Here is a 69,222-nt window from a genome sequence, read left to right as displayed (position 1 = left end):
CCCAAGAGATCCGCCCCCTTCGGCCTCCCAAAGTGCTGGGGTTACAGGCGTGAACCACTGCACCTGACCTCTAAGGTGATTCTGAGGTGTGTATTTTGGAACCACTGTCTCCTAGACAGAAAGCTTCTGTCTTAAAGATTTGAAAGAATATGCTGAATTGCCTCAGCACACACTGTGTAAAGAGCAAAACCCGTCAAGTCCGCAATAAAGTCTTACTGTTTATATCCTACCTTAATCCAGAGAAGATTTGAGGAGACTTTGAGGAAATAACTGAAACAGTGAGGTACAAAATGAGGCACAAGATAAATCAGGTTGGAGTAGAATGTCATACCAGGAAAAGGAACTCAAGTTGTAACGCCCTAAGAAATGTTCTGGGGGAGCTGTAATTTGACTTTGAGCTCCAGTAGCCAAAGCAGAGACGGAAGCATCATCTGTTACTGTGTCCTCGGAAGTTGGGGTGACATTTGCTCAAGGGAAGGCCCAGGCCCTTCATAAGCAGCTTACCTGTAGGCCTTAGTGGAAGTGAGACAGGCATTTTCCTGGCTCCATCCCTGCCAATCTCGAACCCTCTGTCTTAGGTTCTCCATCATTTATCCTTATTGTGAAGACAAGGGGAGAGGGCTAAGCTGTCGTGACTGAATGCCTCACGGGGAGTTCGGGTGGATCTGGGTCCTCGTGTGGCCAGCCTCAGTCTAGCTTGGAACTGCAGGCCTACTTATCTCCCACACTTCCCATGGGATGCTCTGCTGGAGTCTGGGAAGATTGAGAGGTGTTCAGGAGGCCAAGATGGTGCAGCCTGCTGGCATCGGGTATAGAGCTTTAAGGTGTTTGGTACAGACCTTTCAGATGGTACCATGCAAGTTCTCTGTTCAGAAATAATTTCCTACTGGAAGTGGGGGAAACTGAATAGTGAAAGCCGTTCTCAGGCCTTGCCATTAGGGGGAAGCATAGCCCTGTCTGTGACTGATGGGCCCTGAACCCTCTACCATAGGCCTGCTGTACTTAGAAGCCAGGAAAGCAAAGTGTCATTCCTTCCTCGTTTTCTGTGTCCTTTTCATTTCATATGGAAGGCATATGGGAGAGGAGTGGGCAGAGGTGGTGGACCCCCAGGTGCCATTGGTAAGTGCCTCCCGCGACGGAGCCTCTGAGCTATCCCTCCCTGCCTTGTCCCCCTGTCCCTCGAGCACAGGCTTCCCAACCTTGGCTCTGCGTTGGAATTCCCTTGGGAGCTTTAAAGCCCATTGTGGGTCTTCCTTTCACCCACTTATTGGCCTGGAGTGCAGCCTGGGCATTGGGAGTTGCCCAAGGCGATTGTAATGCTCAGGGGGTAGGGACCGAGGGCTCTAATACAAGAACATCAACCCAAGGCCAGGCCTTCCCCATGCACTTTCCTCTGACCACATGGGGGGAACCACTTTCAGAAAACAACTGGGGATAGGGGTAGAAGCCTAATTCTCCCATCTGGATCAGGAAGGAGCCCTTGTGGCCAGTGGGTGCCCCTCATTAACTGACCCCTCTCTGCCGAGTGAAGCACCTAGATGTGCCAGGCCAGGCCTTCGCTGCCCCTGCAGCACAGCCCCAGTCCTCCCCTCCGAACCCCATCCAGTGCTCCGTCCTCCCTGGACTGCTTGGTCTTCTCAGAATGTGCCACACTCTTAGTACAGCTGCACCTTTGCACAAGATGCTTCCTCTGAGATGTGCCACAGACACCCCCACAATCCTATGTCACCTCCAAGAGGCCTGCCCCCAACATAGCTCTCATACTGCATGCTCCTGGGGAATGGGAGCTGCTCCTCACTGCAGGGGCTTTTGTGCATCCTGGGCACACAGTAGGTGCAGGTGCCATGGAGCAAACGGCTGCAGGAGAACCGTTTAGCCCAGCCCATGCAGGTAGTAGGCTTAGCACCAAGTGCAGTGGGCCAGCAAAGCTGTTGCAGCAGGCCAGGAGGAAGCCAGAAGGTTCAAGACCACGGATACCACGAGCCATGTGTTCATAGGCCCTCAACAACAATGACTACAGCAAAGCAGGAGAGGCATGGGGCCCTGTGAGGGAAACCATGTCATTCAGGACTGGGCAGAGATAAGCAGCGTGACCAACTTGTCTGGGTTTTAAAGCCGGAAGCCCTGAATCCTGGTGATTCCCATCCCTCTGATGGTCACCCTAGATGAGCTAAAGGCTAGGATGGGTGTGACTAATGCAGGGCACCCAGGAAGAGGAGGCTCTTGGAGGCGGACTCCTGACTAGCCATTCCATTAGTGTGGTCCCCACCAGCCCCTCCTTCCAGGCATCTGTGACATGGTGGCTCCTGAAGAGCTGGCAGAGGCTGAGCCTGGCCCAGGAGGGAAGTCTTCCAGCCTCCTCAGAAGACAGTGGCTGAGAGTACAAGAGGGGACATTCATCTTTATTCCATCTTCTGGAGCCCTGGCATGTGCCCAGTGCCAATGGTAGCTGTTTCAGGGCAGCCCTCCACAGCTGGCACTGGTTACAGCAGCTGGAGGCTGCAGTAAAGAGCCCTGCCTGAGCCCAGGACCCAGAACCTGGCTTCCAGTGCCAGCCCTGTGGCAGCAACCACGGGCCATGCACCTCTCAGCCTCAGCTTTCTACTCTTAGAACGGGGGTAACACCTGTCCACGTACCTTCTGGGGTGGATGTCAGGCCCAAATCATCTAGTGCTTTTGGCATATTCCAGAGGTATGAAGCAGCGACCCTCAGCTGGGCTGCTTCCTGGAGTCTCCCAGAAAATTTAATTTAGAAGCCCCGATTCTGGGCCTTGCTCCTGGAGAGGCTGAGCTACCAAGTCTCAGTAGGGCCTGGCCTTCAGAATTTTTAAATTTTTAACTTACTTTTTTTTTTTTTTGAGATGGAGTCTTGCTCTTTACCCAGGCTGGAGTGCAGTGGCGTGGTCTCGGCTCGCTGCAACCTCCACCTCCCGGGTTCAAGCAGTTCTCCTGCTCAGCCTCCCAAGTAGCTGGGATTACAGGCATGAGCCACTGTGGCCAGCCTTAATTTTTAACTAAGGAGTCTCCTATGAGGTACCGGTTGACAACCATGGCTCTCAGTGTGTCCCAGGTGCAATGGGCTGTTATCCTTGTTCAGCTGGAAAGACAGGGTCTACTCATGTGACAACCAGAGTTGAGGGTGACAGCTTAGTGTGGCTGTTGGGGTGGGGGCATTAACTAGGAAGAGCTTTCTGCGAGAGAGCGAGGTGATGGGTGTGTGAAGGAGAGGAGAAGTTGTGGGAGCAGTTGAGGGGCAGGGGAGGCTTGGGGTAGGGAGAAAGCTCTGACCAGCCCTGGCTGCTGTGGGCACTGAGGCCTGATGAGCTGTCCACTGCACAGCACCCTCTGTGCACCATCCTCTGTGCTCCATCTGGGAAACTTCCTGCTCAGAGGCCTGAGCTCATGCTGCTGAGATGCTACCGAGAGCTGGAGGAGAAGCTGTCAGGTTGGTGTGGGTGTGGGCAAGCCCTACTGTCCTAGGAAGACCAGCGCATGATCTTTTGAGGTGCAACATAGTGTGAAGGGGGATGGTGGGATGGTGTTTGAGATGGGGATGGCAGCCATGGCTTAGAAACGTCACTTTGCCTTTCATTAGCAGTCTAACTTTGGGCTTAATTACCCAAGCCTCAGTTTCCTGTCTGTATTCAGCTCGAAACAGTTGAATCTTTGCTGATGGTAACTCATCAAAGAGGAACAGGCATGGCCTGTGCAGAAGGGAGCAGTTCTCCTCCCTTGTTTGCAGCCTGAGCAACGGGATTCACTTTCTTTCAGGAAGACCACTTGACTCTTCTCACTTCCCAGCAACTTCTGGCCTCCTCTAAGAGTTCCTTGTGCCCCAGGCCTGTGCAGGGACTGAGGCAAGGGCTCAGGGATCAGGGACCTCCGTAGGAGGGGAGAATAATTGCCACTGCCCCCAGGATCTCATTAGGTTGTTGTGAATGTCAAAAGGTAAAACCCTGGAGATAAACCTCTGATCGCCTCTGGGTGCTGTCCAAATTATTGTCACTATATGCATGGAGTGGGTATGAATTCGGTGTCCATAGTGATTTCTTCCTGGAAACCATTTCTTTGATTTGGAGGCAGGTGGATCATCTGAGGCCAGGAGTTCAAGACCTGCCTGACAACATGGCGAACTCCATCTCTACAAATATACAAAAACTAGCCAGCCATGGTGCATGTGCTTGTACTCCCATCTACTCAGGAGGCTGAGGCAGGAGAATCACTTGAACCCAGGAGGTGGAGGTTGCAGTGAGCCAAGATCGCACCATTGCACTCCAGCCTGGTGACAGAGCAAGACTCCATCTCAAAACAAAACAAAAAAGAGACAAGAGAATTGCTTGAACCCAGGAGGCAGAGGTTGCAGTGAGCCGCAATTGTGCCACTGCACTCCAGCCTGGGTGACCAAGTGAGACTGTCTCAATTTTTAAAAAACAAAAATTATGAGAGCTGTCTCGGGGCAGCAGTCAGGTGTCCAGCAAGTGGGGTAGATATCAGAGGGCAGAGAGCCCACCCAGTGTGAGAGGAGGTTGCCTGGAGGATGCAACTGACTGCTGCCCCTGGGGAAGGCAGGACAGGGGCCAGGTTCACAGGGCAGCGGTGTGAGCTTGGTTCTTAGCAGGCTGGGTTTGGAGTGGACTGTGGGAAGAGTACGGAAGTATTAGGGTGAAGCTGGAGGAAGGCAGGGGACCCTGGCATGAATGCAGATGCAGGAACCCTCAGCTTTCTCTGAAACCAGGAAGGCTGGGGAAGGACGCTGTTCATGTCCTGGAGTCTGTGGTCACAGGAGTTACTGCTCAGGAAGCAGGGCAGCTTCCTTTGGTGTGTATGTGCAGGAGAGAGGATGTGCTGGGCTGTGGGTTGTCAGTTTCTCTCCCAGGAGAACCCAGCCACCTGAACTCCCCCTGCTCCCTCCCCACCCTGACCCAGGTCTGGTGAAACCACGAGCCAGGTGGGGCAGGACAGAGGCTGTCACTGCCAACACCTTCAAAGCTCCCCACAACTTATGTTCATGCTGCTGAGATGCTGAGAGCTGGAGGAGCTGTCAGGCTGGTGTGGGTGTGGACAGGCCCCACTGTCCTGGGAAGAACTGGACGTGATCTTTTGAGGTGCAACGTAGCATGATGAGGGTGGTGAGATGGTGCTTCAGATGGGGATGGCAGCCATGGCTTAGAATCCTGACTTCCATTTATTAGCAGCTTGACCTTGGGCTAATCACCCAGACCTCAGCATCCTGTCTGTATAGTGAGAATGACAACAGCTACCTCAAGTGGAGGTAAAAAGTGCCTGTATTTGAGAGGTTGTCGGTCACTAGAAGTGAATTTTTTTTCTTTGAGACAGCGTTTGATTCTTGTTGCCCAGACTGAAGTGCAATGGTGTGATCTCCGCTTACTGCAACCTCCACCTCCTGGGTTCAAGCAAGTCTCCTGCCTCAGCCTCCTGAGTACCTGGGATTACAGGCGTCTACCCCCATGCCCAGCTGATTTTTGTATTTTTAGTAGAGACAGGGTTTCACCATGTTAGCCAGGCTGGTCTCAGTCTCCTGACCTCAGATGATACACCTGCCTCAGCTTCCCAAAGTGCTGATATTACAGGCGTGAGCCAGCTCTCTCAGCCTAGAAGTGATTTTTGTCAGGAGAGAGAAGACCTTTAGTGACTAGGGTCAGGCAGGTAAAGTGTGAAGATCAGCAAATCAGCTCTGCTGCTTAGCTGTGGGACCTTGAGCAAGCCACCTCACCATGCCTCTGTTCTGTCACCTTTTGGAGATGAATAGTGCCCATCTCACAGGGCCGCTGTGGCTGGTGCATGCCGCCATACCTATAAAGTCCTACTGCACAGCCCAGGGCATAGAAAGAGAGTAAGAGGTTTTGTTGTGGTTGTTCATTAGCATTGCATAAGATCCAGGTCTGACCCCTTCTTATTCAGCTGATGAGATTGTGAGTATAGAGCTGATATCCCCAAAGGAAGGACTGCAAGTATTTGCCAGACTTTGTTACAAGCTATGATGTTGCAGATATCATCGTGTTCGGCATCAGAAGACCTGAATTCAAATCTCCATTTCATTACCTATCAAGACTCACTCCCTCCCCCTTTCTCTGCCACCCTCAGTGTCCTTGTAGGGGAAATGGGCATGATAATAATGGCCTACTTCACAGAACCGTGATGAAAACAAAACCAGTCAAGCACATAGATCAGTGAGGATGCACCAGACTGCAAGTGCCAGAAATCCCAGAACCTTACTGCTGGGGTTGGATACTGATCTAAGGAGCTTACGTAGTAAGAACTAGTGGATGTGGAGCAGCCTGCAGGGCTGGTTAATGTAGGGCTCGGTGACATTATCGGGGCTGGGCTCAGGACTGCCTGGATTCCATGAAAGGAGTGGAACCATGAGGGGAGGATGTAGGAAAGATGAGGATGGTGATTGACAGGTCAGTCTGGAGTCGTTAGCTGCTAAAGGTCATTCATCCGTTCTTTTGATAGCTATTAACTGTGTACCCACCAGGTACCAGTCGTGGGGCTGGGCCTTGGAGTACAGACATGACCCACCTGCGTTGCGATCCACTGCTGTGTAACAAATCACCGCAAAACATAGGAGCTGACGGCAATAGCTCTCAGTTGCTATACTTCACAGCCTCTAAGTATAAGAACTGGGGACCAGGCATGGCTGGGACAGCTGTCTCTGCTCAGCAACATCTGGAGCCTCAGATGGAAGAGTCCAAGGCTGGAAGGAGAATCATCTGAAGGTTCACTGATGTGGCTGGCACAGTGTCGCTGGGCTGGGGCCATGCCCTGGAACACCGGCACATGGCCTCTCCATGGGGCCAGGGCTTCCTCAGCCCTGGCTAGGTTCCCAGGGTGAGTATCCCAAGGGAGAGAGCAGGTGGGACCTGTGTGCTTTCTGTGACAAGCCTTGGAAGTCATAGGACATCTGTTCTGCCCTACTACTTTGGCCATGGTGGTCACAAGCTACATAGTCACAAGCCCCCAACTTTCTCTCAGTGGGCAGAATGTCGGTCACAGTCTAAGAAACGCAGGTGGGATGGCATCTTTGAGAAAGTCCAATGTGCCGCACTTCCCTTGAATGATGCCCGCATCTAGCTTGGAAGATGCACACTTGCATGCAGCAAGAAAGTGCACAAACCATCAGGCAGGTACAGGGTGCTTAGGGCCATGGCAGAAGTAGCATCTACTCACCCTGGGACCCTGGGGGAGGCTTTTGAGCTGAATCTCAGATGAGTTGGACTGGAGCAGGTGGAGCCTGGGAGGAAGGTCTCAGGAGAGGGAGTCATCTAGCAAAGGGGTGTGGTTTGGGAAGGGCAGGGGTGTTCTGTGGGGGGAGCTCAGGCTTCAGGTTGGGTGTGGCAGAGGGAAGAAAGGCTGCAGAGGTGAGCTGGGGCCAGGTGCGGGTGTCTGAGAGCAGATTAGTTACTCCCTGCCCTCCTTCATTCCCTGGCCCTCTGCACACAGTAGGCACTTTATAAATATTGATTGAAATTAGAGTGAGCAGTGTGTGTTGAAGAGAGGAAACCAAATCCCAAAGAGAGGCAGTGGGGCCTCCTGGAGGCAGCATGGGATAAAGACAGGGAGAAGCCGCGTTCATATCCTAGGAACTTGAGATCCTCTTTCTCAGTTGTTGCCTTTCCAGTCTTTTTCAATGTCTCTGCAAGAGTTCACAGAGGCTGAGAGCAGCCCCTGAGTCACTTCTTGTTCCTACTCCTCACCCCCAGCTGGATTCTTGGGTCCTCTTCCCTCCATACTGGTCCCCAGAGAGTATGTACTCTCTGCCCCTTGTAGGTAAGGAGGAGGCAGCTGGCTGAGGAGGTGGCAGAGGGAAAGTGAAAGGGCCAGGCGGGTGAGGATGGAGAGGAGGGGAGGGAAAAGGAGATGGAGGGGGAGAAGATGAAATTGCTAAGTGTATGATCAGTGCCAGAGCCAAAAGCCCATACTGCAAATTGCTTTTTCCTTCACACTTGCCCCAGGGAAAGGCCCAATTAAAGTAACACCTATTGGAAATGGAAGAGTAATTGCAACAGGCAGCTTATTAGGCCCATCTCCAAGAGCATTCAGGGCAGTCATGGGCTTCAGGAACCTCCACCGTGTGAACTTGGGGGGAGATGACCCTGAGCAGCAAAGGCCAAGCAGCAAGAGGACAGGGCTGCCCCAGCATCTTGCCTGCCCAGGGCCCTGCTCAGTGGCCTGAGAGGGCAGGGACTGGTCTGTATTGGAGCACTCTGCTGTAGTGGGGTGGTTCAGTGGGTGAGAGACATGGGGCCGATGAGATCAAAACTGTCCAGTTCAAAATCCCAGAATGGAGGAAAAGTGGGGCTGGAAGTGGTCTTGGGGACCACCAAACCAGACTTTCTGGGGGAGAATGACTTGCCAAGGGTGACCCAGTCTGTTGGTGATGAGAGATCTGTAGTCACAGGAGAAATCAGTGACTCCCAGTCCAGTGCTGCTGCCCAGGGACAGTCTCGCCATGCCATGCTGTCCTAGCCTAGTCTGTGGCCCTTGCCCCAGCTACACACCCATGGCCTGTCACTGTTCCACATTCATGCCAGGCTAACTCAGGGCAGCAGGAGCCACGCTGAAGGCTTTTCCGGTCTGAGGACATCTCCCCATATCCCCCAGTTATTGACACAAACTGGCACACACACTGCCAGGCCACGCTGTCCCTAGGAGGAGGCAGACAGAGGTGGACATAGCCCACAGGCTTGGCTGGAATGACAGGTTCCAGAGGTGCCGGCTGGCTGCCCACAGTGAAGCCTGGTGGGGGTGGCGCTCTCCCAGAAGGTTACCCATTGAACTGGAGCTCATCCACCCAGAGTCCGTTTCCATGACAACAGCAAGCTCCTTACCCATGATTTTCATCCTTAAAGACTCCCACCCCAGCTGTCTGAGCCTGGGCTCCTTGCCCAGCTGCCGTGCCAGCCCACGTCTCCACATCACAGGTTTAGCAGTGACTTGTCAAGCTGCCAGAGAGAGCCTCCTGGGAGGTGCCTGGTAACTGGCATAGCCCTTGAAAACGACCAAATAATCACTTCTTAATTGGATTAGAGATTCGTTCCCAGGGACCTTCTTTTGCCCTCATGTTGGGGGCTACCCCCTTCATTCCTCTGGAGCTTAGCACTGGAGATCTTCCCCATTCTCCCTCCACAACCTCCCAGGCCAGGGTCATGCTGACAGGGTTTCCCCAAAGCCCCATACTGACCCAAGGGGAAGAGGAAACCTAGTTTTCTGGGGCCCAGGTACACTCAGAGAGGAAAAATGCCCCAGGGTGGGAGGACACCCAGGGCCCTCTCTGCCCCCACTGGTCTACCAGCCGTGCTCTCAGCCTTGCAAGGAAGTCTGGCTTTTCCCTTGGGGCTTTGGCCTCCCTGCTTCTACCCTCTGGACATCCCCTCCTCACAGCCCAGGTCCACATTCACTCCCACCAGGAAATCTTCCTTTCTAACCCGTTTTTCTCTGCATCCTCTCAGAGTGGCTATATTGGGTTCCTGCAACATAACTTCATATATATTGCATCAGGGAGAGGGGGAGATCTCTGAAGCTTTTTTTTTTTTTTTTTTCCTGAAGCTATTTTTTTGGTGCATCTTCTTTCTATACCAGAAAGTTCTTATAGTGGGTGTATGTCATTTACCCAGTATCGTGCCTTTGGGCTACAAATCCTTACCCTCTTCTGCGGGTGCCACTCTCTCTCCTTCCTGTGGAAAACCTGTGCCATGGGGCTCAATGAGGGCTGCCTCCTCCAGCAGGGGCAGTGCCTGAAGCAGGCTTGGTCCATGCAGGACTGTGCCAGCAGCCCGCGGGAGTCAATCCAGGGTGACCACATGACCATGTGGCGAGCCGATCAGAATCTTCCGTGGAATTCCTGTAGACACTGCTGGTTTTCTGACCAACCTCCATTCTTCCCCTGTTCTCACTAGCTACACTCCAGTTTTGTTGATCTAGCAAGAAGTCCAGTTGGAGATAATTGTGTCTCTAGACTTTCTTGCAGGTGGGGGTTATGTCACCCAGTTCTGGTCAATAAGATATGGGCAGAAGTTGCTGAGAGACTTCAGGGAAAGGGTTTCAAAAGGAACACTGCTCCTTGTAGTCCAATCTTAACTGATGGCTGAGATTGAGGCATCTTACCCTGAAGTCTTTTATTCCAGCCATGTGACAGGCCACCTGAGAATGAAGTGCTCCAAGAAGAAAGGAAACAGAGAGAGAGAGAGAGAGAGCAGTATCAGTTAAGCCCCTGGATTGAGCCATGCCTGAAGCCACAGAGCTTCCCAATTTGGAAAGCCAATCAGTAAATCCCTTTCCTCCTTAAGCAGGTTTGCACTGGGTCTCCATCTCTTTCAGTGAAAGAGTCCTCAATGCAGACCTCCACAAGACCAAACCCACGTTTTTCCCTGTCTCTGTTCTCCTCTCCCAAGCTACCCGACATGAGATGCTAGATGCAAAGCTGCCACACAATATTCATTCAAATGACTGAACCCTCCCAATTCTTAACAAGAGTCTAATAAAGGCTTGAAAAGACTCGACATCAGAACTAGACTCATTAAGGAAAAACTCGTTAACTCCCTATGAAGCTCTCAGGCCAAGCACACCTCTGAAGAAGTGCATGGCTTGGAATCCCACGTCCTCTTCACAGAACCATTCCTTCTGCACTCACCTCCTCCAGGAAGCCCTCCAAACCAGGTCTTCACCATCCCAACTACCTTGTGAACATTCACTTTTGTTAACACTTTGATTCAGCAGTACTTGGTTTCACGAGTGAGTATAGCTGTGTGTGTGTCTTATCTCTCTCACCCCAAACCCATTCCCCCCACCCCACCCCTATCAACTGACTCTCTAGAACTCTTCAGAGCAACAGCTGTGTCTCCACCATCAGACTAGCACTTCGCTGGGGGTAAGGACCCTAATTCCTTATTTGATTGGGATCCAGATACTGTCTCTACTCACATCAGACTGGGAACAGACAATCACTCCATGCCCCATGGAGCCTCCTTGGCAAGACAGAAAGATACAGAGTCTGACCCCTGTAGAGATGAAGAGTTGGAGGAAGAGGGCAGCCAGGAGCAGGAGGGTCCGTCTTAACTTACTTCACAGAAAAACTGATTCACAGCACATAAGGCTAGTTCTAGATCAGAATCTGTTATTCAACAACACTTGCAAGGGTTAACTCAGATCCTGTCCCCTCTGGTGTAGAAATCCTTACCCACCTGAGAATTCTGCCTTGCCAGGTTTGTTGTTGTTTTTAGATGGAGTTTTGCTCTTGTTACCCAGGCTGGAGTGCAATGGCGCGATCTCAGCTCACTGCAACCTCCCCCTCCTGGTTCAAGCAATTCTTCTGCTTCAGTTTCCCTAGTAGCTGGGATTACAGGTGTGCGCTGCCACCCCCAGCTAATTTTTTTTTTTTTTTTGTATTTTTTTAGTAGAGATGGGGTTGCACTATGTTGACCAGGCTAGTCTCAAACTCCTGACCTCAGGTGATCCACCCACCTCGCCAAGTGCTGGAATTACAGGCATGAGCCACCACGCCCAGTCCTTGCCAATGTTTCTTATTTCTCTTGTTCCTTGACTGTTGTGTTATGATGAATCCTTTTGTTGGGAAGCTTGTCAAATGCAAGTAGACACCGAGGGGGTGGCCATGTGTCTACTGTCTCATGGCTCCTGTTGGATAGGAGTAGGCTGTGTGGCTGCCAGTGCTGGCAGGAGAGGATACCTCCATCTGCTGTCTTCAGCATACTGCCCTGCCTTTACGTCCCCTCACCACCCCCAAGACTAAATCCTTGAAACAGCAGCTCCACAGTGAGCATGTGGCGAGGAAGGATGGTAATGGAGGGCCTTGAGGAAAGTGATGAATTCCCAAAAGAGTCAGGGAAAGCCATGCAGAAGGAAAAGTAGCTGCGGCGAGCTGGGAGAGGCTGCCTGCTGACCACTGAATTGGAACTCCAGAGACCTGGGCACGGTGGCTTACCCTGTAGTCCCAGCACTTTGGAAGGTCCAAGTGGGTGGATCGCTTGAACTCAGGAGTTCAAGACCATCCTGGGTGACATGGTGAAACCCCATCTCTACAAAAAATACAAAAATTCGGCACAGTAGCGGGTGTCTAATCTCAACTACTTGGGAGGCTGGGGTGGAAGGACTGCTTGAGTCCGGGAGGTGGAGGTTGCAGTGAGCTGAGTTTACAGCACTGCACTCCAGCCTGGGCAACAGAGTGAGACCTGCCTCAAAAACAAAAATAGAAACCCAGGCTGGGCACGGTGGCTCACATCTGTAATCCAAGCACTTTGGGAGGCCAAGACGGGAGGATCACTTGAGGTCAGGAGTTCAAGACCAGCCTGGCCAACATGGTAAAACTGCATCTCTACTAAAGATACAAAAATTAGCCAGGCATGGTGGTGGGTGCCTGTAGTCCCAGCAACATAGGAGGCTGAGGCAGGATAATTGCTTGAACCCAGGAGGCAGAGGTTGCAATGAGCCAAGATCGTGCCACTGCACTCCAGCTTGGGTGACAGAATGAGACTCCATCTCAAGAAGAAGAAAAAAAAAAGAATCCTGGACAGCAGGAAGCCCAGGTGAGGAGGAGGGGAGAGGCAGAGAGGACACAAAGGCAGGTTTGGTGGAGAGAAGGGAATTGATGGAAGCCCTTGGATGTGTTTCGTAGAAGAAGCAATGGGGAAATGGGCCAGATCTAGGACAGGAGAGAGACATGATCATCAGTCCTAATCATCCTCTCCGTGGAGGAGGATGAGTATTCAGGGGAAACAGAGGCAAGGCACTCACCCAGGACGCTGCAACAGGGATCAGTGTGCCTAGCATGGTGATGGAAGTGGGAGGGGGTCAGAGATCTGACTGAGCGACTCCTAACTTTTAGAAAGGCTCTGTCTCTTGGAGAAAGATAATGGAAACTCTGGCTCATTCTCACCAAGGAGCTTATGGCTGCTGCTTTGGGAGTCTTTGCTGCCAAATATCATTGGCCTGGGGTCACCTCACCCATAATCCATGGAGAGTGGGTCTCCTCTCCCCATTTGTGCTGGATTTCCTCTCCATTGGCAGCAATTGACCAGGGGGCCTCAGAGGAGCTGGGAGTGGGGAGCAGGCCCGCCAGGAAGGTTTGGTCCAGGCAAACCAACTTGGAGGGCAGGGGAAAGAAGTGGAGCCCTCAACCTTCACATTTTACAGGCATCCAAATCGCACACCAGATAAGGAGGAAGATGGGACACATTTACACAATAATTCAAGACAGGATCTCCATGGCAACAATTACCCAAAAATCCACTCCTGACAGTTGCAACAGCAGGAGCTAGCAAAGAAGACTGGGGGTGGGAAACGTGTGTGGGGGTTCAGAGAATGGCTTCCTTTTATTCTCAAACTGAAGGAAGTGCTGACAGCAGGAAGCAAGGTGTCTCACAGCCTGACTAAGCCAAGAGCCATTGGAATCAGGATCTGGAAGCCTTAGAGATGTCTGTGTGAGCTCCCTTTGAGCTACTTAGAGGCCTGGGTGTGGGACATCACAGTGGGATGTGCCAGCTTAGGGGAGAGGGATGGGACATCAGAGCATCGCCTTCCTACCACACCCTCTGATGGACAAGACTCCCTGGCCTCCAGAGGCCTTCACAGGGGCACAGCGAGAGATGGAGCCAACTTCCTGCAAAGTCAAAGGCTCTGGGGCATTTGAGTCAGCCTGAAAAGTGAGTCCAGTCCATAGAAAGCTCACACATGACATAGGTTAGGAGAACCAAGCTCTAGCCTACTCTGCTCCCCTGCCAGACATGCTGTATGGCCCCTCAGTTTCCTCCACAGTGAAATGTACAACCTACCTCCAAGAAATATTACAAGGCTGAGTGAATGGCATGACATGGGAAATGCTTCTACCAAAGTCACGGCCAATGCAAAGACAGGAGGTTTCTCTGCAGCCATGAAGAGTGCCCTGAGAAAGGTAGCTGCATGCAAGGCTCTCCTTAACAAGAAGAGGAGTCTTCCTAGGTCAAGTGAGAGTCAGTACAAAGACTGTAGTGGGAACCTAGAATGTGGCCAGGTAGTGATACTGGTGAGATGGTGGGAAGGTGGGAGGTAGGGCTTAGTAGAATCATCACCTATATCTACCGCCAGACAGATGGACAGACTGACTGTGAGCTCAGAGCAGGCAGTGGAGTGTGTAATCTCTAATTTACAAACATTTTTAAAGACACTTGGCTCAAAAAGGAAAAGCATTCTGCTTTTTGGAGAAACATAAATCCAACCTCCTTCCTCGCCCACATCCTTTAAAGTGTACTTCTTTTTGTCTGGTAGTACTCAAAAGCCATTGGCTACTTTTCAGATCTTAGAGCTCAGATTGCCTTAAAATCACTTGAGAAAGGAGAGCTTTTTCATCTTTCTTTTGGGAACTAAGACTTTATCTCTGGAGCAAAGAAAAAAGTTCTTCCAGGTTTCATTTGCATTTGGAAGCCCAGGTTTTGGGGAAAATTCTCGAGAACTTATGACTATTATAAATGTTGAGCCATGTGATTTTTCCTCAAAAGGGCACCCAAAACTTTTCATACCAACTCCCATGGTGGGAAAGGATTATGGTAGGACATTTCCTGAGCATTTTTTCCTATTCTGAGATCTCTCCTTTGTCATCCCACTCTCCACTCCAAAATTTTCCCTTTCCCTTTGTCTCCCTAACCATGGAACGTCCTCCCATGCCTGGAGGTGCTCAGAAGCCATTCTTTCCACCACTGGAGCTGACTCTTCCCTCTCCTTCTAGACTGAGCAGGAAAACCAATCCAGGAGAGAGCCCATCTAAAGGAATTCAGGCTGGGCCCTGAGACAGGGCATCATGGGGTGGACTTAAGAGTGGCCTGTAGGGTCCAGCCCTACAGGGTTCTGTGAGCCCCAGCCCCATCTCCACCCCCACTGGCTCGGAGACAAGAAATTGTAGAAATAAAAGACACAAAACACAGAGGTAGGGAAAAGAAAGTTTGGGCCCAAAAGTCCACTGCTAACCAAATTACAGAGACCAGCAGTGGCCCTGAGTGTCCGCACACTGACTTTTATTGAGCGTAAAAGCTGGGGACAGGGAAGGTAGGGTGTAGGTAGGGTATGGACATGGTGGTTGGCAACTGGGGGTAGAGTAAAAGAGAGAGTGGCAGGGATGGGGTCAAGTACATCATGTGTCGTGCAGGTAGGGACTCAGGAGTTTTCCATAGCCGAGATGAGGTAAGGGGCAAAATGTGTCAGCACTTTTTCCGTACTTGTTACAAAGACATTAAGATTTACGTTACTTTTACTGATTAATTCTTACAAGAAAAAAGGAACCAGGTGGAGAATTGGATCATGAGATTGAAATGGAATGTGACCACTGAAGCACAGCATCACATAGAGACAAGCCCCTGGTTGTCTGTGGGTTTACCTGACAGCCGTCAGGCCTTACCACAGGAGCTTGGAGAAGCAGAGTTTTCTCCTAAGTCCTCCAAGGAAGGAGACGTCACAGCTATTTTGGATGTCTCCTTCCCTACCTGGCTAAACAGTGGGCGCTTTCCCAGCCCCTCAGTACTGATTCAGGCTAACCAAATTCAGAGATGGGCAACCAGAATGCCATTTCCTGAATAATATATCTACCAAAAGACTGGTATCCAAAATATATAAAGAGCTCTCAAAGCTCAAGAATAAGAAAGCAAGCAGCCCAACTTTAAAAAAGCAAAAGACATTTTACTAAAGAAGATATACAGATGGCACTTAAGAACATGAAAAGATGCTCAACATCATGATTCATTAGGAAAAACAAATTAGACACACAATGAGTGCCACTACACTTGCTAGAAAGGCACACATACAAATAAAATACAATATCAAGTGCTGATGAGGACACGGAGCACCTGGAATGCTCACACATTGCTGGTGGAAATGCAAAATGGAGCAGCCACTATGAAAAACAGTTTGGCAGTGTCTTAGAATTCAGCATGCGCTTTCTATATGACCTAGAAATGTCACTTCTAGGTATTTACCCAAGTGAAATAAAAACTTTTGTTCAGGCATGCAACAAAAAACTCTACATGAAGATTTATTTGCAATCACCAAAACAGGATACAACCCAAATATCCTTCAACTGTGAAGACAGATTAAAAATTTAAACTTAAAGCCTGTAATCCATCTATCCAATGGAATATTAATACTCAGCAAGAAAAAGGAATGAACTACTGCTGTGTGAAACAACATGGGTGCATTAAGATAAGTGTGAGAAGCCAGATGGATTTATAGTGCTTTATGTCAAAAAAGTAAATTTTACCCTAGATTTGAAATAAAAATAAAAGATATTGACTACTTTGGGGAGAGTTAAAAAACAAGGTGGAAATAAAATACTAGACAAAAATAACTTGGTAGATGAAAGAGATAATTAGAATTTAAACATCTAAAGTTCTGGTTTTGTCAAGGATAAAGGTAAACATATTAATTTATTAATTTCAGACTTTTGGGACAAGGATGCTCTTAAAAATGGAAGGGTAACCACTAAAAAGACAAAAAATGCATAACTTTCAAAGTAGTAGAGGATATGAAGTAAGAAAAGAAACAAATATCTGTAATCTTAGTGCTTTGGGAGGCTGAGGCAGGAGGATCTCTTGAGGCCAGGAGTTCAGGACTAGCCTTGGCAACACAGCGAGACCCCATTTCTACAAAAAATAATAAAATGAAATAACTGGAACATGGTGGTGTGTATCTATAGTCCCAGCCAGAAAGTGGATTCTGTAAAGATGATCAGGTAAGTAGGCAGATGATGGCAGGGTATGGTGCTCATGCCTGTAATCCCAGCACTTTGGGAGGGAGAGGCAGGTGGATCACTTGAGGTCAGGAGTTTGAGACCAGCCTGGCCTACATGGTGAAACCCCATCTCTACTAAAAATATAAAAATTATCTGGGTGTGGTTGTGGGTGCCTGTAATTTCAGCTACTTGAGAGGCTGAGGCAAAGAATCACTTGAACTTAGAAGATGGAGGTTGCAGTGAGCCGACATCACACCTCTGCACTCCAGCCTGGTTGACAGAGTGAGACTTGGTCTTAAAAAAAAAAAAAAAAGGTAGGCAGAGAATATAAAGTTGGAGATTTTGTTATAGTTTGGATACACTTCATAACAAGCACTAATCATCCTCAGTGTTCAGTTGTCACTTGAGAAAATGTAAATGCTACATCTGCTCACTGCCTGTCTTTTCTTCCAGACAAAAGAATGCATATTCTTGACAGGGGAGTGTGCTTTGTTTCTCACCCACAGTCACCACTGGAGAAGCTTGAGTTTTGGACAGATGGGGACTGGCTGAATCTCTTTTTTTCTCCCCCCACCCCCCCTTTTTTTAAAGAGAATAGCATCTTGCTCTGTTTCCCAGGCTGGAGCGCATGACACAATAACAGAGCAGTGCAGCCTCAAACTCCTGGGCTCAAGCAATCCTCCCGCCTCAGCCACCCAATTAGTTGAGAATACAGGCATGTGCCATCACACCTAGCTAATTTTCTTATATTTTTGTAGACGATCTCACTTTGTTGCCCAGGCTGATCTTAAACTCCTGGCATCAAGTAATTCTCCCACCTAAGCCTCCCAACGTGCCAGGATTACAAGTGAGGCTGAGTTGGTATGGGCTCTCCTTTCCACATATCCAAGGCAAGCTTCCAGAACTCTTCTGGGACCGTCAGGTGTTAGGGACCATCTGTCCCTACCTCAGTTTCACAGGCAAGAAAATTAAAGTCCACAGAGGAGGTGTGGCTTCATCAAAAACCTACTGAGAATGAGTGTCAGAATCAGGATAGGGCACCTTGGATTCCTCCTTCAGGGCTTTCTGACCTCCAAGGCCCTTTGGATACTCCTCTGCAGCTACAAACAGATTTATAGACTTCTGATGAAGGTGATCTGAGATCAGCAGCCTCTGAGAGTGCTGAGAACAGCCAGGACCTGTGGAGAACAGAACATAGCCTAGGAGCACAACAGCCAAGTGTTCAGCACCACGGACAGTTTCACCGGCCTATTGCTGGGGAGGCCAGAGGTGGAGAGGCTGGTTGTCCAGCAAGACAGTGTCATAAAAAAGAGAAGAAAACATAGGAAAGATCTCAGAGACCATCTAGTCCAGCCTCCTCGATTTGCATGGGAGGAGACCCAGGACAAGAGAGAAATGACTTGTCCAAGGTCACATAGAAAATCAGTAGAGAGCCAGAGATGGGGGCTGACAGCCTACTTCCTCACACCTCTTCAAGGCCCTCAGATATCTGGTGCCCATGACTTATTAGGGGCACAGCCAGACATTGATTAAGGTTTCTAAAATTAAAATCACGTCCTTGGAAATGACAAGAAAAGAAAAAAGGAGAAATCAAAGAAATGGAAAGAGCACCCGGCACTGATGGGAACATCTGTGATTTGGGCTCTGACTGCAGTGCTTTGACAGGAGCTTCCTACTTTCTGAGGTGATGTGGCCTTTCAGAAACAATTTAGTTACCATGGCAACCTCATTCCAGGTTTCATCTCCATGGCAATTCACTGGAGTTTTTCACCCTCTAATAAGTACATGTGTGATGGCCCATATATGTATCCCAGAAACATTAATACAAAATCACATATTTAGAAGTGGAGTGTTTCATTATCCAAGTCTACAGCCATGAGAATAATAAGGCATGTTCTAGGGTGTGCAGGGCCCAGGGCATAGTGAAAGGACCCAGAGTAGTCTCTGGGGGCAGCTCTGCCTTCTCATTGCAATTGCAAAGCTGTCCCAGTCTTTACAGCTCAGTGCATCTCAGCCTCCCATGGGCACAAATGATTTCTCCTTTTCTGCATCCTCTGTAGTGCCTTGCTCATGACAAAGCCTGAATGTTGCCTGTGGTGACAAGAGCTGGGGCAAGGAGAGAAGGCTGGTCCTTTTGACTACAACTCTGTGGCACCCGAGAGTGCCCCTCCTGCTTCCCTGTCCACTGCGCCCCAGATTGGGGTGCCCTGGAGCAGTTTCCAGCTTTTGTGGTGGACCTTGCTTATCTTGTCTGTGGACTGTGGCCATCCCCCTCAACATGACCTAATCTGCCACCCAATTTCCAGGAAATTTTTATGGTGTCTGGTCCACCCAGGGGACCCCTTCTGTTTTCTAGCAATGCTATGCCTTCTTTTTGTTCTTTAATGTTTTGTTGTTTTTGTTTTCTGTTTATTTGTTTGTTTTTCTGAGACACAGTCTCACTTTATCACCCAGGCTGGAGTGCAGTGGTGTGATCACAGCACACTGCAGCCTTGACCTCCTGGGCTCAACTGATCCTCCCACCTTAGCCTCCTGAGTAACTGGACTAATTTTTGTATTTTTTTGTGGAGACAGGGTCCACTATGTTTCCCAGGCTGGTCTTGAACTCCTGGGCTCATGTGATCCTCCTGCCTTGGCCTCCCGAAGTGCTGGGATTACAGATGTGAGCCACCATGCCTGGCTGCCATGAATTTTCTTTAATATGTCCTGCTGTTTATAATGATGCAGAGCTGGAGTATTTAGCCCGCCATCTTGACATAACCCTCTCTTTCTCTTTTATATGGTCTATACATAACCATTTACTAATCAACTTATAGTATGTCTAATGATGGATCATTTCTCTCTTCCTCATCTTCTTCATCACCACCACCAGTAGCAGTAGTACTATGTCATGATGAGGGATCATCACAAAGTAAGAAGTACTCACAAAAATGTTCCACCAGCATCTCAAATAATGAGACAGAAAAATCAAGGCATGGCTTCATTTAAAAAATATAATTGAAAGTGTGAATTGTCCTAGCTATGTACCTTCCAAAAAAAAAAAAAACGCTTTTTGAGACAGGATCTTGCTCTGTTGCCCAGGGTACAGTGCAGTGGCACGATCATGGCCCATTGTGTGACCTCTTCACACCTCTTCAAGGCCATCAGATACATCGTCCTTATGACTTTTTTTTTTCTTTTTTGAGACGGAGTTTCTGTTGCCCAGGCTGGAATGGAGGGGCGCAGTCTGGGCTCATTGCAATCTCCAATTCCCTGGTTCAAGTGAGTCTCCTGCCTTAGCCTCCCGAGTAGCTGGGATTACAGGTACTCACCACCACGCCCAGCTACTGTTTTTTTTTTTTTTTTTTTTTTTCATTTTTAGTAGGGATGGGGTTGTGAGCCACTGTGCCCAGCCTCCTTCTGACTTATTTAGTGGCACAACCTCGACCTGCTGGGCTTCAGCAATCCTCCCACCTCAGCCTCCAGGGTAGCTGGAACTACAGGTACACCCCACCATGCCAGCTAATTTTATATATTTTTTGTAGAGACGAGGGCTCACCATGTTGCCCAGTCTGGACTCAAACTCCTGAGCTCAAGAGATCCTCCTGCATCAGCCTCCGAAAGTGCTGGGATTATAGGTATGAGCCACCACGCCTGACCTGCAAATACCTTTTGAACTCAGACTTGGATTTGAACTCTGGTTCTATCCATTATTAGCTGTGGTTTCAGATCAGTGACCTAAGCAATTTGAGCCTTGTTTCATTAAGTGGAGATGACAGCAGCATCTGCCTTGCAGGAATTATTTGATGTGGGTGATGAGAAAAATCAGAAAGAATTATGAAAAGCGCTTTATACCATTCCTGGCATGTGAACAGCCCTCTCTAAATGGCCATTATGCTTATTAGCACCTCAAAAGGAAATTGTTTTCATGAAATTGTATTTGAATCTGACTAGAGAGAGTGCTCACCCTCCTCCTTTTGCTTATTTGGTTAAATATCTTTGATTTCTGTGATGTGTGAAGTCCCTTGAAAGCAGGGCTGTGTGTTCAACAATGGTTTATGGCCTTCCTGCAATGAATTGTGCTGGGTGCTGTGGGACACACAAACACAGGGAAGACACTTCTGGTTCTCATGGGAAGTGTCGTGGGGAAGATGGACATGAGAACCTAACCATAGCAGGATGCAGAGCGAGACCCACGCCATGCACTGCAGCCATGTTGCCTGCTGGTTTGTAGTGTGCGTTCAGACACCAGTCTGCCTGGCTCTGGATCCCAGCTCTGCCGCTTATTGTCTGCACAACCTCAAACAAGTCTCTTAACCTTGCTGGGCTTCAGTGTCCTCAAATATAAAGAATGGTAACAGAAGCCTCCTCCTAGGAGAGTTAATACATGAACAGAGTCTGACACATAGAAAGGCTCAATCAGCATTAGCTGTCATTACCAAGATGCACAAAGATTGTGTGGAGGGGATACGTGAGAAACTATTATAATTCTGTTTCATGGGTGAGGTTGTACTTGAGCTTGACCCTGGAGGATAAGTAGTTCTCAAAGGGCAGAAGAGAAGAGAGGCATTTGGGGGAAGCAGAGCAGCAGGAACAGAGGCATGGTGTGTGAATTCTGCAGTGTTCTCTGGGTATAGCATGGGGGCTGAATCACAGGAACATGGAGAGAAATACCAGGAAATGGGCTAGTGCAGAGGGTTTAGGACAGCCTCCAGGAGGTCTTGAACACTGGCTTAAGCATTTAGACAGTTCTGTAGACAACAGAGACCCACTACAGGCTTCTGGAGAGAAGCAACATGGTGCCACCTGTGTTCTAGGCAAATCACCTTGATGGCAGTGAAGGAGGGATAAGGAAAGGGAGGTAGAGGGCACAGAGAGTGTTTGGGGGCTATAGCACAGCCCAGGCAAAAACGTCAAGGGCTTAAGCAGGGAGGTGGTCAAGAGGGAGAGCCACAGTGAACATGGAATCTTCCAGGCTTGGTGAAGGAGTGGGCAGAATCGGACATGGTTTCCCACCAGGTGGCTGGAAAGATGACAGTGGCAGTTCTCTTACAGAATTAGAGCCCCAGGAAGAGGACCATCCTGGGATAGAGGGCTTCTTCAGCTTGGGGCATACAGCATGGCCCAATGCAGACCCCTGTATGTCCCTCATTGCTGTTCCTTCTCTTCAGCTCCGACAAGCCCTATAGAGCACCCTGCACCAGTCAGGTGCTCAGTGAATACCTCTGAGTAAGGAACTGGGGGAAGGAGGTGTCCAGAGACCTCCCCCCTCCAACTTCCTCTGTTCCAGACCCAGCCTCTTCCTCTCCCTCCCCTCTGTGGACACCCCTGAACCTCTCCTCTTGTTTCTGAATCATCAGGGAAAAAAAATGCCCCAACTCTGTCTCACAGCACTGCATCCGTCCTCTGCCCCAACCCAACGAACGTGTGACTCATTCCCATGCTTGCATCCTAAAGCCCTGCCTGGGGTGTCCCTCCATGCAGGGACCACTGGAGCAGCAGAGACCATTACCATCATAACACCCACTGCCAGCCACCCAGCCCCTACCATGGGAAGAGTCATCATCAGATCCTCTCAACAAACACAGAGGGTGGGCTTTCTGATTCCCATTTTTACAGATGGGAAGAGTGACTTAGAGAATGTAATCAGCTTGCTCTGGCACACACAGCTGGTTCTGTCGAATCATACAGTTCCAACTGGCCCCATGCCCTCTACCTGTCTCCCCCACCAGCGCCTCCACAATGTCTACACAGATCTTCAGGACGCAAGCAGAAAGCAGGGGCTTCCTGAGACTGGAATATCAGGGCATCTCTTGGGATCAGCACCACCTGTGGTCATTGAATGCAGAAGGATCTTCTAATCCCTGGACCTGTTCAGACCCCCAAGGATTCTGATGTAGTTGGTCTGGGGTGCAGTCCCAACAGCAGGACTTTTAAAAGCTCCTCCAGGTAATTCTCATGAGGTTGAAAAATGTTCTAATGGGCCCTGCCCTGAAAACATCACTGCTGCCACCTGCTCAACACCTGCCCCTCACTGTAGTCACTGTGGACCTGCTCTGCTGCCTCAGTACTGAGCTTCTCATGCTGGATGCAGCCAGGGCATGGCACAGGTCCTCACAGCCACCAGCCTCCCAGAGAAGCAGAAGCTGATCTTGCTTTGGCTCTCCTCTGGCTCCCTTTTCCTACCCAGAGACTTCTCTCCATCCACCTTCCCAGATTTCCAGAGCCTTCTTATGGTCCAAACTGCCCTTCTGGAGAGGACTGATAACCCCAAGTTAACTCCCTGGTCCTTGTGCCCCCTGGGGGGCCACTGAGAGCCAGGCAGGGAGGCTGGCTGGTTTCAGCAGGAGGGAGGGTGGTGGGCCAGGTGACAGAGTGGCCAGAAAGAAGGCAGCCTTCAAATGCTGGTTCTGCCACCTCCTCCCACTGGGTCGTTTCCCCTATTTCACAGTGAGAGAGCTGCACAGGACCCCAAACCCATCCTGCAGAGGGGCCAGAGCTGCTTTCCTGTGCCCAGAGACCCTAAACATCCATGGAATGATCCGGCTTCCCTGCTCTGGGCTGGGACCAGCCTCTGTCCTGATGGCCAGAAGCTCTGATGAGCAGGTGTAGACAGCAGACAGTTTCCTTATTCAGTAGTAAAGACAGTGTGCTTGGTAGATAAATGCCTTAAACACGGGAGAATTCATGGGATAAAAATAATGAAAGAGGCTTGGTAGTGAATCACTGTGAACCAGTGAGGTGGGTCCCCCTCTATGGGGACTCCCAGGCCTGGTCTGAAGATTTGAGTGCATAGGAAGGCATGAGGCCCCCGACTGTTCCATTGCAAGAGAGGTGCTTGTTACCTTTGTGATCCCCTTGTCCATTCTCTCGTGCCCACTTTCTCATTCTGCATCCCTCAACTCCCACCTCTGCCCCAGCCACCCTGGTGATGGGCAGGGTGGGAGAGTAAAAAACACAGGCTGTGCAGCAGATGCCACTCACCTGGACAGGGGCTTGGAGACCTGGAAACAGCATTATGCCCCATAATTGGGAGTCAGTGAAATAAAGTGTGATGCTTCCTTAAAAGAGAACTGGGTGCAGGCCTGAGAAGGATGGCGCATATGGATATTAGTTACTGACACGAACCTTTATCACCATACACAGGTAAGTGAAAAAACAGTGTCACAGTATACGTTCAAAATCATGCATATGCTAGACTAACATGTTCTGCAGAAAAAAAACCTCAAACCTAATTCTATTGATCCCCCAAAATATGAAATGCTGCATGCCAAAGGATTAATAGTGATTTCTTCTCGTTGAAGTAATATGGCTACTTTTTGCCAATATTTTTCTTTCTTCTGTCCCTATGTTAATTACTTGTATCATTGCTTTAAAAAACAGTCTGAGTGTGGTGGCTCATGCCTGTAATCCAAGTGCTTTAGGAGGCTGATGAAGGTCAGGAGTTTGAGGCCAGCTTGACCAACATGGTGAAACCCCCTCTCTACTAAAATACAAAACTTAGTTGGGCATGGTGGTGGGCGCCTATAATCTCAGCTACTTGGGAGGCTGAGGTACTGCACTCAAGCCTGGGAGACAGAGTGAGACTCCATCTTAAAGTAAATAAATATAAGATTAAATAAATTAATTAAAAAGGAAAAATATAATAAGGATGCACTCCATGGCTTCTGCAGTCTCTTCTGAGCTGACAGTCAAGGTCCTGGCATGGCTTGGCTCCTCCAGTGCTGGGTTGGGGGTGCTGCGACTCAGCACCCCGCTCTGGCCTGGCCTCACTACATCCTTTGCTGGCCTTGAACCCCACACAGATCCTGGCAGAGCTGCATGGATCGATGAATACATGTATGCACTTAATTCACTGTGTTACCAGGAGCTTTCCATGCACTTTCTCACTTAAACTTCCCAGTGACCTAGAGAGCTCAGCTAGAGCACCTCGCTTCACAGATGAAGAAACAGGCCTTGGGAAATGAAGCGACTTTTTCTGATGGCTGGAAAGTGTACAGAGAAGTCCCGCGCCCAGACCTGCCTGAATCGAAGACTTGTCTCTCATGCCCCAAGCTCTGCAGCTCTGTGCACACCTCCCAGGCCTGTTTCTTCATCTGTGAAGCAAGGTGCTCTCCTGGTAACACAGTGAATTAAGTGCATACATGTATTCATGGAGCTCTGCTATGCAGCTCTGCCAGGATCTGTGTGGGGTTCAAGGTCACCCATCTAACTTGTTTTTGTTCTGTGTGCCGGGCCACACCTGTTGGGCACCTCTCCCTGCCCGGTGAGGGTGAAGCTTTAGGAAGTAGAGAGAAAGGTGGGGCGCAGGGCCCGGCTCTGGTGAAGGGTCACACTTACAGCTGGGCCTTGAGTTTGTGGGGTGGGCAGAGGGCACAGGGCACATATGGAGGGGGAGGGACCTTCCCAAGACAGGGAACTGCCTCAACCAGAATCACCCTCAGTGTTGCTGCTTCCTTGCTTTATTTTCCTATACAGATACCCAAAGGGGACAGCCTACTGTGTTGGGACCAGGCTGTGTGTTGATAGAACCCTGGGGCTGGGCTGGGGCAGGAGACAAGACCCTGGCTTCCTGCTTTGCTTCTCCTGCCACCCCCTTCTTCCTCCTCTCCTGCCTTCTCCATCCCTCCCATCTTCTCCCTGCTCTCCTTTCATATTCTTCTTTCCCCCTCCTTCTCCTCCTCCTCCTCTCCCTTCCTCCTTCCTTTCCAGTCCAGCTATAATGGGAAGAAGTCCCTGTAAGGAGCTCTGGCTCTTGGCCAAGATGGAAGGAGGATCTGGAACAGGAAAGGATCCCCACAAAAGGGTTAGGGTTGCACACTGGGCCCCCCAAACCCTTGCTGAACCCCAGCTTTGGAGCACAAGGTGGAATCCAGGTCTGGCAGCTTCCCACAGTCTGGCCCGGCTCAGCAGGGAACCAGCAGTCTGTGCAATGTGACCATTGGTGACGGATGTTGGCCTCTGCCCATCTGGCTGCATCACCGTCAACATGCAGGTTCCATGTCCTGGGCTTTCTGCCCAGACACTCCTGCAAAGTGGGCCACAGGAGAAATCCAGGATTACAGCTGGTCTGCAGCCCCAGACCCCGTACCCCACTGACTGGTGTTGGCTACCCAAAAAGAAATAATGGAGGCACAGAGAATGGCAGCACTTAATCTCCTCTGTGGATGGTCGTCTCTGCAGTCATGTTATTAGCATCTCGAGGGCAGAGCCTGAGTTGCCTTCATCTCTGCAATCTCCTTAAAACCCAGCGCTAGGAGAGTGACAGAGGACACACCTAATAAATACTGGCACTGACATGCAAACCCAGGTCTCGTACATCAAGGTTATTAGGTATGTATAACTTCTCATAATGTCCGCTCTAACTTGGCCAGGTGAGAAAGTGTCTAATAAAAAGGACTTAAGCGGGATTTCCAAATCGCATCCTTTGAATCTGCACTCAAGGGGTGCTGCTCAGGAATCCCACTTAAGTCTTTTTTATTTAAATGTGTGTGCATGCGTGCAACACACATGTGTACACGTATGCGTTTCCCCCAAAACTGGAATGCTGGATGCGAGCCATTTCTGCTGTACCCACCACCCTTCACACTCTGTTCTTTCCCTCTGAAGCCACCCACAATGCTTAAGGCTTCTATCTACTACTGAGCTGGGGTCTGGGGAGGATGACCCCCAGCAACCACAGCCGCACACTGTGTGAACTTGGCTTAGACAAGCAAGTGGGAAAGTAAGTGGATGTGGTGACATAAGCCCTCCCTACTGTCCCCGTTCTAGGGGACATGTTGCTAGTGAGGACACAGCTGACCCCAGAAGTACCATCCTCAACTCAGAGGACAGGATGTGAAGGGTTTGACCTAGGCCCAGAGACACATGGAACTAGCTACCTGGGGAGCGAAGCAAGTGCCCTGGTTTCAGGGGCTGCAGATCAGGGCAGACTCCAGGTCTGCCATCCCTTGCTCCCTCAGTACCTGGCACAGTGGCTAGCCCCCAGGAGAGCCACAATAGACACTGGTGGAATGAATGAGTTTGGACAAGATCAGTAAACAGAAACTTAATTTCCTCTCCTGTAAACAGGAAATTAGAGGAACATCTGCTCCTCTTACCAATGTGTTGTGGGGAGCAAAGGAGGTCACCTCGAGTGAAACTGGTTTGAATCCCAGCTCCACCCTTTTCTAGCTGTGTGACCTCAGGCAACCTCTGGAGCCTCAGTTTCCTCATCTGTACAATGGAAGCAGTGACCAAACCTTCTTCATGGGGTGGGGGAAGCTCAGTGCTTGGCATATTAGGCATTAGCTACTATTTTCATCATGTTTATGAAAGTGCTTTGAAAATTGCAAATGTTTGGAAATCTATTTCTGAGAACCAAATGTACTTTAGGGAAAGAGTTCATATGATAAATAAAACTAACAATAATCCTCATTGTCCTTATTGAGTGTCTACTAAACACCAGGCATTGTGCCGGCTTCTTTAAACACATCACGTTGTGAAAGCTGTGGGTGCCCCATTGCTCCTATTTTGTAGGTGAGGAAACTGAGGCACAGAGAACTTAAGCTAATTCCCCACAGTTACAGAGCTAGGAAGCAGTGCAGCCAGGATATTGAAGGATCCCAGGCCTTCTTTCTTGGGAACCCAAGATCCTCTGAGATTTACCGGTGCATCCTGGGAAGAGCTGGGTCAATGGACAGCAGTTACAGGTGAGTGGGGCTGTCTAGAACCAGGCCCCTTCTTTATCCTCCACCCTGATGGCTCAGGATTCTGATCTGACTGGCTCTGTGCTGGAGCACTGTTCCTCATTAACTCTTACCTTATGTAGCTCAGCGTTCCCACCCTGGCCCTAAGGTTTATATAAGGCAGCCCAGTGAATACCCTGCAAGCCTCAGGACTCCCGGGAAGAACTAGGATGGTCTACAAATGCGACCTCTTGCCCTCACCCCTTCTCAAGACCCCACTCCTGCTGGCTGTTTTCCTTCTGTGTCTGTGTGTGTGCCTTATGTGTGAGCATACACTCATGCCATGTGCCCACGTGTGCACACTTGTACACCACAGGGGACCCAAACACACGTGTCTTCACTATCTTTTTTTTTTTTCCGAGACGGAGTCTCACTCTGTTGCCCAGGCTGGAGTGCAATGGCGCAATCTTGGCTCACAGCAACCCTCACCACCCCCGTTCAAGCAATTCTCCTGCTATTCTCCTGTCTTAGCTTCCCAAGTAGCTGCAATTACAGGTGCCTGCCACCACGCCTGGTTAACTTTTTTTTTTTTTTTTTTTTTAGTAGAGATGGGGTTTCACCATGCTGGCCAGGCTGGTCTTGAACTCCTGGCCTCAGGCGATCCTCCTGCCTCAGCCTCCCAAAGTGCTGGGATCACAGGTGTGTGCCACCACACCCAGCCACTGTCTGTTTTTAAAATAGAGGGAAAATCCTGCAAAGCTTGCTCACTAAGGCTTTCCTTTTCAGCAAATTCAAAACAGTTAACTTTCCTTTGACAAGGAGCTACAAAAGAAAGAAAGAAAAATCATATGTTTTTAAAAAAGAAATTTGGCTGGGCACGGTGGCTCACGCCTGTAATCCCAGCAATTTGGGAGGCCGAGACAAGTAGATCACCTGAGCTCAGGAGTTCAAGACCAGCCTGGCCAAGATGGCAAAACCTAGTCTCTACTAAAAATAATTTTTTAAAAATTAGCTGGGTGTAGTGGCAGGAACCTGTAATCCCAGCTACTCAGGAGGCAGAGGCAGGAGAATCACTTGAACCAGGGAGGCAGAGGTTACAGTGAGCCTAGATTACACCACTGCACTCCAGCCTGGGCAACAGAGCAAGACTCCATCTCAAAAAAAAAAAGAAAGAAAAAAGAAAATATAAATTTGACTCTTGACTCTTTCTGTTCTTGTCCCAATCACATTCAGTAGCAGACCCATTTTATTGGCGGAGAGTTCTCGTAGTGTTTGCAATAACTTGGCCAGGTGGAAAAGTGTGTAAGCCTGTGTTCTTTCTGAAACCATTCTCTAGTCATTCTCATTTTATGAGAATGCCTGTAGCTGTCAGCTGCATTCCCCAAGCCACTGGGGGCAGCTCAGCCTCCAGATGACTGTACCACCTACATGATGAAGCCACTTATCCAGGTTGCCTGAGTGACTGAAGGCTGCTGTCCCCAGATCAGGCTGGACTTCCTGCGAGTCACACCAAACCATCAACAGAACAGTTTCCACATGTGGGGTTTTGCCCCTAGAGACACTTTACAAAGAGTCTCAGTTCCTGGCCTCACTGGCCTGGCCTGGCCTGACTTCTCTCAGGTCTGAGACTGGGACAACCAGGGTGGGGAGATGGGGCACATCCTGGTCATGATGATTCTGACTGCACAGGAGCACTTGGGAGCCAGGACGACTCTGGATCCTTCATAGCCAGGGACCATCTGTGCCTTTTGAGATACCACCCCCAGCCCGTGCCAAGCCTCTCCCTAATGAAAATAGTGCCACAGACACGAGATGGCATTTCCTTTGCTTCTCTTAGCTAAAACCAACTAAGACTTCAGCCACCTTCCTCCTTGTTCTTCTTCACTTCCACCCACAGCAAAAGAGAGAAGAGAGAGAGACATCCAGAGCCTATCCCCAACCAAGTCTTCCAAGAACCATTTGAGTGGGGTTGGCACCAGGGCTAAGGTTGGGGTAGTGATATATAGGCCAGAAAGCCCAGTCTTTTCTTTTTCAGTGTCCCGAGGTCCCCCTGGCCCCACTTCCAGAAAGCAGAGCCGCCTTCTGCCTGTCCGTCAGGGAGTATCCAGTTCTTGCTGCCCCACACTGCTGCAGGAAGTTAGCACCTGCAGGAGACGCCGGTTCCTGGGCAGCTGGGGCATCCTGTAATGGGAGGATCCAAGTCCCCTGCAGGCTACTGCGCTTGGAGGCCATTTTCTCCATTTTATAATAAACATCCTGGGACTTCATCACCACAAAGCTGCCACCCCCGCCTCCCACCACCACCACTGGATGCAACGAGGGGGTTTCTTCCCAGCCTACTCATCCTGCCTGCTATAAGGGTAGAGACAAAGCAAGCTCTTAGAAGGGGCTTTTGGCTTTACAATGAGAATTTTAACTAGAGCTGTTTTTCCCCCTCTGCCAAATCGAATTCCTTGTTCCCTGATCTATTAATTTTCCTGTTTTCTCCATTTTGGACTCAGCTCACTGATTTTGTTTCATCTCATAGAAGGTTCAAATATCCAGTGATTTAATTAACCTCACCAGCTGTCTGGCTGTCCCAGAGGACCTGCCTTCTCTGCCATTGGCCTTAGAAAACGATTCCCTTTCCCTTTCCTCTCTCTGGCCTCTGCGTGGAGCCCCAGGATCCCTGACCTGCAGTCGGCTCCCCAGCCAGGCGTCCACGAAGGGGCTGGATGTCTCCCAAGGTGCTCAAAGTGTCCGCCAGAAGGGTACAGGCCCTCCACTCCCCCGACACACACACCCCACAGGCCCGGGTGGGAAGCTGCCCGAAGCCCTACAGCTGCAGTTTTATTACAAGATTTCTTTCCAAACGCAAAATCAGGCCAAGAAGCTCAGCGACTCTGACGCTTAACATCCTCACCCACTCTCCCTACACCCTGCTCCGAACCCACCCGCACCAATGTACACACAAAACTCCCACGCGAGCGACCGCAGCCCCAAATGGCATCCCTGTACCCACCCCCACCCTGGCCCGAATGTCTTAAAAACAACAAAAAAACCCTGGTAAGAACCCTCGCCCTCTACTCTCCCACCCCGCAACGGTGCAGCGTACAGAGGACCAAGCCGGCGTCCAAGTCCCTTCCAGTGCCCCAGCCGAGAGTCTCGCCGCGTCCCTGCCAGCACGCCCCAGGCACGTCGCTGCCCGCCGGGAGGCAGCGGCAGAGAGCGGGGCGAGGGTCCAGGTCTCCCGCGTCCTTCTTGCAGCCGCGCTGGCGAGGGCGGGCCCAGATGGCGCTCAGTACAGTCCCAGGATGGCGGCGCCCACGTCCTTGGAGGGCCGGCGCTCCTGCACCAGAAAGTTGATCATGCTCTCGGACTTGATGAGCAGGTTGCAGCCCAGGAAGAAGACGCCGAAGACCACGGTAAGCGACAGCACGCAGAGCACGGCGATCTGCGCCACGCGCGACACCCACAGACTGCGCTCGTCCGGCGCTAGCCCCGCTGGGACCCCGTCGCTGGTGGCCAGCGGTGCGCCCCCGGGGCAGCAGCCCAGCCACGTGCCCAGCCCGTGGCTGCGGTTCCCCAGGGCGGCCCCGGCGCCGCCGCCCACGCCGCCCACCTCCTCCAAGCCGCTGTGGTTCAGAAAGGTCGCGTTCATCGCCGCGCGGCGCCCGGAGTCTCGGCGCGCAGTCCCGTGCGCACTGGGCTGCTTGCCGGCTTCCGCGCTCTCGGGGAAGCTCCGGGCGCCTCCGACCCGCTCCTGCAGTACAGGGAGGGAACGAAGGCGGGAGGCTGCCCGCGCGATGGCACCTCTCGGGCAGCCTACCCCTGGGCACCGGGCGGGAAGCGGCCGCCAGGAGGAGCGAGCAACAGGCGGCGCGGGAGCTGGAGCCGGAGAACCGAGTGCGCATCGCGGTCGCCCGCCGGGTTCCTAACGCGCTCGGCCGCCCCTCCCCTAGCAACGGCCCGGCCCCGCCCCGCCGGTCCCCGCGGCGTCTCCCGAGGGCGGGAATCCCGCCGCGAGCGCAGCCTCCCCGGAGTCCTGGGCTGGAGGAGGTCGGGAGATCGGGCAGCCTCTGTCCTAGGGCCGGTGGAACTCCACCCGCTTCGGGCACCCGGTGTCCATTACGGGCTAGGAAACCTCCCCAAGGTGCCCATTCCAGGATTTGAAACCCTTAGCAGTGAAGTTATTCCGGAAGTCTGCCCTGACTCTCGTCTCTCGTTATTTAAGCCCTTGTAAACCTTGCTAGACCTCAGAGGAGTCGCCGGGACCCCTGGCGCTGCCCACCCCACCGGCCCCGGGTCTCCCGGCCGGTCCCGCCTCCCACCTTTCCCGTGGTGAAAGCTGTCGCGATGAGGCGGGCTCTCTGCCTCCTTCCCTACTCCCTCCCCTCAACTAGGTCCCATTTACTTTTCTTTAATTAAAAAACAAATTACTGGGTTTTTTTTTTTCCTTTCCTTTTTACACAAACGTAGTCATTGTAGACTGTTTAGAAAACATGAATTACCAAAATGAAAAAGTTCTAAAACCTTATAATCCTGCTTCGTAGAGAGTGTCGATGTCGGTGTTATCACCTGGGTATAAACTCCTCCCAGCCTTTTTCTATTTGTGCCTCTCTCCGGATAACAGAAATGGGGATATACTATTCCTGCTTACTGCCTCGTTAACCTTTCGTCACTTAACAGTGTAACTTTCCATAGCGATGGTCAGCTACAACTACAGCTCTGAAAAATTGGAGGGTTTATTAAACCCAGATTGCTTCCACCTCCCGCCCTCAACAGCTCCCACGTGATGTACAAACTACTGATCTACATCGTTTGTAGTGAAGGAACGGCATTTTAAGGTACGGACCACTGCAATTTATTTCACCAAGTTTTTCCTTGTATATCTAAGTTTTTCTTTCCTTCTTCCTCTTTCTCTTTTTTCTTCTCCCTTTCCTTTCTTCTTTCCCTCCTTCCTTCCTTCTCTTCCTTCCTTCCTTCCTTTTTCATCAGAAACAATATTACCATAAAGAGCCTTGTAACAAAGTATTTGTGCTGAAACTGTGATTTTTATTTAAATTATATTTTGAAAAATGGACCTCTAGAATCAAAAAGTATTTCCTACTAAATTGCTCTCCAGAAATGTACCAGTGAACAATCATGCCCTGTGAGAAGAGGGCTCCCCACAACATCGTTATTATTATTTTAAGACTTTGCCTGAGTGGGGAGTGGGGGCAGGAATTGTTTCTCACCACCCCTGCATGTGTGTGTTAATTTGCATGCTTTGATTGTGGCAGGAGAGTAAGGAAGGTACTTTGTTATTGCAATAATGCAGGCAAAAGATGCTGACTGGAGACTTGAATGCTGGTGGTGGCAGTGAAGTGGGAGACAAGGGGATGGAAAGGGCTTGGCAAATTGGAGTGAAGGGATTCAGGATGCCCAACACAAAGGCATTTCAGTGCCCCTGTCCCCTGTTGTGATTTGAATAGTCTCCTGAAGTTCATGTGTTGGAAACTGGATCCCCAATGCGGAGGTGTTGGGAGGTTGGGGCGTGATGCTGCCATTGTTTGGGATGGGTGGCGGGGGGAGGGGAAGGGGGACACCACCCTCATGAATAGATTAGTGTCATTATCTCAGGAGTGGATTCCTTATAAAAGGTTGAGTTCTGCCCCTTTTTCTCTTTCTCTCTCTCTTGCCTTTCTGGCATGTGATGTCTTCTGCCATGTTACAATGCAGAAAGAAAACCCTCACCCGATGCTGGCCACTTGATCTTGGACTGCCGAGTCCCCAGACTGTGAGAAATTAATTTCTCCTATTTATAAATTGCCCTCTTTATAACAAGTATCTTGTTATAGCAGCACAAAGCAGACTAAGACACCCATACCCATCCTGATACTCATTATTAGAACATTAAGCGTGTTTGTATATCCTGGTAAGCTATTACAATTCTTTTTATTTTATTTTATTTTATTTTGAGACAGGGTCTCACTCTGTTGCCCAGGCTGGAGTGCAGTGGTGCGATTACATCTCACTACAGCCTGATCACCTGGCTCAAGTGATCCTCCAACCTCAACTTTCTGAGTAGCTGAGACCACAGGCATGTGCCACCATATTTTTTTATTTTATTTTTTGTTGAGACAGGGTCTCACTATGTTGCCCAGGATGGTCTCAAACTTCTGGTCTCAGCCTCCCAAAGTGTGGGATTAGAGGCATGAGCCACCGTGCCCGGCAAAATGATCATTTTAAAGATGAAGAAACGGAGGCACACACATCGATGCCTATATACACACACTCCCCGGATTGGGAAACAGCCTGGTTCATGCTCCGCAGTCCTGGGAAAGCTGGCCTGGCACAAAGGTAGGCAGTTTTCTGGTCAGGAGTCTCCCTGCCCCGATCACCCCTCAGAGCCAGGACAGAACAGGGAGTCAGCAGGTGTCTGGCCTGAACATTCTGTCCTCTGCTTTGGCCCAATTGGATTTCTGTCAAGAAATGCTCAGTTATACCCTTTGCCCATCCTTGGCTTGAAACCAAGCCTAGGCTTTTGCTATACCCTGGACTTGGAGTCCGTATCTTGATTGCATCCAGCTGAAATCAGATGGCCTGACAGAAAGAAATGGGGTGGGGTGAATGAGGATGCGGAATGGGGGCCTGTTCACTCCAGCAAGTTGTGAGGAGGCTGATGTGATGGCTGACCTTTCCTTTATTAAGCACCTATTACATGCCCAGTACATTAAATATATTACCTTCCTGAGTTCTCACAGTAGCCTTTGCGTTTCTGCTGGACTGTCCCCTTGACATGAGGAAACAGTGGCACTGATCGTTTAATTGACTTACTCAAGATCACGCAGCTAGTTAAGCATCAAGAGCCAGAATCTCAGCCCAGATCTGTCCTGTTCCAAAGCCATGCTCTTCATTATTCCCATCCTCCTCTCTCCCCTCATCCCTGGGGGAGTCAAAGGGGAGGGACAAAGACGTCTTTGACCTGGGAGCAGGAAGGGATAGAGAGACCTTGGGCTTGTGGACATAAACAAAGACCTCCCAAATGAGAGCAAGCAATGGTTATTTATTCAGAGCTTGCTACAGTAAGGAAGTCAGCCACCATCACTTGCTTTTCATGGAGACTCAAAGGCAGGCAGAGGGGGAAGGCTTTGTAGTGGAAAAAGTGGAAGGCTTCAGGTACACCCAGGTGTGCGCTGTTGGTGCAGGAAGGCTACAGGTGGGCTAATTAGAAGAGGGGCATCCTAAGTAATTGGTTAGCAGAGCATATTTGGCTTTCTCCGGTTTGTCCTGCATTGGAAATGGGGACAAAATTAGGGAAGCTGTCAGTTACCATCCACTCCTGCCATTCGGGGCTGATTGCTGCAGGGTTGTTCCTTGACTTTCTGAGCTGTTGCTTCAGGTTTTGAGGCAGAGTTCTACTTTAATGTGTGGTCTGGCCATTGTCCATTTGCATATTTGGTCTCCCAGACCCATCCACATCAGGAGCAGGACCCCACCTGGCCTGGACCCAGCCAACCACTCCCCACTCAGTGCCTCCACCTTCTGAGGTTTCAGTTGGCCCTTCCTTTTATTTGTTTTTATTTATTTATTTGTTTGTTTGTTTGTTTTCGAGACAGGGTTTTGCTCTGTCACCCAGGCCAGAGTGCAGTGGCACAACCTTGGCTCACTGCAGCCTCCAGCTCTCAGGTTCAAGTGATTCTCCAGCCTCAGCCTCCAGAGTAGCTGGGATTACAGGCATCTAACACCATGCCCAGCTAATTTTTGTATTTTTAGTAGAGACGGGGTGTCACCATGTTGGCCAGTCTGGTCTTGAACTCCTGACCTCAGGTGATCCACCTGCCTTAGTCTCCCAAAGTGCTGGGATTACAGGTGTGAGCCACCGTGCCCAGCCTGCTAGCTGTTCTTGAGTCCACTGAGTTCTGCTTTTTCCCAGCTTTAATGAATGTCTGATTCTTCCTTTTTTGTGCAGTGTCAGCATTGTTTCAGTAATAAATACATTCTGAAATCTTAGAAAGAATTTTAGTCACAGGAAAAGAAAAACAATACTGCTTGTTTTATACTAATATTACAGTTGTGTGAGAGTCGGGAGGGAAGGGGGATATGAAGGGATGGGGAATGGGCAGGGAAACCAGCACTGTAAAGACCTGGACAATTAAGATGGCACATTTGGTTCAGGGAATGGGGAATTAAGTGTGGCAGGAATGCTTTTGAGAGACAGCCCCCACCCAGCAGGTGCCTGTGCTGGCCTAGATGGATGCAGAGACGGCTGGCCATCTACAGATCCCCCTATTCATCCATCTGGGCCAGGATGGTCAGACAGGGGCCCGGGCTGCTCCACCATCACTGCCTCTCTCTTCCTTTTCCAGACAATGGCTACTGGGAATGCCTGGCCAACGGCAGCTGGGCTGCCTGTGTGAATTAATCTGAGTGCCAGAAGATCCTCAATGAGGAGGTGAGGCTGAGCCAAGCGAGGCTGCCCTTATGGAGGGGGGTCCAGGGTCTCCACAGTTTTGTGCCTGCTACTTGGAGTCACGGAGCCAGAGGCTAATGTCAAGGCCCTGCCGTAGCAAAGCCGACTGGGGAGCTGGAGCCGTTAGCTTAGAAATGGCCCATGAGCCATTGAGAGCGAGCTGGGCTGGTGGGGCACTGGGCAGGCTCTGATGGCGATGAGATGGGTCCTTATTCCTTCCTTCCTTCCTTCTCCTCATGCTCATTGGGCAGCCGCTTGCACTGGGCATGGGACTGTCCTGGGGGTGGAAAGGGAGACCAGACTCGGTCACAGGAGTCCCACCCTTTCCCACCACTCGAGCCTGAGAGATGCTGGAACCCCAGGGGGCTGTATGGGAACCAGGGACAGGGTGTAGGTAGCAGTGCAGGTCAAAAAAGCCCTTGGAAACCCTTTTAAAATGTTAAATGTTTTTGAGTAGAAGTTGCTTACACAGAATTCAGAAGGTACAAATGGGAATACAGTGTCCCCTCCCACCCCGTCCCCAGCCACTGGATTCCCTGCCAGAGGCGACCGTTTTGCCAATTTCACTAATGTTCTTCCAGAGACATTCTCTGCATATACGGGTAATTATATATAGGTATTCTTTTTTGTTTTACCTGAATGTTGCATATTAGTCTACGCCTTGCTTTCTTCATATAATCATCTGTCTTGGAGATGGTTCCACATCAGTACATAAAGAGCATCTTCATTCTTTCTGCATTTGCATAATATCACAAAATATACCCTAATTTATTCTAACCAGTCTTTATTCCTAGTCTTCGGTTATTACAAATGGTGCAGCAATGAATAATCTTTGAAGGGTGACATTTGGCAGAGACACAAATATGTCTATCCTGGAGCTGCTGCTGCCCTCAGTCTCTCCCACTCCCTCTCCTTTCCCACCTGACGCTTTCTCCCTGGGTGCTGAGGAAGGCAGGGGTCAAAGGGCAGAAGGAAGGACACCCCAGGCTGTGTAAGGACCTGGATTTCTGAGTGTGGAAGAGACCCACCAACCTAGGCAGTCGCAAGAACCCATCACCTAAAGATCAGAGCTGGAAAGGACCTTGGAGACTCTCCCTCCCATCTTGAGGTTCCCAGACCTGCCTGGTTATATGAATTGCCCAGAGGCTGATCACTTGAGGTCAGGAGTTGGAGACCAGCCTGGCCAATATGGTGAAACCCCGTCTCTACTAAAAATACAAAATTAGCCGGGTGTGGTAGTGGGCGCCTATAATCCCAGTTATTCAAGAGGCTGAGGCAGGAGAATCGCTTGAACCTGGGAGGTGGAGGTTGTAGTGAGCCAAGATCATGCCACTGCACTCCAGCCTAGGCAACAGAGCAAGACTCCAACAAAAAAAAGAAAAAAATCGCCCAGAGCACTTGTCCAAATACAGGCTCCGGGGCCACACCCAACACCTAAAAAACACACTGTCCAGGGAGGACCTGGGAATCCGTGTCTTTAATGAGTGCTCCCAGGGAGCCTTCTGATGGGGCAGAAGCCAGAAACTCTAATCTAGTGCAACCCGTTCACATTACAGATGAGGAGACTGGGGACCAGAAAAGGGGAATGAGTAACACAACGTCATGTGGCCAGAGTGAGTCAGAGCCTGGAACCCTGGGCTTTGAAGCTCAGGCTCTGCTTTGCCCACTGCCAGGTATCTGGAGTGAAACAAAGTTAACGGAGGAAGAATCGCTTTCCTCCACCTGTAGCTCCCACCCTGGCCTGGCATGCTTTGGTTAGCCCCACCCCTGGCTTCCTGGCCTCAAGTCACTGAGCTAACTCGGGACTCTGCTGTCTCCTTCTAGAAGCTGCAGATAGGTCAGTGCCTAGCGTAAAAGAATGATGAGTTCTTCCCCGGTGCTGCTCTGGCAGGACGGGGGCTGCCTGGATCTCAGATCCCACAGGCCAGACCTTCGGGTGGCACTCAAGGCTGGGGTGGGTTGGTTGGGCTCCCTCATGATCTGACCTGAGCAGAGAAAGCCCCCAGCTTGCTAAGCCCCCGCACAGAGTCCACCTGGAAAGCCCTGGGATTGGGAGGAGGGCTCCTCTTGGACCGGGGGAAGGAATTGGGGTTCCAGGTTAGGAGACTTAGTTGGGCCAGAGGACATGGCCTTGGCTCGGGGGTGGGAGTGGGCAAGACCGTTCAGGGATGTGGGACCCATAGCCTGGCACGCAGTAGAGGACGTGGGGGGAAAGGAAAGCGAGTCAGTGCTGTCGGTGACTCAGGACCACACACCATGCCAGAAAGAGGCGGCTGGGAGGAGGCACAGCCAAGGCCCGAGGCCAGGCCGCCAGCCGCACAGTCTGTCACCGCTGGTCCCAGCCTCACTCCCAGCACTCCACCCTCCTGAGGATCAGGGTAGGATCTTCGTGGGTCACCTGTCTCTCTTGCTCTAATGTAAGCCCCTTCCTTTCAGTTGGCTAATGGAGACACTCAGCAGCCCCCATTTTCCCCAGCACCCTTCAGAGGCCCAAGGGCAGTAGGTTAGCCACCCTCAGCCTGCCCTGCAATGCCCACCCCTGCCAGGACAGGGGTCTCCCCCTCTCTCCAGCAGCAGGGTTAGGACAAGGAAGAGGGTGAGGAGCCCACTGTCATCAGCCCCTCTTTGCGTGGCAGTGAGAACAGCAGGGACCTTCAGGGTTGGGTTTCAATGGGAACCTGCTGTGTGACCTGAGCAGGCTACTTAACCTCACCAAGTTCCCTAATGTGGCAGCCAGGAATTCAGATCTCTGCCTCCTGGGGATGGGAGGGTGGTGTTGGCCTGTCTTGGCATATGGGGAACGTTCCATTCACCTGCCAGGCCCCATCCCTCCTCTCTCCTGTGAGGTCAGGGGAGGTCCTAGTGTATACTTGGGGGAGTGCCCACCCCCACCAGCCCACCCCTGCCTGGTTCTGCCACCTCTTTCCCCAGCAGCCTCTGCTAGCCTGGTGCCTAGCACGCTGGGTAATCAATTAATTTAATTAGTGAAAATGCCATCCCCTTCTGCCAGCCCCCAGACTCGCCAGACCCCTCCCGGAACTGCAGGGAAATGTATCCAATGACTTGAGTGGCAGCTTTCTCAGCTCTGGACCTGGATTAAGCCCTAATTAAGCTCCAGCGCCCTAGGGTATTGTAGATAATGGATTCACAGAAGTCTGCCTGTGACCTGGGACTTGCGAGGGCACCCCAAGGCCAGGTACCCCAGGAGATCTGCCCAAAGCTGGCACCACCAGGGACAGGCCCCCAAGTGGGGAGCCTGTTGCATGCATGGCTAGCCCGGGGATGGCACTGAGCCCCCAGCACCACCCTACATGCCCCCCACACCCGGTATCAACACCTTCTCCCTCCACTATGTTCTCTCCCTTCCCCACCATCCGACTCTTCCCCATCCCTGACACTTGCACACACACCATCCCCTTTCCCCACGCTCTGCTGAGCACAGGAGCCGGGGCTCAGGCACAGTCTGGGAGACCACACCTTGGTGAGACATGAAACGGATTCTGGGGTCTGGGTTTGTGGGCCAAGGTTCACTGCTCATCGTGTGGGGAGAGGCAAACCGTGAAGGTGCTTTTTCCTGAAACACAGCTCCGATTCTGTGGGCCTGGGGTAGGGCCTCTAGCCCACTCTCCTCACCATCACTGCCAGTGTCTCCGTGTGCAGTTGCTGGGCCAGGGCCCTTTGAGGATCAAGGGGCCAGAGTGAGTGCCTGCTGCGAGGCAAGAGGAGTTTCTCTGGAAGCCTCGGTGGAGAGGAGGTGCCAGAATGGAGGGAGCACCAGGGGGGAACTTGAAAGGGAGGTCTCATTGCTACTGTCCCAGCGAGGCATCAGGACGGGTCTGGCAATGCAGCACCTGGGACGAGGTGGTGTTCTGCAGAGAGTCCACGGCACTAATTGCTTACTCGATTCGGGTCACTGAGGGTACAGTGGAGTGGGCTCTGTCGAGTGCCATGCTGTGCCACCCTCCTCAGGGTGGGGTGCCTGCTGGTCTTAGGTCTCCAGACTGGACAGAGATGGAGTGCTGGTCAGGACCGCAGGGGTGGCTGTGTCCTGTGAACATCCCAGCTTCTTTGCTGTCATTGTGGCCATCGGTCGGGGTGTCACTGGCTGTCCCTGGGGGTGCTGCTGACTCTCCAGGCGTCACTGGCCACCTCTCAGGGTGTTCCTGGGAGTCTCTCAAGGCCTTGCTGTCTCTTTAGATAATGCTGGCCAGAGCTCTGGTTGTTACTGGAGATTTCTCAGTGTCACTGGCTTCTGTCTGGGTGTCACAGGATGTATGTCTCAGGGTATTGGCAGCCATCTATCAGGCTGTCTCTCCAGCTGTCTTCTCAGGCTGCTTCTCAGGTCGTGTCATGCTGATGTGGCCAATGAGAGACAGGGCTTGAACCCGGCCCAGGGAGTCCCACAGAGTCTTTATCCCCCAGGAGTGGTTTGGCCGATTCTCCCTCTCAGGCTCTGTGGAAAGAAGCCCTCGTGGGTGCCGTCCTCCCGACAGGAGGTCCCCTGAGGCTCCTGGGCCCTGAATGGAGCAAGACCACCCCAGAGAGTGCCTCTGCTTTCAATTCCTGCTTGTCCCTCAAGAAATGTCCCAGGGGGCTGGGTGCAGTGGCGCACACCTGTAATCCCCACACTTTGGGAGACAGAGGCAGGCAGATTGCCTGAGCTCAGGAGTGTGAGACCAGCCTGGGCAACATGATGAAACCCCATCTCTACCAAAAATACAAAAATTAAGCCAGGCGTGGTGGCGCATGCGTGTGATCCCAGCTACTAGGGAGGCTGAGGCAGGAGAATCACTTGAACTGAGGAGGCAGAGGCTGCAGTGAGCCAAGATCCCACCACTCCAGCCTGGGTGACAGAACAAGACTCCATCCCCCCCCCCCAAAAAAAAAAGAAATGTCCCAGGGAAACAGGGAAAAGAGGGATTTCAATGCCAGGCAGACCCAGGTTCTAGATACATGGCGTGGCCAAGTATTCAGCCTCTTCCAAGGGAAGAACGGGATGAGAGGGTCAGTCTCCAAGGGCAGCTGTGGGAAAGAAAAGCATTGGTGTCTGCTGAGCTCCTGGCACAGGGCTCAGCATACAGCAGGTGCTTAATAGATGACTCCTCCCCACTCCATCCCCAAGGGCCTGGCGTGGCCTGACTCAGGGGCAAGGCCAGGCCCTGGCAAGGGACAGTGAAGGGTCTCCCTGCATGCTGTGCTGGTCCCACCCAGCCTGGGCCTGTGAACAAGGCAGGGGTGTCGTGCCATGCTCGGCTCCACACATGCTGTCATTACCCAGGGGCTTCTCAGCATGGATTTGTGGGAAATTTAATAAAAGGATATTAAATACCAGCTCCAGACAGCCTGTGATATGTGCATATATTCCAGAGCCTCTGGATTGGGGCCTCTGCCACCAGGTGCTTAGCGATCGTCCCCCCTTACATGGGTGGGTGATGGGTACCCTCCCCTCGCTTCCCCTCTCTGTCTCTCTCTCTCCTGCCTTCGTTCACACCTCCCTGGATCCCAGCTCTTTGGAGGCTGGAGTTGCTAATGTGATTTCCTGCCATGTTCCAGCAAGCCTGCCTGGAAACCAGCTCGAAGAACAGTTTCTATAGGAGCCTCTGGAGCTGAGAGGTCCCCCAGTGAAGATGCCCCTTCAGAAGGGCCTTGGCTCCTCCTGGGATGCCTGGTAGATAGGGCTGGACTTGGTCTCTGGTTTCGTGGGTTCTCTAATTCTGACAGGAAGGCCCGTGAAGGGCCAGGAGCTCCTTGTGGCTCTGATAGGATGATGAGGGCCGTTGTGAGCTCACCGCTTCTCGGCACTTGCACGTTACCCATTTCTGTGCCTCGTCATCTGTCAGCCCCACCCCAGAGCCCGGAAATGGGGAGGAAGGGAGGTGCTGCCAGGGACCCCTCCCTTCTCAAAGCCACCTGCTTTCCAACACCCGTCCCTCCTTCCTTCACTCACACACTGCGTTGGAGGTCTACTGCGTGTCAAGCTCTGAGTTTCCAGGCCCTGCTTGCTTCTTGGGACCTGTAAGAGTGTGGGTGAGGGCTTTGCTCTTGGGCAGGGGTCTGCAGGGAGCTGGGCATGGGGACTGGCCAGTCCCATGTGATGGGCCGGGGACCTGTTTCAGCCTTCGCATCTTGCCAGTTGGCACATGCAGGCAGGAGGTGATTTTGATGTTGCTTGGCCTCCAGTGCATCTGCATAACCTCTGTGCTGTTCACCCACAAAATAAAGCCCAGACGCCCTTCCCGCTCCCAACGGGGTTGCCCTGGCAGTTTAAGACGATAACAGATGTGAAAATCCTCTGTTAAGTGGGAAGGCTTCATCACTTTTGGAACTTAAGATTGCTGGAAAGAGGAGGGCAGTGACCTCCACCGGTATATTTAATTCATTGAGAAATAAACCGAGGAATGTGTTCCAGACCCGGGAGAGGATCCGGCTCACTCTGCACAGATCCCGCTGGGCCAGGGATGGGGAAGGCCCTGGGAAGTGAGTAATGGAGCCTAAAGATACTTTTCTGTGGTTTCTGCTGATTTCCCCTTGTGGCTCGCAGGAGCAGGCTGTGTAGCAGCAGGAGGGTTTTAGGGGCGCCAAGAAGATGGTGACTCGGTTCAGAAATGGGTGGAGAAGAGAAATCCCGGAATGACGTGTCTGCAGCTGAGAGGTCCACCTGATGTTCCAATCAGGCAGAAGCATGGGCAGATGCGGGTGTGAGGGCGCCACTGTGAGCCGGCCACACGCACTCGTGCACGTGGAGGGGAGTCTGTGTGGAGTAGGGAATCCTGCGTGATGTGGAGGTTCAGTTCGACACAACACGCGGTAGTGAACAGAGCACGGGATTCAGGGACAGACAGATGTCAAACTGGATGGCTTTGCTCTGATGTGAAGCCTGACCAGCAGCAGGTGCTCGGGAAGTGGGGGGTGGCCCTTGAGATCATGACCCGCTCCATCCCAGCCACCCCCAGGCGATGTCCTCACACAGTGGCTCACATCCAGTGGGCACAAGGGCTGAGCTGTGCAGAAGCCTCACCTCTGCCCCTCTCTCCTGCTGCAGAAAAAGAGCAAGGTGCACTACCATGTTGCAGTCATCATCAACTACCTGGGCCACTGTATCTCCCTGGTGGCCCTCCTGGTGGCCTTTGTCCTCTTTCTGCGGCTCAGGTGAGAAGACCCCAGCCGTGCCTCCTCCTGTCCCCAGGCCCTAGAGCAGGGGCAGGGTGGAGAAGTGAGAGACAGGAGCAGCTCTGGGTTGGGGTGGGGTTGCTGGGAGGGGGTGCAGGGGCTGGCTTATCCAGGAGGCTCAGGTCTCTGGGAACGTCTGGCAGAGCCGCTCTTCCCCCTCCCCAGTAGCTGCTAGAATGGTGGGGAGGGACAAAGTTTGTCTTGTGTCACCCACACCCAGGCTGGGCTGCTCCCACTGGGGTGACCAGGCTGATGGAGCCCTAGAGGTGGAGGCTTCATGGAGTGGTGCCCCCTTTTCAGGTTCAAAGGTGCCTGGGCCCCAGCGCTACTGCCAAGGATGCAGGTGGCAGAGCTAGGGATGGGGACAGGTGGGATCGGGAGCCGAGCATCAGGGCTGGAGGCTGGGAGCAGGGCTAACCCCTGTGACTGTCCATCCTGGAATGGCAGGGAGTGGAAGGCACCACCAGGGGAAGCAGGCATCCCCAGGAAGCCAGCTGCCCCGGTCAATGGAGCACAGGCTGCATTGCCAGGCTCTGCGTGGGGCTTATATCTGGGTGGGCTGCAAGCAGGAAGGGCTCCATGGGGCATCAGGAGAGCCTTGCTGCCACCTCCCTGTGTTACTTGGCTAGTTGGCCTCACCCCATGCCTCAGTTTCCTCATGTACACTTCTGGGTGGGGGCTTTGCGGACAGCCTGCCCCTCATCCTCTCTCCTGTCACTCCGTCACCTGCCCGTCCTGCTGTGCCAGGAGCATCCGGTGCCTGAGAAACATCATCCACTGGAACCTCATCTCCGCCTTCATCCTGCGCAATGCCACCTGGTTCGTGGTCCAGCTCACCATGAGCCCTGAGGTCCAGCAGAGCAACGTGGTATGTCCCGGCGGGGACGTGGGGAGCAGGCTGGGCCAAGCCCAGGTCAGAGGTGGGCCTGCCCTGCAGAGGAGGGGCCCACAGAACAGGAGTAGGACCCCAGGGTGTGCCCCGTCCTGCCCAGGGGAGGCCCAGGCCCAGGGCTTGGTGCCGCCCCTGCCCCCATCATCATCTCCAGTTGGGGGTGGGGTGGCAGGCCTGGTGTAGGTTGGTCACAGCTGCCTACAACTACTTCCACGTGACCAACTTCTTCTGGATGTTTGGTGAGGGCTGCTACCTGCACACAGCCGTCGTGCTCACCTACTCCACCGAGTGGCTGCGAAAGTGGGTGTTCATCTGCATCGGCTGGGGTGAGCTGCGCAGTACCCCACCCCCCGGAGGCTTGGGCAGTGGTGGCCACCGGGCTGCCCTCCCTCGCCCAGACTCAGGCCAGCGGGGTGGGGGGCTTGAGGGATAGAGGCCTTGTTGGGGCAATGGGGTACGCATCATAGCCCTCTGCTCCTCTTGGGGGTGGTGGGCAGTAGGAGCACCTTGAAGGAGGCCTGTGAGTTTGAGATCCACCCCGGGTAGCCCCAGGGCCCCTGGAGCCTGGGCTGCACTGGGGTTCTCCAGGCCTGCGCCTCTCAGCCCCCGATGAGGGCTCTGTGACAGCCCATCTCTCCCCCAGGTGTGCCCTTCCCCATCATTGTGGCCTGGGCCATTGGGAAGCTGTACTACAACAATGAGAAGTAAGTCACCTCCTTTCACTCCCTGACCCCAAGGTTTAGGCTCCCAGCCCAGCTTGGTGACAGTCTCCAAGGGCCTTGGGCCATGCCGCCTTTCCTGTCAGGACCATGGTTTTCTGCATCTATAAAGGGAGGGATTTGGGGGCTGGACTCAATCGGAGGGTCCCTGCCTGTGCTCTGCCTAGGTGGGGCTGGACAAGCAGGACCCAGCCTCCTCTGTCTGCTTCGCAGGAAGCAGCCTGGAGCCAGACTGCCCAGGTTCAGAATCATGGTTCCATCATTAAATAGCTGTGTGACCTTGCACTGATTGCTGCAGTGTGCCTCAGTTTCCTCATCTGTAAAATGGATGTGCTATTGCCTCAAAGGGCTATTGTGGGGTGATGAGTTAATCTGTATTAAGCATTTAGAATAGTTCCTGGCACATAGAGCAAATGCTGTATAAACGTGTTATATTTATATTAAGATGTCTTAATAAAAGATGCTGCGAATTTAATAGAAATGGACCCACATGATCTCAGAGGCTCCTTCCAGCTCTGAAGTTCTTTGGTTCCTTATGAAACAGACTCAGCTGTTTTCAATCGTGCCTGAAAAGCTGATTTCTGCTGCAATGGTTCTCAATCTTGCTCACATTAAAATCGCCTGGGATGCTTCAAAAAGTACCAGTGCCCACGTTCCGCCCCCAGAGAGTTGGGTGTAATTGGTCTGGGGTGTGGCCTGGCACCCAGAGTTCGTTAAAACTGCCCAGGTGATTCTAATGTGCAGCTAAAATTGAAAACCACTGAGAGAGGGGGGCAGAAAAGGTGGACATGGATGGCAGTGGAGCCCCAGGATGTTCTTTGCCAAACAAAGTGTTCCCAGGAACCTGTCTGACCTGGAGTCCAAGTGCCCTCCATCACAGTGACAAGCCCTCTCCTCCCCCATGGAGGGAACGGGGCCTGCACAGCTTCACTGGGCTGGATGAGGAGCCTGGAACATTATCTTGCATCCTTTTGAGGGTGACTCCCTCCTGACTCAGGCCCGGCTGGCTCTCACTGCATTTGCACAGCCAGAAAGGTGGGGGCCCAGCCTGGATGGGAGGCCTGGGTCCCAGAGCAGGAGCACTGTAAATCCTGAGTGGTGGTGCCTGCAGATGTGTGCGTGTGAGTACAGGAGGTGGTGGGGAAACTGGTTTCAAAAAATGCTTGGGGCCGGGTAAGGTGGTTCACGCCTATAATCCCAACAGTTTTGGAGGCCAAGTGGCCAGATCACTTGAGGTCAGGAGTTCCAGACCTGCCTGGCCAACATGGTGAAACCCACATCTACTTAAAAAAATACACAAATTAGCAGGGTATGCTGTTGCATGCCTTTAGTCCCAGCTACTCAGGAGGCTGAGGCAGGAGAATCTCTTGAACTCAGGAGGCAGAGGTTGCAGTGAGCTGAGACTGCACCACTACACTCCAGCTTGGGCAACAGAGTGAGACTGCACAAATCTCAAAAAACAAAGCAAAACAAAAACTGTTTGAGCTAAAGGAGAAAGGGGGTCTGAGCGGCTCTGAAGCCCCACCTGGTGGTGAGAATTCAACACTGCAACAGAGAGGATCTGGGTGTGAGAAAGCAGAAAAACCTTGCCGGCCAGAGGTCCAAGGACTGGACTGGCCCTCAGAAGTTGTGTTTGGCTGGCATGGTGTTTTCTGAAAACTTCATTTTGTAGCCAATCTTTAAAAAGTCCCAAGGTTTTATATACATATCTCAATTTCTGGCTTATGAGATCTAGCCACTGGGGGTTCCTACCCATGAGGACTTACGGGCTTCCAGTTTGTCTGGTCCCCAGGCCTCCCTGGAACTTGCTGGAGGGACGCTCGGGAAAAAGCAAAGCGATTACCTCCTGCAGCAGGTGGGACCTGTGCACGTGATCCTCTCAAGGTCGTTTAGTCCGCGATTAGACAGATTCAGGCCGAGATTGTGAACTGCTGGGTGCCCACTGGGTGACGGGTGTGGTGCCACTCCCACCAGCAGCCCCCCAGAGGCCATGCTGGGCCTCAGCCACAACTAGGGGACTGTGAGGGGGAGCTGAAGACGCAGGCTGTGTTGGGCCGATAACCATTCCGGCCACTCAGTCTTTCCCACTGTCCCCCTTCTGCCCCAGTGCTTGCTTCCAACTTTGCATGTCATTGCAGAGGATGCTGTCCATTCTGCAGATGGGACAACTGAGGCACAGCAGTGGAATCAAGTGACTTGACCTTCTCCCAGGGTTGGAATTGGGGCGTCTATCTCCTGGCCTCCAGCCCCAGTCCTGTCCTGGCCAAGCTATGTGCCTCCCCATGCCACTGAGGTGGACGCAAATGACCCCTCCTCCCTTTTCCTCTGTGGCCTTCTAGGTGCTGGTTTGGCAAAAGGCCTGGGGTGTACACCAACTACATCTACCAGGGCCCCATGATCTTGGTCCTGCTGGTAAGAACCTGGGTAGGGGTGGGAAACAGAGCCCAGTGGAGAGGGGCAATCAGTGCTGTGAACCAAAAAGACCCCTCTGCCTAGAGGTGGGGGCCACACAAACAGGGGGCATGGGCCAGGGATGTGCAGGTGCTCTTGAGCTCCCTCTTGAGGAGGAGGGAGAACAGTAGGAGCACTGAGGCAAGAGTTGAGAAGGCTGCATTCCAGCCTCTTGCACACTCCGGCCTGCTGGTGTGCTCAAATTGCAGATCAATTTCATATTCCTTTTCAACATCGTCCGCATCCTCATGACCAAGCTCCGGGCGTCCACCACATCTGAGACCATTCAGTACAGGTAACTGGGTACCGCCTCCCACAGGCCTGGCAGTCCTTCCTGATAAAACCCTGCTCCCCATGCCTCTCACATGCCAGAGACTTGCCACTCCCTCCCCCGACCCGGCTCTGTCCTGGGGTGGGCTGTGACTCTGAGCCTCCCCACCTGCCCCACCCCAGGAAGGCTGTGAAGGCCACTCTGGTGCTGCTGCCCCTCCTGGGCATCACTTACATGCTGTTCTTCGTCAATCCCGGGGAGGATGAGGTATCCCGGGTCGTCTTCATCTACTTCAACTCATTCCTGGAGTCCTTCCAGGTACAGCCCTGGAGGGCCACATTGGTGCCTCCTTGGGTGGGGATTCTCCCAAGCAGAGGCCTGGAGGGCAGGAGGCCAGGGAGAAGCAAGGGGTAGCCTAGAGGCTGGGTGGGCGACACCTGCAGCCAGGTTTGACGCCTCCTCTCTCCTCCCCAGGGCTTCTTCGTGTCTGTGTTCTACTGTTTCCTCAACAGTGAGGTGAGGACCACGGGACCTGCCTCGGGGCTCAGGGTGGCAAAGCCTGTTGGGGCCAGAGATTATCTAGAGCCTTCTCCTCCCCTTCCAGGGCTGGCTCTCTCTTCCCTGCTCCTCCTAGGGTGATGCTGCTGGGAGCCCCAGGCCGATCCCCCCTCCACCTGTCCACTCCCACAAGACAGCCCCTTCTTTGCTCTCAGAGGCAGCTGGCACCAGGCCAGAAGCCAGGGCTCCAGTCTCCTTGATGAGCCTGTGAGAACCAGGAAAGGAGGAGCCCTGGGCAGGGGATGCGTGTGGGTTGAGGGTAGGGAGCTTTCAGGGCAAAGGGCATACGGTGCCGTCGTGTAAGTTGGAAAAGGATGTCCCTTCCCCAGTGCACTTTAGAAACCTGTTCTGACAAACGTGCAAAGCAGCCGTGTTAAGGGTGTGAGTGTTGCTACCTCCGTGTGCTCAGCTCACCTGCACAGCTGCCTGTGGCAGCCCAGAGGAGGGAGGGGGTCCTGAGCCCCAGGCTAATGTTGTGTTCTTCCCTGTGCCTGCAGGTCCGCTCTGCCATCCGGAAGAGGTGGCACCGGTGGCAGGACAAGCACTCAATCCGCGCCCGGGTGGCCCGAGCCATGTCCATCCCCACCTCCCCCACCCGTGTCAGCTTTCACAGCATCAAGCAGTCCACGGCAGTCTGAGCTGGCAGGCCGCAGAGCAGCCCCCCAAGAGCTGTGGCTGGGAGCATGACGGCCAGGCTCCTGGACCACCCTGTCTGTGGAGGCGACCTGTTAAATCTCATGCCCACTCCCCCAGGAGTAGCTGGCACTGACAGCCTGGGGGTTCCACTCTCCCCTGCAGCTGTGCAGTACCTCTAGCTCATGAGTGGAAAGTCATCTACAGGACTGGGCCAGGCCCAGGGCCTCTGGCTTCCCTGCCCGATCCTCCCTGGAGAAGGGACATGGGAATGAATTGACACGTGGCGCTGGACACCCACAGCAGCACACATGTCCCTCCAAGGCTGTCTTCTCCCAGAGCACAAGAAGGCCAGCCTACTGGGGCCTGGGGCTGACCTCGGCATCTGTGGGGAGGCTGTTCGCTGCCCCAGGGCCTCATGGGCAACTCGTGACAGCCTCTGACTCACCATGATGATGCCTCTGAACCTCGGCGATGCCTTCTGACACCACTGGGAACCAAGGGCCCTTGCTCAGGAGTCCTGGAGACAGAAGTCAGGTGTCATCATCAGACATGGGGCCGCAGCACTAGAGTCACCCTCCAGGCCTCCAGAACCTCACTGGCACTGTGGCACTGCCACCAGCAATGCCCTGCCTTGCTGCCTTCACCCTGAACATTAACTACCCTGCAGGCCAGGCCAGCTTCCCCTTACATCGTCCTCACCCCACAACCATCACCTCCTGCCCCCGGGTTTCCTCTTTTGTGAGAAGATGGGGGCTGAAGGGGTCAGAGTGGCCTGTGAGCAAGAGCCAGGCACGTCTGAGCCCCGGCATCTGTGCCAGAGCTTGTGGCCCCGGATGGCCTCTGGGGCAGGACCACTAGCTAAGCAAGCGAGGAGAAGGCCCTTGCCCAAGTGGCTCTTGGGACAGCGTGCTGCTTATACTCCAGGTGTGACCAGCCCAGCCCCCACTGAGCTGCCCATGTCTGGAGGGACTGGACAGCCAGAGCAGGGTTTGGGGGACACTAGAAGATGAGGGTGTCAGCTGTGAGGTGGGTGGCTGGTATAAATAATATTTATCTTTTCAACCAGCATTTGTGAAGCCTGGACTCCACAGGGAGCTGGATGGAGAGGGTGTGTCACAGAAGTGGGGCCATTTCCCAGATTCCAGGGGCTGGTGTGTTGCTGGGAAACCTGCCCCCTCTAACCCCAGCAAGGATGGTGCCAGGAGAGCCCCTGAAGGCTGGGAGAAGGGTGAGGGCAGGAGGGAGCTCTTTGAGGAGCAGGTGGCTCTGGCCAGGGCCCCCTTAGTTAGGGACAGCTCACTGTGAGGAGGTGAATTGGAGGGAGAGTAGGACCAAGGTTAGGGATGCAGAGGAGGGACAGCATGGCTGAGGGGAAGGAACAGCTGGAACAAAGGACACGAGTGTGTCCCAGCCCCAGGCAGGAGCTGAGCTGAGAAGCGGGAAGTGGAGTTAGGAAGCTGGGCGCTGGACAGGACATGACCGTAGCTGTCTCCACTTGCTCCCCGCAAGAGGCCATCCCTGAGACCCTGATCTTTCTTGTGTGAACTTGAGGGAAGGGGAGTACAGGGAAGGTGACAGGGAGTGAAGCCAGGCAAGGAAGGCAGGGGAAAGGTGGGGGCTGAAGGGAGACACAGTGGCCTGTGAGCAAGAGCCAGGTATGCCCCAGCCCCTGCCAGTGCTGCTCTGAGGTGGGTGGCACATTCCCCTGGGCTGCCCGCTTCAGTGCCCCCAACTCGGGCAGAGCTTGCAGCCCTGAGTGACCTCTGGGACAGGACTGACACTCCAGCACTGTTGTGGGCGCCTGGAGCTCCCTTCTGCTGGGGAAGCCCTTCTTCATCCCAGCCGAGGGGACAAGGGAGCTGGGGTGTTTATCCACCCCCTCCCATCAGCCACAGGTTGAGGGCTGCTCCCAGGGGAGCATTCCCACATCTACACGGCCACAGAGAGTTCCAGGCACTGCAGTGTGTGCTGTAACGGAGGGGTAGGGGGTGTGGGTGGGACACAGGAATACTAACCAGGGAGGAGGGTCCCATGGGTGGGGGGCATGTATGCACACGTGCACCCAGGCACACATAAGAGCTCGCGGTCTGAGGATACCAGGAACAGACAGGCGACACAGTGCCAAGAGCCCCAGTGCTCCTGCTGAGAGAGGGCAGGTCTCACTGGGAGGGCCTGGGCCAGTGGGTAGCTAAGGATATCCTCGAAGGCCCTATGGAGTACTCTGCTCCACCGGTTCTCCAAGCTCTGTGCCCCAAAGTAGAGAGATGGAGCAGGGGACCCTGGGAGCGCCATGACAGAGGTAGGCTGGAGAGTTCCAGAGCAACTTGGGGAGGTATTGTGGGGATCGGAGAGAAGCCCAGTAAAAGGTCCTGGCTGCCTGGAGAGACCAGAAGTGACCTGAGTCTCTAGCGGGCACAACAGAGACAGCTTCCCGACTGCCTCTCACCCAGTGAACAGGGAAAGGTGAGAAGGCAAGGCTTTCCGGAGACAACTCTGGTGGGGATGGGATGGGGGGCTCACCCGGGGTGGAGGAGTCAAAAAGGCAGGGGTTGGGGACAGCACAGACGAGGCGTGCACAAGCCCAGCCAGGCCGCACGGGCCTCCTGGTTGATCTCGCTGCCAGACACCCTCTGGGCACCTACCTTGCACTCAGTACTGTGCTGGGTGGTGGGTGAGTGGGAGGTGAGCAGCCACCCCAGGGGGACCCCAGGAACCCCAAGAAAGCACAAAGCTCAGAGTCTCTGGCTGTGGAAAGCCACCAAGAGGACAGCTCCAAGACAAGGCAGGGGGTCATGGGAGAAGCTGGAGGTAACCACTGGGCAGGCAGATGGAGCCTGGGCTCCCTCCCATTCAGAGAATCTGAGGGCAGAGCAGCTGCGGGACACACCTGGGAACATCTGAGCCTCAAAACCTGCAGCCCAGAAGCCCGGAGTTCTACCTCCCATGGCAGATGTCTGCTCTGGGCTTCCGCCCCTTCAGAGAAGGCAGCCCCGAGACCAGGCGTCTGGGCCACTCTGCTCAGGTTCCGCTTGGGTGGGGAGGCCCCTCTAGGATTGAGCGGGGTGTGGTGTGCCCACAAACACACGTGCAACTACACAAAACGAGGGGAGCCACTGGGGGCCTCCAAGACCCAGAATGCCTCATGCCAGGAAGAATTTCTCTCCCCACCATGCCCAAAGGCTGCGGTCTCCGAACGCTGCCCCCTCCTAAGCCCATTTGTCCTTGATACCCTCCCTCATGGGCACAGAACAGCAGTGGAGGAAAAGCCCTGCTCGCCTGGGTGCCGTTCCGGCCTCCCCTCCTGTCCCTTAGTGTGACAACACAGCCCCTGCCCAGGGGTCCTCGGCCTCCCTTCCGGGCCTCCTCTCTGGCCCCTGCTACTGATGGCTCAGCTGTCCTGGGACCAGGACCAGGTGTGGAGTCAGATCCGGGAAAACCATGTGTTCGGAGGGAAGAATCCACAGAATAACACCTTCATTGTGGGTACTGCAGATTACTTTGCCATCCACAGACTCCTTTATACCATTTTTCCTCGAATTCTCAGCTAGCCCACAGACGTCGTAACCCACCTATTTTGCAGCCAGAGAAACAGGCCTGGCAGCTCCCCTGAAATTGAAGGTCTGGTCCAAGTCTAAGGCTCTTTTCACCCCTCAGTGAACTGAAGTCTTTGGGGCTGGGGTTCTGGGAGGCCAGAACCAGTGAAAAGCCCTGTGGCAAGAGGGCAGCAAGGAGGCCTCAGGGCCTCAGCCAATCTGGAGCATGCCCCACGTGGAGATGGGACTTCTCTAAAGATGGCCTCACCATGTCCAGCGGCTGAGCCCAGCTGCGTGGAAGCAGTGGGGGTTCTGTGGATCCAGCATCTCCTTCCCCAGCTTCCCGACATCCTCCACTCCTTAAAATGCTGCTGAACTTCAGACAGCGCAGCCCAGGCCACCCTCAGCCATGGTGGGCCTCCCTGCACCCCACCAGAGAGAGTGCCACTGGCCTGCAGCCCACGGCTATCTCAGAATCTCCTTATCCAAACTTCCAACTGACTTCAAACTCAGCTGCCCACACTTGCCTCAAACACAGAAGGGAACGCTTTCTACAGTTTGCTAACAGCAACACTGGTCATCATTGACTGTTTATCGGGCCTCCGTGCTGCTGAGCCCTGCACGTGTTAATGAGGCAGGGCTGTTATCCCCATTTAACAGATACAGCAAATAAAGCCCAGAGAGGTTAAGATACCTGCCTGTTAGCACCCACGGCTGGATGAAAAGCCAGGGAGGCCACACTAGGCTTCCATGAAGCTTAACTCCTAGGCAGTGGGAGTTGTTATTGAGTCTGTCCTCCCAGCCCCACTGCCCCCTCCAATCCCCTCCCCAGGGAAATCCTTCCATCTCCAGCCTGTGGTCAAACAGCATTCAGAGATGAACTAGCTGAAGGAATCGGAGCCAGCTCTAGCTGCCAGTCTCCCATCCCCAGCCCCATCCCTGCTCTACCTCAGAGCATCGCCCCCTACCCCTGCCCTCAGCTCACCAACCCCTGCAGGTCCTGCTGGCAGCCCAGACTCAAGCAACGCCCGGGCCGCGTACATTTGTCAAAGCTCTCAGTGTGTTGGGAACACCAATGACACCGTCATTGGAGATCATGCCGGAGACTGCCCTTGGCCACCAACAGCAACCCTACCAGCTTCTGTCCCTCCAAGGGGTCCTGGATTCATCCCTCTGCCCAGCCTCACTGCCCATTGGGCCAAGGCAGGTGGGGCAGAAGCAGGGACCTCTTAGGTGCCTAAGGAGCCCAGGTTGGGGGCATGGCACACATCAGATAGGGTGGGGGTACATGGAGGCATGGCAGGCATCAGCTAGGGTGAGGGTGCATGGGGGCACAGTGGGCATCAGCTAGGGTGGGGGTCACGGGGGCAGCAACCGGTGGCCTGCCTGTCTCACTCTCATCCCAGGGGAGCGGGGAGGGAGTGGATGACGATCCACTCTAGAACACGCAGCAGAGAAGGTGCTGGGCAGGGCAGCAAGGGCAGGTGAGGGGCCAGGTGAGCTGGGCCCCTTTCCCACCCTTCCTGGGACCCACTGCCCGGGGTCTGCTGCCCCTGCTGCGCTGTGTGATAAAGATCAATGTTCCAGGGGCACCTAGGTCTTCAAGTGGAAGGCAGAGACATTGCCCCAGCCTGCTCTGAGCAGCCACCCCAAGAGCCCAGGCCATAGTTAAGGGGGCAGTAGGGAGGGGAGTGGGGGAATTTGCAGGGAGCAAAGTCACAGAGGTCAAGGGTGCCCTCCAGGAAAGGGGTTGAATCTGGAGGCCCGTGGAGGTGGGAAGGGTGGCAGTGCTGACGTCTAGGGGGAGGATTGCAGCCTGGCAGCGGGCCATGGCCTCAAGGGGCACTCATGTGAAGGCACTGACCAGGGCTCCAAGTGGCCACTGGAAGAGTGATTCCAGGGCTGATGGATGGGGTTGGGCAGGGGCATGGGGACCTGGGGAAGCAGTGATCAGACCTGTGAGAGCCTTCTGCGAGCGGGGTCCCAGGCAGCACCTTGGCGCGTTGTACCCAAGTGAGCTAGAAAGAAATGCCACGCTCTGAGTTCAAATTATCAGTCCTTCATTCAGCCCGCCACCGAGAGGCAGCTAATGCTCAAAATCAAGCCCCGAGGAATGGGCTTGATTTCCCTTTATATTTTGATTTAGGGAGAGAGGGGGCAGCCTAGCTGAAGCGGAATTTTACAGAAACAGAACAAGCAAGTTAGTAGGAGGAGGCTGGTAACCAGGGGGCAGGAGGTTCCCAGTTGCTAAGGGTGTTTCCATACAATCACTAAGGGGGATAGCGGGAGAACTTTCCATAGAATCAATCACCAAGGAAGGTGTCCACAATCAGGTAGACTAGCCAAGCAGGATGCGGTTACAGTGGCTGCAGGCCTATGAACAGCGTGAACCACTCTTAACGGCTCCAAGCTTTGAGTGCAGCATGACCCAGTAATGCCCCTGAGGGGCTGCAGCAGGGAGGGAGAAGCTCCAGAGAGCTTCTCAGGCTAAGATGGAGTCAGTTAGGCTAACCCAGGTTAGGTTATTACAGGTAGAGGGAGCCTTCTGAGAATTCTCTGGGCCCCAGGAAACCAGTCCACAGGTCGATCTGGGAGAAGGGAAAGGAGCAAGCTCTGATTGAGGCATCCGTGCAGACCCCCAAATCGGGGCATGTGCTGGTCTGATGGAGTCCAGGAGAACTAAAATGAAGACCCGTCCCGTGGAGAGAGCAGCTGGAGGGAACAGGAGTTGCTCCTTGTTCTGTTTTATTTTTTAAATTGTGGTAACATACACATAAACGTCCCATTTTGGCTGGGCGCAGTGGCTCATGCCTATAATCCCAGCACTTTGGGAGGCTGAGGTGGGTGGATTACTTGAGGTCAGGAGTTCAAGACCAGCCTGGCCAACATGGTGAAACCCTGTCTCTACCAAAAATACAAAAATTAGCCAGGTTTGACAGCACGTGCCTGTAATTGTAGCTACCTGGGAAGATGAGGCAGGAGAATCGCTTGAATGAGGGAGGTGGAGGTTGCAATCAGCTGAGATTGTGCCATTGCACTCCAGCATGAGGGACAAGAACAAAACTCCATCTCAAAAAAAAAATAAGTCCCATTTCAACCATGTCAGTGCGCAATTCAGTGACTTTAAATACACAGTGTTGTGCAACTGTCACCACTGAGATAGAAAACGTTCCGGAACTTCTTCACACTCCAAACGGAAACCCCATACCCATCAGTCATCCCCCTTCTCCCTTCCCCCGGCCTCTGCCCACCATGAACCTGCTCTATAGAGCTGCCTGTTTTGGCTGTTTGATATAAGCAGAATTAATCGTACAATATGTGTCCTTTTGTGTCTGGCTTCTTTCATTTACATAATGTGCTTCCACTTAGCATAATGTTTTCGAGGTCCGTCCACATGGTAGCAGGTATGAAAACCTCACTCCTTCTTATGGCTGAGTGCTATTCCCTTGAGTGGGGAGACTGCACTTTCTCCATTCATCAGCCGACGGACATTGGGGTTCTCTCCACTCGTTCAAGTTATTATGAATCGTCCTGCTATGAGCATGCATGTACACACTTTTGTTTGAACACCTGATTTCAATTCTTTTGGACATATATGCAGGAGTGTAAGTGCTGGTCATGTGGTAACTCTGTTTAACTCACCTGGGAATCGCCAGACTGTTTCCTGCAGCGGCTGCACAATTTTACATTCCCACCAGCAGAGTATGAGGGTCCCAGTTTCCCTGCATCCTCGGCAAAGCTTGTGATTGTCTGGGTTTTATGACAAAGTGGGTGTGTTGGTTCTTGGGGTTTTTTCTGTTTTTGTTTTTTGTTGTTGTTGTTTTGAGACAGTTTCACTCTTGTTGCCCAGGCTGGAATGCAATGGTGCAATCTCAGCTCAGCGAAACCTCTGCCTCCCGGGTTCAAGTGATTCTCCCGCCTCCGCCTCCCGAGTAGCTGGGATTACAGGCATGCGCCACCACGCCCGGCTTCTTTTATACTCCATGTTGATCAGGCTGGTCTCGAACTCCCAACCTCAGGTGATCCACCCACCTCAGCCTCCCAAAGTGCTTGGATTACAGGGGTGAGCCACTGCACCCAGCCGGTTCTTGTTTTTTAAAAGATCCACGACCCTGTGTGGAGAACAAGGCTCCAAGTGAGGGTCTAGGTTGCCCATTTGTGGCTGGGGCCAGAAACAGTTTATCACAGCCCTCCGTCAGGGGCTGCCTGCCCTGCCTCCCCTGCTGTGCCCAGCATTTACATGCTTGGATTCAGACAGTTCCACCCAGTTCAGACACTGCTGTAGTCTGTGATAAGAACCCTAGAGGCGAGCCTTCCTCTCCTAACCACACTCCTGGCCAACCTCTCCTTTGAAATGGGAGCACTCAGAAGGGACAGCTGGCAGCCTCCTCCCCTGGGCTCTGCCCGCTTCTCCTCACACCGGCTGGCCGTTTGTTCTCCAGTCACTTGTATTTGTTCCCGAACATGTTTCCGACAGTTCGCTTGTCATTGTAATTACCGTTGTAATCTAACTAAATGTTATATTACTGATGAATCAGAAGTGCACTAACAAGGAGAGATGTTTCTTATGAAAATTCAGTCAAATGCTTTGAAGGATACTTTGCAAATGCCAAAAATATTGGCAAATTAGTTGTGGGTGAGACAAGTGTAAATAATTGGGTGGGAAAGAACTGTCAGGATCTCAGACGGGTTCTGCTTGCTGACCACTTCGCAGGGTCCTTTAAACTCGCCATCCACTTCAAAGAGTCCACCGCTGCTGTTGGAGATATTTCATCCCTGTGGATTTCCCAAGGAACAAAGGTGGGGCTGCAAGAGATGAACCTGTAATAGGAGAGGCCTTGACAGGCACAGTGGCTCACGCCTGTAATCCCAGCACTTTGGGGGACCAAGATGGGTGGATCACATAAGGTCAGGGGTTCGAGAGCAGCCTGGCCAACATGGTGAAACCCCATGTCTACCAAAAGTATGAAAATTAGCCAGGTCTGGTGGCATGCACCCGTAATCCCAGCTACTTGGGATGCTGAGGCAGGAGAATTGCTTGAACTTTCGAGGTGGAGGTGGCGGTGAGCCAAGTTTGCACCACTGCACTCCAGCCAGCCTGGGGGACAGAGCAAGACTCCATCTCCAAAAAAAAAAAAAAGAAGAAGAAGAAGAAGGAGAGACCTTGAGAAAGATCAGTGATTGGCCAGGCAGAGTGGCTCACGCCTGTAATCCCAGCACTTTGGGAGGCTGAGGTGGGCGAATAACTTAAGGCCAAGAGTTCAAGACCAGCCTGGGCAAAAGGATGAGACCCCATCAGTACTAAAAATACAAAAATTAACTGGGTGTGGTGGCACATGCCTGTAATCCCAGCTACTCGGAGGCTGAGAGGGGAGAATTGCTTGAACCCAGGAGGTGAAGGTTGCAATGAGCTGAGATCATGCCACTGCTCTCCAGCCTGAGCAACAGAGCAAGACCCTGTCTCAAAAAAAAAAAAAAAATCAGCATGCTTACCCCTTAGAGGTTAAAATTACATGTGTGTTGTGGGGCTGCCCACAATCGTGCCCCAAAAAAGACATGTTGAAGTCCTAACCCCCAGCACCTCTCAATGTGACCTTATTGGAAATAGGGTCTTTGCAGACATAATCAAGTGAAGATGGGTCATTAGGGTGGTCCTATCCATCATGACCATGTCCTTATAAGAAGAGGAGGAGAGACACAGAGACAGACAGGGAGAATATCGTGTGACAACCTAAGCAGAGACAAGTGGCAGGCCAGGCCAGCGGGGAGAATGTGAGGACAATGGAACCCGGACTGCCAAGCTCCAGCCCCCAAATCCCTCCCTCTGGTTCCCCCGCCGGGGGCCCCAGGGTTACTCTCTCACACACTAACTACTTTGAAAACCTTGTTCTTCAACTCTCCTCCATCACGCGTGGCCTGCAGAAGCCTGCACAGGAGGCCCTGGGTGACATGTGAGAGCATGTACCACAGAGCTGGGTGCGAACTTGCAGAGCCAGAACTTGGCTCCCGGCTTCAAATCCAGCCCTCACCAGTGTTCAAGTTCTCTTTCCAGCAGGAAGTCTGCCCAGCCTCAGAGCTGCAGCCAAGAGAGTGGCTCAGAATCCAGCATGAAACATTTGGGAGACATCAAGGTCCAGCGATTTCACCAGCACGAGAGCCCCAGCCTTCCTTGCTGTGTCAGTTTGGGCTTCTCCAAGCCTCAGTTTTACTCATCCATGAAGTGGGTGTATTAAGGTAAAATTAAGCTTCTATAATAAAGAGACCCATGATAAACCAATGCCATTAGGAAGATCATGCCCCTCTCTCTATCTTGTAACAGGCCACAGTGCTCATCCTGGGCTACTGTGCCACATGGACATCCAGGGACCTGGCTCCCTTCACTTTCTTCCTCTCCATTCCTTGGGACATTGTCCTCCTCGCCATAGACAGACGCATCACAGGCCTGTCCTTGTTCTGACTGCTGAGAAAGGGAAACAGGGTAAACAAGGAGCCCCACAGTCTGGCAGCCTATGCCCCCGATGTAAAGAGTTCACATCAGTTTTGCTCAATTTCTCCTGCCAAGAACTTGGTCACGTGGCCGTTCCCAACTGCAAGTGGGGTTGGCGATGAATTCCGGTCATGTGCCTGGTAGAAAGGGGGACCAATTTTGAGGGACAGCCTGGGGCTGGGCAGTTACAATGACACTGCCTTGCAGCTGTGCAATAGGTACAGCCATGGCTCCTGGCACCTAGTAAGCGCTCATACAGGTGCTCAGTGGGACCTTAGAAACTCTCTGGCCCAACGTCTTTGTGTCTTTGTTTCTTTACAGTGAAAGAAACAGGCCCAGAGAGGAGTGACATTGGCCTGGGTCCCCCATGGGTAAGGGACAAAGTTGGTTCAGAATCCTATCTGGCCTGCAGACCCCGTCCTCACACCTTTTATTTCAAAGTACCTGCTCTAACCCCACTAGGGTCTGGGCGGACCGCAGGGTCCAGATGATCTCTCCCGTGATCTCCCAGGATTGGGGATATCATTCTAGAGGAACCCTGTGCCCCACAGCAGGGTTGGGGACCCTGGCTGGGGATCCCACAGCTTTATGACTCGGTAGGTGTGGCCCTGAACCGAGTCATAAAGGACCTACCTGGTCCTTTGCTTTGTGACAAAGGACCATGCCCACTCCTGGGAGGGGGATTGGGCTGCCGCCCTGGGACACTGCAGTGGGAGCTGAGGAGGATGGCATGCCTCAGCTTCCTCCCCGCCATGGGCTTTCTCCTCCTCATCAGCACTGTGGCCTGGGGAGAGTATGGCGTGGTCCACGTGGTGTCGGAGAACTGGAGCAAGGACTACTGTATCCGGTTCAGCTCCCATTACATCACCCTCCCCCAGGACCTGGACCACACCCCGCTCCTGCCCCTGTATGATGGCACCAAGGTAGCCTGGTGCCCGGGTGAGGATTCCCTCCACCAGGCCCAGTCCGGCTCCCCCAGCCAGCGGCCCCTCTGCCAGACCACCGCCATGGTCATGGGGGGCAACTGCAGCTTCCACACCAAAGGCTGGCTGGCTCAGGGCCATGGTGCCCATGGGCTGCTCATTGTGAGCCGGGTCAGCGACCAACAGTGCTCAGACACCACCCCGGTGCCCCAGGACCCCCACCAGCCCCTGCCAAACCTCACCATCCCCATGGCTATACTCCACTACGCCGACATGCTGGACATCCTAAGCCACACTCGTCGGGGGGCTGTGGTCCGTGTCGCCATGTACGCGCCCCCCGAGCCCATCATCGACTACAACATGCTGGTCATCTTCATCCTGGCTGTGGGCACAGTGACCGCAGGCGGCTACTGGGCCGGCCTGACCAAAGCCAACAGGACACAGCGGCACCGTGCCCGAGGAGGAGGGGGGCCTGGCGGTCACCGCCCACCGCCAGAAGCAGCAGCAGCTGAGGGAACCCAGGAGAAAGACGATGAGGACATCCCAGTGGACTTCACGCCGGCCATGACGGGCACAGTGGTCACTGTGTCCTGCTCGCTCATGCTGCTGCTCCACATCTGCTATGATTACTTTGTCTACGTCATGACCGGGATCTTCAGCCTGGGTGCTGGCACTGGCCTCTACAGCTGCCTGTCACCCCTGGTGTGCCGCCTGCTCCTGCAGCAATACCAGAGGCCTCCGCACGGCCTCCAGACTTCTCTGCCACTGCCCCTGCTGCTGCTGGCGATCCTGTGCACAATGGTGGTCGTCTTCTGGGTGGGCTGCCGCAACGAGGACTCCTGGGCGTGGCTCCTGCAGGACGCGCTGGGCATTTCCTGCTGCCTGTTCATCCTGCACCGCGTGCGGCTGCTCACTGTCAAGAACTGCTCCTCCTTCCTGCTGGCCCTGCTGGCCTTTGACGTCTTCTTCGTCTTCGTCACTCCCTTCTTCACCAAGACTGCTGAGAGCATCATGGTGCAGGTCGTCACGGGCCCTGCAGAGTCTTTGAGCCACAAGAAGCTGCCCATGGTGCTCAGAGTGCCCTGGCTAAGAGTCTCCGCCTTGACCCTGTGTGACAAGCCCTTCTCCATCCTTGGCTTTGGTGACATCGTGGTCCCCGGCTTCCTGGTGGCTTACTGTCGCCGCTTCGATGTGCAAGTCTGCTCCCGGCAGGTCTACTTTGCAGCCTGCACCGTGGCCTATGCCGTGGGCCTGCTGCTCACATTCATGGCCATGGTCCTCATGCAGATGGCCCAGCCTGCCTTGCTCTACCTAGTGCCCAGCACCCTGCTCACCAGCCTGGCTGTGGCTGCCTGCCGCCAAGAGCTCAGTCTCTTCTGGACCGGCCAGGGTAGAGTCAAGACGCCTGGGCTCTGCCATGCCCCTTCAGCTGACTCTAGGCAGAAGCAGGAGGGTGCAGCAGATGCCCACACAGCCAGCATACTTGAGAGGGACACCAGCCAAGGGGCGGGGGACTTAGACAGCAACCCTGGAGAAGACACTGCCAAGACTGTCACCATATCTGAGAATGAAGCCACCACTCCTGAGGACTGCAGTGATAGCTCTGAGGGCTGGAGTGATGCCAATTTGGATCCTAATGAGCTGCCGTCCATCCCTCCTGGGGCCTCAGAGGAGCTGATGCCACTGATGCCAACGGCCATGCTGATTCCACTCATGCCCCTAATGGCCCCACACTCAGAGCTGGGCTGTGTCCATGCCCAGGCCCAGGTCCATGACACCAGCCTGCCCTGGTGGGCGGGGGGGTCCACAAGAGGAAGGGTTTGAAAGTAAGAAAGAGCATGTCAACCCAGGCACCCTTGTGAACCGAAGCCCCTGGGACACATGCCTCTCGAAGGCCTGGTGGGATATTGCAGAGCAAAGCCATGCCTGGCAACAAGAAACCAGGGCATTAAAGAGATTCCCTATCTACCCGAGGAGCCTCTCGTTTGTCGGGATGCAAGAGAGCAGCAACCACAGCATAAGTGTGTGCAGAGCTCGGAGCACCCTTAGGAGCAGGCACCACCCCCAAACCACGAAGAGAGGGAAACTGAGGCTCCAAGTGGGCCTATGACTTGCAGAAGTTCACGCAGCAAGGTTGGGATTTGCATCCAGGGCTCCCTGGGCGGCTATTCCCCTCTCCCTGCCTGCCCCACCCCTTCCCAATCCAGAGCTGGAGCTTCTCAGCTTGGCACACAGCCCCCACCCCATCCCTGCCACCCGCCCTAGGCTCACTGCCCATCTTCTCTCCACGCGCAGATTGCATGGAACCTTGATCTCCCCTGACTGTTTCTTGTCCTCTCCTCTCTCTGCATATGCTGTTCCCTCTAGCAGGGATGACTTCCCACTCCAGACTCCAACCTGGCTCCCTCACTCACTAGAAAATTCCTAAGCATCCTTCACTCCTCAGCTCACATGCATTCTGCAAAACATCTCTGCTCAAGAATCCCAGGGGGCAGCACCAAGCCCAGCACATGCCCTTATGCACCACCCATTCCACCTTCAGACATTGAGTATGTCCCTACTGTGTGCACCTTCCTGTGGTGAGCACAGGGAAGGCCTCTGTCTAGCTGGGGAAGGGCAGCGGTGGAACAACCTTAGAATTGCCTCAAAGAGAAGGCAGGTTGGAGAGGTTGAGGCCAGGATGGAAGAATTCGGGAGACCCTGGCCTCCTTCGCTGACTCTAGGTAATGTTCAAGCTTCTTTGGGCCTCTGTAGTCTCATCTGCAAAATGAGATTCATAATACCAGGTCCATCTGGAGGCAGGGGCATGGACAAGATGACCGCCTAAGGACCCTACAGGCTTTTAGGCCATGTAGGGTGCTTGTATGTTGCTTAATCAAAGCAGACAAACTCTGGGGTGAGAAAGCTTCCCGGAGGAGGCATTTTTGGAGGGGAGGAAGGTCTTTCCCAAGAGGCAGTGTGGTTCAGTGGTTAAGGCTCTACAGCCAGGCTGCCTACCACAAATCCCAGCTCTACCACTGACTATGTCACTGAGCAAATGACTTATCTGTTTGGTGCCTCAGTTTTCTTGTCTGTAAAATGGGATAATAGGAACTACCATCTGGTTATTGGGAAGTTGGAAAGGGTTGGCCTATGCCAGGAAATTGGGACAAAGAATCCACTACACGTGCGCTATGTTTATATTGCTCTCCTAGTGAAGGTCTCGCAGAGTCAAACCCAGCTCCTGCAAGGTGCTGGGGTTTCGGCCCAAGGGCCAAAACCCCCAAACCAAACCCCCTACTGCCACAAGCACACACCAGCCCCCCACATCCCCGTGCTCTCCCCTCTACCTGGAGCTCTTTCTGCCCTTCCTGACCGCCCCTGTGAACTTGACCTGGCTCCTCCTCTTTGCAGCCTTCCCTAAAGCATCCCTGTCTCAACCACACAGCCAGACACCTGTTTCTTAGTTTTCTGGTCTTCCCCAGTAGAGGGTCAGCTTTGGGAGGGCGGGGCCTCATTCATCTTGGTCATCTGTGTAGTTTTGGGGCTCAGAACAGGGCTGGGGTGTCCCAGGTGCTTGATCTGTTTGTTGGAGGAATGAATGGAGGAATGAAGAGTTGACCAGCCTAAACTGCAGAGGAGGGGCTGTCACGAGGGAGGGCCCCACTGCCCAGGCCACCTCCAGGCTCCTGCAAGGCCTTGGTCAGTGTCACTGTGAGACTCAGCGGGCCTGGGTAGGCCCTGGATGCGGAGAGAGGGCCCAATGAGGCAGTGCGGGTGGTGGGCACCTCAAAGCCCCACTTGCCGGGGAGGGAGTCCATCCCCTCAGCACACAGCAGCTGAAGGCCCCGCCGGACATGCGAAGCATAGAGAACCCGGCCAGGCCACTGTGGAGGTGTTGGCAGCCCCTCCCACCAGAGCAGCAGCCATCTGGCCTGGACAGAGGGCCCTCCGCAGGCCCTGGCTTAGCCCCAGCCTGGGCAGCCTCCCCGCCGCTGGCCTGCGTCACTGGACCTGCCGAGGGCAGCTATACCTTCTGCCAGGCCCAAGGGGAAGGGCTGGACAGAGCTGAGGCTTCCTGGGCCCCTCCCCCCAGCCCCCACGTCCTCCAGAGCAGGAGGTCAGGATGAAGGAACTTCTCTCTCCTGGAAATCCGCAGTCTGGGGGCCCTGAGGATGCAGGCCTGCAGGGAGGCCAATGCCTGCCTCCAAGGAGAGGGGGTTCAGGGAGGGTCTGGGTGGGGAGCCCTCTCCCTTCCCAGCATCCAGACTTGATGGGGAGGTGAGGGCCCACAGGCCTGGATCTGCTGCCTCCACCACTCTTCTCCAACCCCCAGCTTGCTGCACGGTGCGTGGGCAGCAGAACTGGGGTGCTCACAGCATCCCAAGGCCAGGCCTGGGGTGGACAGCAGCCCAGGGTGCAGTGGCATCGCAGTGCCCAGGTGACTCTCAGCTCTGCCTTTCACTGGGAGGTCGTCCCAATCGCCCAAGCTTCACAACCCCCTCTCCCTGCTGAGTCCCCAGTGTGAACACAGCCAGGACTGACCAATGTGGGATACCTCCATGAAGGAAGCCCCAGCTCTATAGCTCCCAAGGGCTCACTGGGGACCCAGCCACCCGACCCCAAGGCCCAGCTTCATCCTCACCCTCCTGCAGCCCTCATCCTTTGCAGACATTTCCCCTCAGACCACTGCCCAGCACCTCCCACCCAGCACCTCACACCCAGCACCTCCCGCCCAGCACCTTGCACCCAGCACCTCCCACCCAGCACCTTCCACCCAGCACACTCCTGAGGCTCATTCCCAGGGAGCCCAAGCTAAGATACAGGGACAGCCGCCTTCTACATGTGAACTGGAAAAACTATCTGAGTCCCCCATACACCCTACACCCTCCAAGATCTTCCACCTGCTCAGGAATAGAGTGTGGGATGCGGCTGGAGGTGGGCAATGGACAGGCCCTTTCTTCTTCCTCCCAAGACCACTCTGCAGCAACTCTGCCCATTTCACAGATGGACTAGGCAAGGACTCTGGGTCTAGAGGCAGCTTGAGGATTTAACAGAGGCACCCAAATGGCTGCAGGTCAGAATCACTGGGTGATCCCAAGAATCAGGATTGCAGGCCCCACAGATTCTGAGTTGAGAGGTCTGGGGTGGGACCAGGCATCTGCCATTTTGAGGGACCCCAAACCCCGCCCCAGGCTGAACACCTTTAGAGTCTGGTTTCAGCCTCTTGTCTTGGCCAGGCCAGGAGGAGGTAGGGCAGAGGGAAACCAAGGCCTCAAGGTGCCGGGGGCCCAAGGCAGGCCCTGCCTCTCATCCTGACTCACACACTCAGCCAAGGGCCCTGCAGGCTCCCCTCTCTGAGCCCTGGGCCCACCTGACCACACCTGGAGCCTCAACCTCCACCTCGCTCCCCTGGCCAATCCTGGCCTGGGGCAGGAGGAACTGAAGCAACTTTACCAACCAACAAGCTTCACTTACCGCTACGCTCCTCAACCCCAACCCCACTCTCTAGCGTGTCCTCTGAGGCAGACTTTGTCCTGTTTTGTTCATCATGCACTGGACCTGGCACGTAGGAAGTGCTCAATAAAACATCTGTAGAATGAATGCACTGGCTGGATGTCCCCCTGACTAGCTGTGCGACTTTGAGGATGAAGTGGGTGCAATAACACTGCCTGCCCCAGGGTTGTGGGAAGTAATGAACCATATGAGTGAGGAGCTGAGCCCAGTGCCCGGCACAGAGTCAAGGCTCCCAGATCTTGCTGTGCTGCCACTCCTGTGCCCTACTGTGGCCCAGTGGCCCTGCTCCTGCCCAGAGCCCTCCTCTTACCCATGGGCCCTGCCTTATTCCGCTGGTCCTCTTCCCAGAGGACAGGGCCAACTCCAGGCAGCTAGACCATGCTGGCCACCTGCCAGAGGTGCCCGAAGCTGGAAGCCCCAGCCTGAATGCCAGTGAGACACAGGATACTGCACTTGTGCATACACACACATATGTATACATTCACACACACAGGCACATACCCATCTGCACAATTCACACACCACACATATACCCATGTGCACACCCACGCACATGCACCTGTACTGGACACGGCACACACCCTTGTGCACACTTGTGTACGTCCTATACATGTGCATGCGCACACACACACACACACGCACACACCCCTGGGCTCTGATCTGCTACATGTGGTTCCCCACAGATCCAGCCTTCCCACCAGGCCTTCCCTGGGCCTAAGGGAGTGGGGGTGCTGATCCCTGGATTTCCCACGCCAAAGGACAGGGTGGTCAAGGTTCCTCCCCCAAGGCCTACCCCCTTCCTGGTGGGACAGATCCCCCTTCAAGACAGGCCTCGCTGCCCAGCTGCTTCAAGGAGGTACCTCAGCTTTCTAGCCCAGGTCACTCATGCTCTTCGAGGAAAGGGGCACAAAGGGCCGGTTAGTGCCTGAGCAAGACGGGGGCGCAGGCTCTGGCCATCTCCACCCAGCAGTGGTCTTTGCTCCAATCCCGTGGACTGGCAGAGGCAGCACAGGTCTGCATCCGGGCTGCCAGCTCTCCCTGCCGAAAACTGCTCCCTCCTGACTGCACTGCTAACCACCGCAGCACCTGCTTGTTAGACAGCCCACCTATGACAGGTGAACCCTCAGAGGGGACCAGGGCAGGAATAGCCTCCTCGAGGCCACCCCCAGGGCCCCAGGTGGCCCAGCCTCAGAGCCGGGCTGTTTTACTCGGGTCAGTTGGCATTTCTCTTTGTGGCCTTGGCTAATCTCAGCCCCAGCTTCATGAGGCATGACCTTGGTTTTCTTTCATTCATGGGAGGGTTTAGTACTGGAACTTCTGGATTTCTGGGAAAGTAGGAACCAGCAAGGACCTGTGAGATGCTCTCATCCACAGATGAAGAAAGAAAAGCCCAGAGAGGGCTGGGACCCGCCCAAGGTCACACAACAATGGGACAACAGAAACGAAATGCAAGTCTGGTCTCCCGCCTCCCAGCCCAGCAGCTGGGACCAGCTCTTACCCTCAACATCCCTCCCTCCACACACCCTGGTCTCTGATCCATGTTCCTCTGAAATCACACCTCCCCCAGGAAACCTCTGGATCTACCCACTTCTGTGTCCCCTTGGGAGGCATAGCCACACACTCCCTTTGAGCAGTATCTGTGTGTGCTGCTTGATAAAGGTCTGTGAGTCAGCATCAATGCCCTCCCTCAGGAGAACACAGCTGGACTTTGCGACATGGGTTCAAAGCCCCACATGGCTTTTTCTTGCTACGTGATACTGGACAACAGAAACCAACCCTCTGAGCCTCAATTTTCTCATCTGTAAAACGGGCTGCTAAGACTCACCCAGTGGTTTGTTGTAAGGATTAAATGAGGTGACGTATGTGTGTGCACAGCTAGCACTGGCTAAGCACCTACAGCAGGGCAGATCAATGCATTACCTCATTACGTGTGACCCAGGTTTAGGGGAAAAGTTTCCAGGATAGCACTTGACATACCCACAAATGCCATCTTCCCCAAATGAGCTCCCAGAGGTGGAGTCATCCCCTTCCCTTGGTCTCCCCTGCGCATGCTCACTGGATGCGGTGTGTGCGTGAGTGCCTGGTGGTAAGCAGGGCACCACCTCAGAGCCAGGAAGAGGGGTCCTTACAGTTTCACTGAACCAGCTAACAATTTGCGCCTTTTTCCCTGCAACCCTGAATCTTGAACAGGTGCTGCCACCTGCTGGACAGGAAGATGAGAGCGGGCAGGTGCACACAGGAAATTTGGGCATAATTATAATCAGGGATGATATTTAAAATATGTATAATAAACTAGCAATGAGCAGAATTTTGGAGCCCCTATTGGGATCAGAGTTAACGCTTTAGAATCTTGGTTGTCAGATGGGTGAGGTGCCCTGGAGAAGGGTATTTTGATATTTCCTGAAATGAAATAGCCCACAACAGCATCACTGAATGTCCTTGATGCCTGAAGACGGTCCCTGCCCTGACACTTATCCCACCCCATGGAATCAGGCCCCCGTGAATAAATGTTCTCAGGCCCCCCGGTTCCTGGACTATTTCTACTCCAGGGAGGGGGAGACTCCCCATAAGGTCCCCTCCCGCCCCTTTCCCCAGGCCCAGACCCAGTGCTTGTCTGTGTGGGTCAGCAGGCACCCCGCCTCCCCATTCACACACACAGAACAGGATCTGGACGTGGATGCCATTATTGTTTGCTGTGTTTGTAAACAAAACCGCACCCACCATTGCGGTACTTTTCAGATGCTTAGTTTTATCTTTGGGGTAGCTCTTCTGGGGACCCACCTTGCGGCTACTGGGACCTTGTCTAGAGCCCTCCCCAGGTATGGGAGGCAGATCCAGGTTAAACACCTCCCTCCTGGGCCCAGGGAGGGGGACAGGAAGCATTCTCAGAGACACCTCGGGAACGAGGCCTGGAAGGGAAGCAGACGTCGGGGCTGCAGTTGGGAGAACCCTGGGCTAAAACCTGAGACTTTGTCCTGGGTGTTGTTGTTGTTCTTTGCTTTTAGAGACAGGGTCTCTCTCTGTCACCCAGGCTGGTGTGCAGTGGAATGATCACAGCCCACTGCAGCCTCAACCTCCCAGGCTCAGGTGATCCTCCCACCTCAGCCTCCCCAGCAGCTGGAACTACAGGCACGTGCCACCACACCTGGCTAATCTTTGTGTATTTTTTGTAGAGACTGGGCTTTGCCATGTTGCCCAGGCTGGTCTCCTGGCTCAAACAATCCTCCCGCCTTGGCCTCCCAAAGTGTTGGGATTACAGATGTAAGCCACTGAGCCTGACCTGAAACCTTGTTCTGAGGAAGGCTTTAAGTAGAATTCCTCCAGCTTTCAAAGACTTGAATGGCAGCAAAGATTGGTGCGGTTTGGGGGATGGCAGTAAGGCCTGAATAATGGTGTTGGCAGGGCCTCCAGTGACCCTCCAGAACTGAGGACAGAGAGGGAAGGTGACCTGCCCAAGGTCACACAGCAGACCCAGTGACAAGGCCAAGGCAACAAAGAACCTGGGAACTAATGCAGAAACCCTTCATAAACAGGACATGCTTTCTGATTTGCCTTTCAGAGGCTGCTTCTTGAAGCCCCAAATTCCCTCAGTACTGGGTCTTAAAGCAGGAGGCCTCTGGGTCCAGAGAGAAAAGAACTTCCCTGAGCAAAACCCTCAGTCCCTCATCCAGCCTGGACCCAGGCTTGGCCCTGCCTGCAGTTCCTGACTTGACCCAGACTGTAGTGAACTCAGGCAGGAGGGGCCACACCTGTAAACCCTCACCCATCACAGTCCAGGTTCTCTTCCCAGCCATCCCCCAGGGCAGCCTCAGAGCGTGAGCCAAGGGGATCTGGTCTCCACCTACCTTGCTTAATCCTTAAAGCCAGTTGTGAATAATGGCTTTGAAAAATTAGCCAGGCATGGTGGCACACACCTGTAATTCCAGCTACTTTTGCAGCTGAGGCAGGAGAATCGCTTGAATCTGGGAGGTGGAGGTTGCAGTGAGGAGAGATTGCGCCACTGTGCTCTGGCCTGGGTGACAGAGTGAGACTCTGTCTCAAAAAAAAATAATTGAATAATGTCACCCCCCCAAAAAAATATCTGGAACCTGTGACCATTACCTTACATGAAAGGGAGCAAAGGTGGAAGGACTTTGCAGATGTGACTAAGTGAAGGCTCTTGAGATGGGAGATAATCCTCTATCATCCTAGGGCCTAAAATGCAATCACATGGGCCCTTATGAGAGAGAGAGAGAGAGAGACAGAGAAGAGGCCAGGCACGGTGGCTCACACCTGTA

General features: G+C 53.3%; 3 protein-coding genes across 20 annotated transcripts; 2 read left to right on the top strand and 1 right to left on the bottom strand.

Moving 5' to 3' along the window:
• Positions 1 to 30,171: 30,171 nt before the first annotated feature.
• RPRML (reprimo like) lies at positions 30,172 to 31,264 on the bottom strand. The gene has a single exon (XM_008996825.4). It carries the CDS (start codon positions 31,013 to 31,015, stop codon positions 30,653 to 30,655), a length of 363 nt encoding a protein of 120 aa, XP_008995073.1. The 5' UTR covers positions 31,016 to 31,264; the 3' UTR covers positions 30,172 to 30,652.
• Positions 30,644 to 49,574, top strand: LOC103793141 (corticotropin-releasing factor receptor 1-like). 18 transcript variants are annotated; one of them, XM_078373388.1, is made up of 13 exons: positions 30,644 to 30,779; positions 32,140 to 32,201; positions 33,481 to 33,696; positions 35,706 to 35,791; positions 42,852 to 42,958; positions 43,727 to 43,847; positions 44,044 to 44,197; positions 44,515 to 44,575; positions 46,930 to 47,002; positions 47,251 to 47,336; positions 47,495 to 47,630; positions 47,787 to 47,828; positions 48,368 to 49,574. In XM_078373388.1, exons 6-13 carry the CDS (start codon positions 43,818 to 43,820, stop codon positions 48,506 to 48,508), a joined length of 723 nt encoding a protein of 240 aa, XP_078229514.1. In that variant the 5' UTR covers positions 30,644 to 30,779; positions 32,140 to 32,201; positions 33,481 to 33,696; positions 35,706 to 35,791; positions 42,852 to 42,958; positions 43,727 to 43,817; the 3' UTR covers positions 48,509 to 49,574. The 18 variants fall into 18 exon arrangements, with proteins under 18 accessions (XP_078229514.1, XP_078229513.1, XP_078229512.1 ...); XM_078373387.1 differs by having other exon boundaries at positions 33,321 to 33,696; XM_078373386.1 differs by having other exon boundaries at positions 32,044 to 32,201.
• Positions 49,575 to 59,193: 9,619 nt separating this feature from the next.
• Positions 59,194 to 61,417, top strand: SPPL2C (signal peptide peptidase like 2C). The gene has a single exon (XM_035303234.3). The coding sequence runs from the start codon at positions 59,252 to 59,254 to the stop codon at positions 61,271 to 61,273; it is 2,022 nt and encodes a 673-aa protein (XP_035159125.3). The 5' UTR covers positions 59,194 to 59,251; the 3' UTR covers positions 61,274 to 61,417.
• The last annotated feature ends 7,805 nt before the right edge of the window (positions 61,418 to 69,222 follow it).

The sequence above is a fragment of the Callithrix jacchus genome, chromosome 5, assembly GCF_049354715.1.
Source record: "Callithrix jacchus isolate 240 chromosome 5, calJac240_pri, whole genome shotgun sequence".
In the NCBI taxonomy this organism is placed as follows: domain Eukaryota; kingdom Metazoa; phylum Chordata; class Mammalia; order Primates; family Cebidae; genus Callithrix; species Callithrix jacchus.
The sequence above is the reverse complement of the archived record's forward strand: the minus strand, read 5'-3'. Positions and strand labels throughout refer to the sequence as shown.

Excerpts from the sequence above, each read along its gene's own strand:
- RPRML (XM_008996825.4), bottom strand. The coding sequence starts at position 31,015 with ATGAACGCGACCTTTCTGAACCACAGCGGCTTGGAGGAGGTGGGCGGC.
- LOC103793141 (XM_054255947.2), top strand. The coding sequence starts at position 43,257 with ATGGAGTGGTGCCCCCTTTTCAGGTTCAAAGGTGCCTGGGCCCCAGCG. Across the intron at positions 44,576-46,929 it reads CTGTACTACAACAATGAGAA|GTGCTGGTTTGGCAAAAGGC; the intron begins GTAAGTCACCTC and ends GTGGCCTTCTAG. Across the intron at positions 47,829-48,367 it reads ACTGTTTCCTCAACAGTGAG|GTCCGCTCTGCCATCCGGAA; the intron begins GTGAGGACCACG and ends CTGTGCCTGCAG.
- SPPL2C (XM_035303234.3), top strand. The coding sequence starts at position 59,252 with ATGGCATGCCTCAGCTTCCTCCCCGCCATGGGCTTTCTCCTCCTCATC.